This window comes from Arachis ipaensis, chromosome B3 (genome assembly GCF_059453495.1).
Source record: "Arachis ipaensis isolate K30076 ecotype BB chromosome B3, ASM5945349v1, whole genome shotgun sequence".
Classification (NCBI taxonomy): Eukaryota; Viridiplantae; Streptophyta; class Magnoliopsida; order Fabales; family Fabaceae; genus Arachis; species Arachis ipaensis.
Window position 1 is genome coordinate 80,707,165 of NC_142438.1, and position 72,089 is coordinate 80,779,253.

The 72,089-nt window shown below is 38.8% G+C and overlaps 2 non-coding genes across 2 annotated transcripts; both read left to right on the forward strand.

Annotated features, from left to right (window-relative positions):
* Positions 1–14,306: 14,306 nt before the first annotated feature.
* On the forward strand, positions 14,307–14,414 carry LOC148571304 (small nucleolar RNA R71). The gene has a single exon (XR_015908940.1). It is a non-coding gene; the product is annotated as a small nucleolar RNA R71 (small nucleolar RNA).
* Positions 14,415–19,241: 4,827 nt separating this feature from the next.
* On the forward strand, positions 19,242–19,349 carry LOC148571305 (small nucleolar RNA R71). The gene has a single exon (XR_015908732.1). It is a non-coding gene; the product is annotated as a small nucleolar RNA R71 (small nucleolar RNA).
* The last annotated feature ends 52,740 nt before the right edge of the window (positions 19,350–72,089 follow it).

Below are 72,089 nucleotides of genomic sequence, written 5' to 3' on the forward strand. Positions count from 1 at the left end.
TGTTGATTTCAGGATGCTCGTTCCTCCCTAATTAGAAACCAACTTTTGGAATGATCTCCTTCTCACTCACCCAACAATAGAATTGATTTTGGTTGAATGTAAAGAGAAACTTGTATTCGTTGAAAGAGCTTGAGGATCCAAAGGTTGGCTCCTTGGTTTTTCTTTTCTTTGAGGCTGAGCTTTTTGGTGGTGCCATTAGGTTGAGAGAGTGTATTTGAGGTTGTGAAAAAAATGGGGGGGTTGAAGAGAGGGCAGGCAAAACAAGGTTTTGCTCCAACAATAAACTTAGGACTTGATTGTCCCAATCAAGAAAAAAAAGAAAGAAAGTAGGGGAAGAGAGATAGTAGAAGGCGAAAAGAGAAAGGAAGAAGAAGAAGGTGTATGGATTCTCTTCGTGTGTGATTGGGGTTTTGAAGTGGGAGAAGAGTTGGGAAGGTGAGGCTTTTATAAGGGTTGAATGGTGTGATTCAAAAGGTGGAAAATAAAAAGAGTTAAATGTTTTCCCACTTGGGGAGTGGCGCCTAGCGTGGGAAGAGGCGCCAACTCTTATCTCACTGTGCCTTCTGCATGTGTTGAGTTCCAAAGTGTAAGTACACTTTGACTTCCTTGCTTTGTGAGTTGTTCACCATGTTGGCCTCATCTTTTCTCCTTAAATTGAAACTGAAACCCATTAGTAATGACAAAAGAATCCTTCACATTCCTTCTTATCATGAGTGATTCGGATTGCAACTGATGGGTGTCCCTTGGGACACCAAACTTAATCCTTTAGCATCTTAATAAATTGGTTCCATCATTGTGTATTTAATGTGCTCATAAGGATGAAATAACTCCAATCTTTTCATTTTCTTTTGATTCTAACCTCCTCTGAACATATTAAACCACGTTCATGCTCTTGCACAAAACATTAAGTGCTTTCAAATTGGGTAAACTTGGGTTTGCTAGGTGATCCTTGGTGGTGGCCACACCAAACTTAATCTCTGGGCTTACTCTTCAAGATTAAGATATTTGTAAGCCTAGATTAAGTGGGTGAGTGGCCACACCAAACTTAGCATTCTAGCTAGTTCTCAGCTCATTTACTCATCATTAGTAATGCATTCATCAAGTTAAATTTCCAAAAAAATTGTAAGAGTAATCTACTACCAAAGCTAGTATCAAACTTCCTAACCTGCTATTGCAATCTAACTCTAATTGGTAATGTAACACAATTGTGAGACTGAAACTTAAACTATCTAGAGCAATAGATTTTAAACTATTTCTAAGAAAAACAATAAATCAAAAAGGATAAAGTGTTGGGGTGCCTCCCAACTAGCGCTTCTTTATTGTCACTAGCTTGACACTCCTCCATCTTTAGTTAAGCTTGTAGCTCACTCTCTGCTCCTCTAAGGAGCCTCCCAAGTAGTGTTTGAGTCTATGGCCATTGACAGTAAAGGTTCTCTAAGTCTTGTCCTCCATGAGCTCTACATGACCATAGGGAAACACCTTGAGTATGGTGAAGGGTCCTGAGCATCGAGACATAAGTTTCCCATGGAAGAACTTGAGCCTTGAATTGTAGAGTAGCACCTTCTGTCCTTCAGTGAACTCCCTTCTTGCTATCTTTTGATCATGCCACCTTTTTGTGTTCTCTTTGTAGATTTTTGCATTCTCATATGCTTGATTTCTAAACTCCTCCAGCTCATTGAGTTGTATTAATCTTCTTTCTCCAGCAGCTTACTTATCATAGTTTAGCATTTTTAGAGCCCAAAACCCTCTATGCTCAAGTTCAACTGGTAAGTGACAAGCCTTGCCATATACCAATTGGTATGGAGACATCCCAATAGGTGTCTTGTAGGCTGTCCTGTAGGCCCATAATGCATCATCCAGCTTCTTAGACCAATCTTTTCTTGAGCTTCTAACAGTTTTTTCAAGGATTCATTTTAGCTCTTTGTTGGAAATTTCAGCTTGCCCGTTGGTCTGTGGGTGGTATAGAGTTGCCACCTTGTGCTTGACTCCATACCTGAGAAGGAGTGTCTCAAGTTGTTTGTTGCAGAAGTGTGTCCCTCCATTACTAATGAGAGCTTTGGGAACTCCAAATCTGCTGAAGATGTTCTTTCTCAAGAAGCTTATCACAACTTCGTTGTCATTTGTTGCAGTGGCTATGGCTTCTACCCATCTTTAGACATAATCAACAGCCACCAATATGTAACTATTTGAGTAGGAGGTTGGAAAGGGTCCCATAAAATCAATCCTCCAAACATCAAATAGTTCCAGCTCTAGTATGAATTGCTGTGGCATCTCATTTCTCTTGGTTAGATTACCAGCTCTTTGGCACTCATCACATCTTGACACTAATTCCTTAGCATCCTTAAACATTGTTGGCCAGTAAAATCCGGATTGAAGCACTTTTACTGCTGTTCTTTCTCCACTGAAGTGACCTCCATATGCGGATCCATGGCACTGCCAGAACACCTCCTACCCTTCTTCATAGGATATACACCTTCTCAGGATTCCATCAGCACACTTTTTGAACAAATAGGGGTCATCCCAGATGTACTGTTTGGCATCCTTGATTAGCTTTCTCCTCATGTATTTGTTGATGTTAGTTGGTAGTTCCCCAATGGCCTTGAAGTTAGCTATGTCTGCAAACCAAGGGGCTACTCGAATCATCATCAATTGCTCATCAGGGAAGCTTTCATTTACTGCTACTTGATGCATTTTTTCTTCTTGTGGGATCCTTGAGAGGTGGTCAGCTACCTTGTTCTCTGCTTGGTGCACGAAATTGTGATCTCAGGCAACGACGCCAAAAACTCTGTACGCACGTCTTAATAAATAGTTTTTCATTCACAACTTCGATACAACTAACCAGCAAGTGCACTGGGTCGTCCAAGTAATAAAACCTTACGTGAGTAAGGGTCGATCCCACGGAGATTGTTGGTATGAAGCAAGCTATGGTCACCTTGTAAATCTCAGTCAGGCGGATATAAAATAGTTATGGAGTTTTTGAAAATTTATAATAAATAAACAGAAAGTGAAGATAGAAATACTTATGTATATCATTGGTGAGAATTTCAGATAAGCGTATGGAGATGCTTTCGTCCCTCTAAACTTCTGCTTTCCTGCTGTCTTCATCCAATCAATCCTACTCCTTTCCATGGCTGGCTTTATGTAAGGACATCACCATTGTCAATGGCTACTTTTCATCCTCTCTGTGAAAATGGTTCGATGCGCTGTCACTGTATGGCTAATCATCTGGAGGCATCACCGTGGTCAATGGCTGCATCCTATTCTCTTGTGAAAATGGTCCAAATGCTCTGTCACAGCACGGCTAATCATCTGAGGTTCTCGATCATACTGGAATAGGATTCACCTTCCTTTTGCATCTGTCACTACACCCAGCACTCGCAAGTTTGAAGTTCGTCACAGTCATTCAATCCCAGAATCCTACTGGGAATACCACAGACAAGGTTTAGACTTTCCGGATTCTCATGAATGCCGCCATAAATCTAGCTTACACCACAAAGATTCTGATTAAGAGATCCAAGAGATAATCATTCAATCTAAGGTGGAATGGAAGTGGTTGTCAGGAACGCGTTCGTGGGGGAATGATGATGATTGTCACGTTCATCACATTCATGTTGAAGTGAGAATGAATATCTTAGAAGCAGAATAAGTTGAATTGAATAGAAAAACAGTAGTACTTTGCATTAATTCATGAGGAATAACACAGCTCCACACCTTAATCTATGGAGTGTAGAAACTCTACCATTGAAAATACATAAGTGAAAGGTCCAGGCATGTCTAATACAATAGTAAAAAGTTCTATTTATAATAAACTAGATACTAGGGTTTACAGAAGTAAGTAATTGATGCATAAATCCACTTCCGGCACCCACTTGGTGTGTGCTTGGGCTGAGCTTTAGCTTTCCACGTGTAGAGGCTTCTTTTGGAGTTGAACGCCAGGTTGTAACGTGTTTCTGGCGTTCAACTCTGGTTTGTGATGTGTTTCTGGCGTTTAACTCCAAACAGCAGCGTAGAACTGGCGTTCAACGCCCTTTTGTGTCATCTAAACTTAGCCAAAGTATGGACTATTATATATTACTGGAAAGCCCTGGATGTCTACTTTCCAACGCAATTGGAAGCGCGCCATTTTGAGTTCTGTAGCCCCAGAAAATCCACTTTGAGTACAGGGAGGTCAGAATCCAACAGCATCAACAGTCCTTCTTCAACCTCTAAATTTGATTTTTGCTCAGGTCCCTCAATTTCAGCCAGAAAATACCTGAAATCACAGAAAAACACACAAACTCATAGTAAAGTCCAAAAATGTGAATTTAACATAAAAACTAATAAAAACATCCCTAAAAATAACTAGATCTTACTAAAAACATACTAAAAACAATGTCAAAAAGCGTATAAATTATCCGCTCATCACAACACCAAACTTAAATTGTTGCTTGTCCCCAAGCAACTGAAAATCAAATAGGATAAAAAGAAGAGAATATACTATAAATTCTAAACTATCAATGAAACATAGCTCCAATCAGATGAGCGGGACTTGTAGCTTTTTGCCTCTTGAATAGTTTTGGCATCTCACTTTATCCATTGAGGTTCAAAATGATTGGCATCTATAGGAACTCAGAGTTCAGATAGTGTTATTGATTCTCCTAGTTCAGTATGTTGATTCTTGAACACAGCTACTTTATGAGTCTTGGCCGTGGTCCTAAGCACTTTGTTTTCCAGTATTACCACCAGATACATAAATGCCACAGACACATAATTGGGTGAACCTTTTCAGATTGTGACTCAGCTTTGCTAAAGTCCCCAATTAGAGGTGTCCAGGGTTCTTAAGCAAACTCTTCTTTTGCTTTGGACCTTGACTTTAACCGCTCAGTCTCAAGTTTTCACTTGACACCTTCACGCCACAAGCACATGGTTAGGGACAGCTTGGTTTAGCCGCTTAGGCCAGGATTTTATTCCTTTAGGCCCTCCTATCCACTGATGCTCAAAGCCTTGTGATCCTTTTTATTACCCTTGCCTTTTGGTTTTAAGGGTTACTGGCTTTTTGCTCTTGCCTCTTGGTTTTAAGAGCTTTTGGCTTTTTCTGCTTGCTTTTTCTCTTTTTTATTTTTTTCGCCAATTTTTTTTTCTTTCTTTTTTTTTCTGCAAGCTTTTGTATTCACTGCTTTTTCTTGCTTCAAGAATCATTTTTATGATTTTTCAGATTATCAAATAACATGTCTCCTGTTCATCATTCTTTCAAGAGACAACATATTTAACATTCTAAAACATCAACTTCAAAAGACATATGCACTGTTCAAGCATTCATTCAGAAAACAAAAAGTATTGTCACCACATCAATATAATTAAACTAAGTTCAAGGATAAATTCGAAACTCATGTACTTCTTGTTCTTTTGAATTAAAACAGTTTTCATTTAAGAGAGGTGATGAATTCATAGGACATTCATAACTTTAAGACAAAGTTACTAAATACTAATGATCATGTAATAAGACACAAACATGGATAAGCACTTAACATAAAGAAAACGAAAAACAGAGAAAGTAAGAACAAGGAATGAGTCCACCTTAGTGATGGTGGCGTTTTCTCCTTGAGGAACCAATGATTTCCTTGAGCTCTTCTATGTCTCTTCCTTGCCTTTGTGTCTTAATCCCTAGTGATTTTTGGTATTCCTATCCTCAGTTGCTTCCAATAATTATGTGGAGGGAAGTGCATCCCCTGAGGTATCTCAGGGATCTCTTGATTTGCAGCCACATGTTCTACCACTGAGCTATAGACCCCTGATATGAATCTTTCCATCTCCCATGACTCGGAGGTGGAAGCCTTTGTCTTCCCTTTCTCTTTTCTAGAGGTTTCTCCAGTCTTAGGTGCCATTAATGGTTATGGAAAAGCAAAATAAGCAAAGCTTTTACCACACCAAACTTAGAATGTTGCTCGCCCTCGAGCAAGAGAAGAAAGAATAGATGATGAAGAAGAAGAAGGTATGGAGGAGATGGAGGGATGTGTGTATGGATGTGAGTGGTGAATGGAAAACAGAAGGGATGACCATGAATGGAGAGAGGGAGGGTGAGGTGGGTTGGGATCCTGTGAGATTCACAGATCCTGAGGTGTCAAGGATTTACATCCCTGCACCCATTAGGCATGTAAAACGCCCTTGCATACAATTCTGGCATTTATACGCCGAATTGATGCTTGTTTTGGGCGTTCAGTGCCCAGATGCAGCATATTTCTGGCGTTGAACGCCAGCTAGATGCTTGTTTCTGGCGTTCAGCACCAGCTTTCCTCACTGTGCATTTCTGGCATCTGAACGCCAGGATGCTGCTTGTTTCTGGCGTTCAACGCCAGAAACATGCTCTGTTCTAGCGTTGAACGCCAGCCAGATGCTCCTTACTAGCGTTTAAACGCCAGTAAGTCCTTCCTCCAAGGTGTGATTTTTCTTCTGCTGTTTTTAATTTTTCTTCAATTTTTTCAGTTGTTTTTGTGACTCCACATGATCATGAACCAATGAAGACATATAACTAATAAAAAATATAATTAGATAAATAAAAATTGGGTTGCCACCCAACAAGCGCTTCTTTAATGTCAATAGCTTGACAGTGGGCTCTCATGGAGCCTCACAGATGTTTAGAGCATTGTTGAGACTCCCCAACTCCAAACTTAGAGTTTGGATGTGGGAGTTCAATACCAAACTTAGAGTTTGGTTGTGGCCTCCCAACACCAAACTTAGAGTTTGACTGCGGGGGCTCTGGTTGACTCTGTTTTGAGAGAAGCTTACTGTGCCTCTTTTCCATGTTCACAGAAGGATAACCTTGAGTTTGAAACACAAGGGAGTCCTCATTCACTTGAAGGACTAGTTCACCTCTGTCAACATCAATCACAGCTCTTGCTGTGGCTAGGAAGGGTCTTCCAAGGATGATGGATTCATCCTCATCCTTCCCAGTATCTAGGATTATGAAATCAGCAAGGATGTAAAGGCCTTCAACCTTTACTAATATGTCCTCTACTTGTCTATAAGCCTATTTTCTGGAATTGTCTGCCATCTCTAATGAGATTTTAGCAGCTTGCACCTCAAAGATTCCCAGTTTCTCCATTACAGAGAGGGGCATGAGGTTTATCCCTGACCCAAGGTCACATAGAGTCTTCTCAAAGGTCATGGTGCCTATGGTACAAGGCATTAGGAACTTTCCAGGATCCTGTTTCTTCTGAGGCAATCTCAGTTGATCCAATGCATTTAGTTCATTGGTGAACAGGGGGGGTTCGTCTCCCCAAGTCTCATTACCAAATAAATTGGCATTCAGCTTCATGATTGCACCAAGGAACTTGGCAACTTGCTCTTCAGTAACATCCTCATTCTCTTCTGAAGAGGAATACTCATTAGAGCTCATGAAGGGCATAAAGAGGTTCAATGGAATCTCTATGGTCTCTAGATGAGTCTCAAATTCCTTTGGTTCCTCAGAGGAAAACTCCTTATTGATCATTGGACGTCCCAGGAGGTCTTCCTCCTTGGGATTCACGTCCTCCTCCTCTTTTGTGGTTTCAGCCATGATGGTCATTTCAATGGCCTTGCACTCTCCTTTTGGATTTTCTTCTGTATTGCTTGGGAGAGTAATAGGAGGGGTTTCAGTGATCCTTTTACTCAGTTGGCCCATGGTGCACGAAATTGTGATGTCCAGGCTCACACTATTCCTGGCACGTGAGCAACTTGGTGCTCTGATCTCAATACATAGTTGTCACAACTTCGATACAACTAACCAGCAAGTGCACTGGGTCGTCCAAGTAATACCTTACGTGAGTAAGGGTCGAATCCCACGGAGATTGTTGGTATGAAGCAAGCTATGGTCACCTTGCAAATCTCAGTCAGGCGGATATAAAGTGATAATGGTGTTTTCGAATATTATATAATAAAATAGGGATAGAGATACTTATGTAAATCATTGGTAGGAATTTCAGATAAGCGAATGGAGATGCTTTTCGTTCCTCTAAACCTCTGCTTTCCTGCTATCTTCATCCAATCAGTCTTACTCCTTTCCATGGCTGGCTTTATGTGATACATCACCACTGTCAATGGCTACTTTCGGTCATCTCTCGGGAAAATGATCCAATGCCCTGTCACGGCACGGCTAATCGTCTGGAGGCATCACCCTTGCCAATGGCTTCATCTTATCCTCTCAGTGAATAATATGCTCACGCGCCCTGTCACGGCACGGCTATTCATCTGTCGGTTCTCGATCATGCCGGAATAGGATTTACTATCCTTTTGCGTCTGTCACTAACGCCCTGCAATCGCGAGTTAGGAGCTCGTCACAGTCATTCAATCATTGAATCCTACTCGGAATACCACAGACAAGGTTTAGACCTTCTGGATTCTCTTGAATGCCGCCATCATTCTAGCTTACGCCACGAAGATTCTGGTTAGGAGATCTAAGAGATATTCATTCTAGCTTAATTCATGTAGAACAGAAGTGTTTGTCGGGCACGCGTTCATAAGGGAGAAGGATGATGAGCGTCACACATAATCATCACCTTTATCACGTTCTTGGGTGTGAATGGATATCTTAGAAGCGAAATAAGAAGAATTGAATAGAAAACAGTAGTACTTTGCATTAATCTTTGAGGAACAGCAGAGCTCCACACCTTAATCTATGGAGTGTAGAAACTCTACCGTATGAAAATACATAAGTGAAGGTCCAGGCATGGCCGAGATGGCCAGCCCCCTAAACGAGATCACAGGATCAAAATACAATCCAGGATGCCTAATACAATAGTAAGAGGTCCTATTTATAATAAACTAGCTACTAGGGTTTACATGAGTAAGTATTTGATGTATAAATCCACTTCCGGGGCCCACTTGGTGTGTGTTTGGGCTGAGCTTAAGTGTTGCACGTGCAGAGGCCATTTGTAGAGTTGAACGCCAGTTTTTGTGCCAGTTTGGGCGTTCAACTCTGGTTTTGGATCCTTTTCTGGCGCTGGATGCTAGATTTGGGTAGAAAGCTGGCGTTGAACGCCCGTTTACGTCGTCAATTCTTGGCCAAAGTATGGACTATTATATATTGCTGGAAAGCCCTGGATGTCTACTTTCCAACGCAATTGGAAGCGCGCCATTTCGAGTTCTGTAGCGCCAGAAAATCCACTTTGAGTGAAGGGAGGTCAGAATCCAACAGCATCAGCAGTCCTTTTTCAACCTCTGAATCTGATTTCAGCTCAAGTCCCTCAATCTCAGCCAGAAAATACCTGAAATCACAGAAAAACACACAAACTCATAGTAAAGTCCAGAAATGTGAATTTAACATAAAAACTAATGAAAACATCCCTAAAAGTAACTAGATCCTACTAAAAACATACTAAAAAACAATGCCAAAAAGCGTATAAATTATCCGCTCATCACAACACCAAACTTAAATTGTTGCTTGTCCCCAAGCAACTGAAAATCAAATAGGATAAAAAGAAGAGAATATACTATAAATTCCAAACTATCAATGAAACAGAGCTTCAATCATATGAGCGGGACTTATAGCTTTTTGCCTCTTGAATAGTTTTGGCATCTCACTTTATCCATTGAGGTTCAGAATGATTGGCATCTATAGGAACTTCAGATTTCGAATAGTGTTATTGATTCTCCTAGTTCAGTATGATGATTCTTGAACACAGCTATTTTATGAGTCTTGACCGTGGCCCTAAGCACTTTGTTTTCCAGTATTACCACCGGATACATAAATGCCACAGACACATAATTGGGTGAACCTTTTCAGATTGTGACTCAGCTTTGCTAAAGTCCCCAATTAGAGGTGTCCAGGGTTCTTAAGCACACTCTCTTTTTTTTTTTTTTTTTTTTGCTTTGGACCTTGACTTTAACCGCTCAGTCTCAAGTTTTCACTTGACACCTACACGCCACAAGCACATGGTTAGGGACAGCTTGGTTTAGCCGCTTAGACCAGGATTTTATTCCTTTAGGCCTTCCTATCCACTGATGCTCAAAGCCTTGGGATCCTTTTTATTTGCCCTTGCCTTTTGGTTTTAAGGGTTATTGGCTTTTTCTGCTTGCTTTTTCTTTTTCTTTCTATTTTTTTTCGCCTATTTTTTTTTTCTTCTTTTTTTTTTCTGCAAGCTTTGTTCTTTGCTGCTTTTTCTTGCTTCAAGAATCATTTTTATGATTTTTCAGATTATCAAATAACATGTCTCCTAGTCATCATTCTTTCAAGAGCCAACATATTTAACATTCTTAAACAACAACTTCAAAAGACATATGCACTGTTCAGGCATTCATTCAGAAAACAAGAAGCATTGTCACCACATCAATATAATTAAACTAAGTTCAAGGATAAATTCGAAACTCATGTACTTCTTGTTCTTTTGAATTAAAACATTTTTCATTTAAGAGAGGTGATGGATTCATAGGACATTTATATCTTTAAGACAAAGTTACTAACTACTAATGATCATGTAATGAAGGCACAAACATAGATAAGTATATAACATATAAAACGAAAAACAGAAGAATTAAGAACAAGGAATGAATCCACCTTAGTGATGGTGGCGTTTCCTTCTTGAGGAACCAATGATGTCCTTGAGCTCTTCTATGTCTCTTCCTTGTCTTTGTTGCTCCTCCCTCATTGCTTTTTGATCTTCTCTTATTTCATGGAGCATGATGGAGTGCTCTTGATGTTCCACCCTTAGTTGTCCCATATTGGAACTCAATTCTCCTAGGGAGGTGTTGATTTGCTCCCAATAATTTTGTGGAGGAAAGTGCATTTGAGGCATTTCCGGAATCTCATGGTGATGAGCTTCTTGCGCCTCTTGAGCTCCATGACTGGGCTCTCTTGCTTGCTCCATCTTTTTCTTAGTGATGGGCTTGTCCTCTTTAATGAGGATATCTCCCTCTATGTCAATTCCAGCTGAATTGCATAGGTGGCAAATGAGGTGAGGAAAGGCTAACCATGCCATGGTGGAGGACTTGTCAGCCACCTTGTAGAGTTTTTGAGGTATAATCTCGTGAACTTCCACCTCTTCTCCAATCATGATGCTATGGATCATGATGGCCCGGTCTATAGTAACTTCAGACCGGTTGCTAGTGGGAATGATTGAGCATTGAATAAACTCCAACCATCCTCTAGCTATAGGCATGAGGTCCAATCTTCTTAGTTGAACCGGCTTGCCTTTGGAGTCAATCTTCCATTGAGCTCCTTCTACACATATGTCCATAAGGACTTGGTCCAACCTTTGATCAAAGTTGACTCTCCTTGTGTAGGGGCGTGCGTTCTCTTCCATGTATGGCAAGTTGAACGCCAACCTCACATTCTCCGAACTAAAATCTAAGTATTTCCCCCGAACCATTGTAACATAGTTCTTTGGATCCGGGTTCTTACTTTGATCATGGTTCTTGGTGATCCATGCATTGGCATAGAACTCTTGAACCATTAGGATGCCGACTTGTTGGATGGGATTTGTTAGAACTTCCCAACCTCTTCTTTGAATTTCATGTCGGATCTCCGGATACTCATTTCTTTTGAGTTTGAAAGGGACCTCAGGGATCACCTTCTTCTTGGCCACAACATCATAGAAGTGGTCTTGATGGGCTTTGGAGATGAACTTTTCCATCTCCCATGACTCGGATGTGGAAGCTTTTGTCTTCCCTTTCCCCTTTCTAGAGGATTCTCCGGTCTTAGGTGCCATCAATGGTAATGGAAAAACAAAAAAGCTATGCTTTTACCACACCAAACTTAGAATATTGCTCGCCCTCGAGCAATAAACAAAAGAATAGATGATGAAGAAGAAGAAATGGAGGAGAGGGAGAGGGGATGTGGTTTTGGCCAAGAGGAGTGTAGAGGGGTGTGTTGTGTGAATTTGATGAAGAATGGCGGTCTTTATATAGGGAAGGGAGGGGGGTTTAAGGTTCGGCCATATGGGTGGGTTTGGGTGGGAAATTGGTTTTGAATTTTGAAGGTAGGTGGAGTTTATGAGGTAGGTTTATTGGGAAGAGTGGGTGGATGTGAGTGGTGAAGGTTTAGTGGGGAATAGAGATTGAGGTGATTGGTGAAGGGTTTTTAGGGAAGAGTGTTTATGGGGTTGTGTGAAAGAGAGTGGTGAGAAGAAGTGAGTGGAGGTAGGTGGGGATCCTGTGGGGTCCACAGATCCTGAGTGGATCCTGTGGGGTCCACAGATCCTGAGTGGATCTTGTGGGGTCCACAGATCCTGAGGTGTTCAAGGAATTACATCCCTGCACCCATTAGGCATGTAAAAATGCCTTTGTACCCAACTCTGGGCGTTCAGCGCCAGGTTGGTGGCCATTTTGGGCGTTCAACGCCCATTTGTGTGCCATTTCTGGCGTTGAACGCCAGAACCATGCCTGTTCTGGCGTTCAGCGCCCAGAAGCTGCCCATTTTGGGCGTTCAGCGCCAGAACTATGCTCTGTTCTGGCGCTGAACGCCAGACAGATGCTCCTCCAGGGTGTGATTTTTCTTCTGCTGTTTTTGATTCCGTTTTCAATTTTTCTATTTATTTTGTGACTCCACATGATCATGAACCTAAGAAAACATGAAAAACAATGAAAATAAAAGTTAGATAAACATTGGGTTGCCTCCCAACAAGCGCTTCTTTAATGTCAATAGCTTGACAGTGGGCTCTCATGGAGCCTCACAGATGTGCAGAGCTTTGTTGAGACTCTCCAACACCAAACTTAGAGTTTGGATATGGGAGTTCAACACCAAACTTAGAGTTTGGTTGTGGCCTCCCAACACCAAACTTAGAGTTTGACTGTGGGGGCTCTGGTTGACTCTGCTTTGAGAGAAGCTTTTCAAGCTTCCTCTCCATGGTTGCAGAGGGAGATCCTTGAGTTTTGAATACAAAGGAGTTCTCATTCCATTGAAGGACTATTTCACCTCTGTCAACATCAATCACAGCTCTTGCTGTGGCCAGGAAAGGTCTTCCTAGGATGATGGATTCATCATTTTCCTTTCCAGTATCCAGGACTATGAAATCAGTAGGTATGTAAAGGCCCTCAACCTTTACTAATACATCTTCTACTTGTCCATAAGCCTGTTTTCTTGAGCTGTCTGCCATCTCTAGTGAGATTTTAGCAGCTTGCACCCCATAGATTCCCAGTTTCTCTATTACAGAGAGGGGCATGAGGTTTATTCCTGAACCAAGGTCACATAGAGCCTTAAAGATCATGGTGCCTATGGTACAGGGTATTATGAACTTTCCAGGATCCTGTCTCTTCTGAGGCAATGTCAGTTGATCCAGATCACTTAGTTCATTGATGAACAAGGGAGGTTCAACTTCCCAAGTATCAATGCCAAATAATTTGGCATTTAGCTTCATGATTGCACCAAGAAACTTGGCAGTTTGCTCTTCAGTAACGTCCTCATTCTCTTCAGAAGAGGAATACTCATCAGAGCTCATGAAGGGCATAAGGAGGTTCAATGGGATCTCTATGGTCTCTAGATGGGCCCCAGAGTCCTTTGGTTCCTCAGAGGGAAGCTCCTTATTGACCATTGGACGTCCCAGGAGGTCTTCCTCCTTGGGATTCACGTCCTCTCCTCTCCTCACAGGTTCGGCCATGGCGCTTATGTCAATGGCCTTGCACTCTCCTTTTGGATTCTCTTCTGTATTGCTTGGGAGAGTACTAGGAGGGATTTCAGTGATCCTTTTACTCAGCTGGCCCACTTGTGCTTCCAGATTTCTAATGGAAGATCTTGTTTCATTCATGAAACTTACAGTGGCCTTAGATAGATCAGAGACTAGATTTGCTAAATTAGAAGCATTTTGTTCAGAGTTCTCTGTCTGTTGCTGAGTTGATGATGGAAAAGGCTTGCTATTGCTAAACCTGTTTCTTCCACCATTATTAAAGCCTTGTTGGGGCTTTTGATCCTTCCATGAGAAATTTGGATGATTTCTCCATGTTGAGTTATAGGTGTTTCCATAAGGTTCACCTAAGTAATTTACCTCTGCTATTGCAGGGTTCTCAGGATCATAAGCTTCTTCTTCAGAAGATGCCTCTTGAGTACTGTTGGATGCAGCTTGCATTCCATGCAGACTCTGAGAAATCATATTGACTTGCTGAGTCAATATTTTATTCTGAGCCAATATGGCATTCAGAGTATCAACTTCAAGAACTCCCTTCTTCATAGGCGTCCCATTACTCACAGGATTCCTTTCAGAAGTGTACATGAACTGGTTATTAGCAACCATGTCAATGAGTTCTTGAGCTTCTGCAGGCGTTTTATTTTGGTGAATGGATCCACCTGCAGAAGTGTCCAGTGACATCTTTGATAGCTCAGATAAACCATCATAGAATATATCCAGGATGGTCCATTCTGAAAGCATGTCAGAAGGACACTTTTCGATCAACTGTTTGTATCTTTCCCAAGCTTCATAGAGGGATTCACCTTCTTTTTGTCTGAAGGTTTGAACATCAGCTCTAAGCTTGCTCAGCTTTTGAGGAGGAAAGTACTTGGCTAAGAAAGCCGTGACCAGCTTATCCCAAGAGTTCAGGCTGTCTTTGGGTTGAGAATCCAACCATAATCTAGCTCTGTCTCTTACAGCAAAAGGGAAAAGCATGAGCCTGTAGACTTCAGGATCTACTCCATTAGTCTTAACAGTATCACATATCTGCAAGAATTCAGTTAAGAACTGAAAGGGATCTTCAGATGGAAGTCCATGAAACTTGCAGTTCTGCTGCATCAGAGAAACTAATTGAGGTTTCAGCTCAAAGTTGTTTGCTCCAATGGCAGGAATGGAGATGCTTCTTCCATGTAAATTGGAATTAGGTGCAGTGAAGTCACCAAGCATCTTCCTTATATTATTATTATTTTCGACTGCCATCTCCTTTTCCTGTTCGAAAATTTCTGAAAGGTTATCTCTGGATTGTTGTATTTTAGCTTCTCTTAATTTTTTCTTCAGAGTCCTTTCAGGTTCTGGATCTGCTTTAACAAGAATGTTCTTGTCCTTGCTCCTGCTCATATGACAAAGAAGATGGCAAAAAAAAAATAGTAATAATAATATGGATCCTTTATACCACAGTATAGGGATCCTTGTGTTAGTAGAAGAAAAGAAGGGAAGAAAATCTGAACTCAGAGAGAGAGGGGGTTCGGATTTTTGGAGAGTTGAAGGAAATATGTTAGTATATCAATAAACAAATAGAAGAAGATGAGAGGGGGAAGTGAATTTTCGAAAACAATTTTTGAAAAATAGTTAGTGATTTTTGAAAATAGTTTTTGAAAAAGGTTAGTATTTTTTTCGAAATTTTTTTTTAAACAATAAAAATAATTAGTTAATAAAAAAGAAATTTTTGAAAAAGAGGGAAGATATTTTCGAAAATTAGAGAGAGAGAGTTAGTTAGGTAGTTTTGAAAAAGTTAAGAAACAAACAAAAAGTTAGTTAGTTAGTTGAAACAAATTTTGAAAATCAATTTTGAAAAGATAAGAAGTTAGGAAGTTAGAAAAGATATTTTGAAAAGATATTTTTGAAAAAGATAAGATAAGAAGATATTTTTGAAAAGATATGATAGAGATTAGTTTTTGAAAAAGATTTGATTTTTAAAATCACAATTAATGACTTGATTCATAAGAAATCACAAGATATGATTCTAGAACTTAAAGTTTGAATCTTTCTTAACAAGCAAGTAACAAACTTCAAATTTTTGAATCAAAACATTAATTGATTATGTTATTTTCGAAAATTTGGTATAAAAATAAGAAAAAGATTTTTGAAAAATATTTTTGGAATTTTCGAAAATAACTAATAATTTTGAAAAAGATTTGATTTTTGAAAAGGATTTTGAAAAAGATAAGATTTTCAAATTGAAAATTTGATTTGACTCATAAGAAACAACTTGATTTTAAAAATTTTTGAAAAAGTCAACTCAATTTTCGAATTTGATGAGCGAAAAAGGGAAAGATATTTTTTTGATTTTTGAAATTTTTATGAAAAAACATGAAAAATATGCAATGCATGAAATTTTTAGATCAAAGCAATGAATGCATGCAAGAATGCTATGAATGTCAAGATGATCACCAAGAACACTATGAAGATCATGATGAACATCAAGAACATATTTTTGAAAAATTTTTAATGCAAGGAAAACATGCAAGACACCAAACTTAGAATTCTTTAATGCTTAGACACTAAGAATTCAAGAATGCATATGATAAACATGAAAAGACATAAAACAAAAAATCATCAAGATCAAACAAGAAGACTTACCAAGAACAACTTGAAGATCATGAAGAACACTATGAATGCATGAAATTTTCGAAAAATGCTAGATGCATATGCAAGTGACACCAAACTTATGATATGACTCAAGACTCAAACAAGAAACACAAAATATTTTTGATTTTTATGATTTTCTAATTTTTTTGGATTTTTCTTTTATATTTTTCGCACATTAAAAGGAAAAATAAGGATTCAAAATTTTTAATATGAATTCCAGGAATCTTATGCTCTAAAGCTCCAATCAAAGGGTCAGGCACGGCTTGATAGCCAGCCAAGCTTTAGTATGTAACTCAGACATGACACGCCTGACATTCCTTACATTCAACAGCCAATTGGCTAAGAAAGATAAAGAAGCTCTTCTCTTGAGTATAAGAATTGAAACATGGCTTTACAGCCAGCCAGGCTTTAACATGCTTCATGAAACACTAGAATTCATTCTTAAAAATTCTGAAGGAAAATATATTTTTGAAAACATTTTTATTTTAAAATATTTTTTTTTTCGAAAACAAAAGAAAAATTTTTGAAAGATTTTTGAAAAATTTTTGAAAACAAAACAAAAAGAAAATTACCTAATCTGAGCAACAAGATGAACCGTCAGTTGTCCAAACTCGAACAATCCCCGACAACGGCGCCAAAAACTTGGTGCACGAAATTGTGATGTTCAGGCTCACACTATTCCTGGCACGTGAGCAACTTGGTGCTCTGATCTCAATACATAGTTGTCACAACTTCGATACAACTAACCAGCAAGTGCACTGGGTCGTCCAAGTAATACCTTACGTGAGTAAGGGTCGAATCCCACGGAGATTGTTGGTATGAAGCAAGCTATGGTCACCTTGCAAATCTCAGTCAGGCGGATATAAAGTGATAATGGTGTTTTCGAATATTATATAATAAAATAGGGATAGAGGTACTTATGTAAATCATTGGTAGGAATTTCAGATAAGCGAATGGAGATGCTTTTCGTTCCTCTGAACCTCTGCTTTCCTGCTATCTTCATCCAATCAGTCTTACTCCTTTCCATGGATGGCTTTATGTGATACATCACCACTGTCAATGGCTACTTTCGGTCATCTCTCGGGAAAATGATCCAATGCCCTGTCACGGCACGGCTAATCGTCTGGAGGCATCACCCTTGCCAATGGCTTCATCTTATCCTCTCAGTGAATAATATGCTCACGCGCCCTGTCACGGCACGGCTATTCATCTGTCGGTTCTCGATCATGCCGGAATAGGATTTACTATCCTTTTGCGTCTGTCACTAACGCCCTGCAATCGCAAGTTAGGAGCTCTTCACAGTCATTCAATCATTGAATCCTACTCGGAATACCACAGACAAGGTTTAGACCTTCCGGATTCTCTTGAATGCCGCCATCATTCTAGCTTACGCCACGAAGATTCTGGTTAGGAGATCTAAGAGATATTCATTCTAGCTTAATTCATGTAGAATAGAAGTGTTTGTCGGGCACGCGTTCATAAGGGAGAAGGATGATGAGCGTCACACATAATCATCACCTTCATCACGTTCTTGGGTGCGAATGGATATCTTAGAAGCGAAATAAGAAGAATTGAATAGAAAACAGTAGTACTTTGCATTAATCTTTGAGGAATAGCAGAGCTCCACACCTTAATCTATGGAGTGTAGAAACTCTACCGTATGAAAATACATAAGTGAAGGTAGAGGCATGGCCGAGATGGCCAGCCCCCTAAACGAGATCACAGGATCAAAATACAATCCAGGATGCCTAATACAATAGTAAGAGGTCCTATTTATAATAAACTAGCTACTAGGGTTTACATGAGTAAGTATTTGATGTATAAATCCACTTCCGGGGCCCAATTGGTGTGTGTTTGGGCTGAGCTTAAGTGTTACACGTGCAGAGGCCATTTGTGGAGTTGAACACCAGTTTTTGTGCCAGTTTGGGCGTTCAACTCTGGTTTTGGATCCTTTTCTGGCGCTGGACGCCAGATTTGGGTAGAAAGCTGGCGTTGAACGCCAGTTTACGTCGTCAATTCTTGGCCAAAGTATGGACTATTATATATTGCTGGAAAGCCCTGGATGTCTACGTTCGAACGCAATTGGAAGCGCGCCCTTTCGAGTTCTGTAGCTCCAGAAAATCCACTTTGAGTGCAGGGCGGTCAGAATCCAACAGCATCAGCAGTCCTTTTTCAACCTCTGAATCTGATTTCAGCTCAAGTCCCTCAATTTCAGCCAGAAAATACCTGAAATCACAGAAAAACACACAAACTCATAGTAAAGTCCAGAAATGTTAATTTGACATAAAAACTAATGAAAACATCCCTAAAAGTAACTAGATCCTACTAAAAACATACTAAAAAACAATGCCAAAAAGCGTATAAATTATCCGCTCATCAGCCCACTTGTGCCTCCAAATTTCTAATGGAGGACCTTGTTTCATTCATGAAACTCACAGTGGCCTTAGATAGATCAGAGACTAAGTTTGCTAAATTAGAGGTATTTTGATCAGAGTTCTCTGTCTTTTGCTGAGTGGATGATGGAAAAGGCTTACTATTGTTAAACCTATTTCTTCCACCATTATTAAAGCCTTGTTGAGGCTTTTGTTGATCCTTCCATGAGAGATTTGGGTGATTTCTCCATGGAGAATTATAGGTGTTTCCATATGGTTCACCCATGTAATTCACCTCTGCTATTGCAGGGTTTTCAGGATCATAGGCCTCTTCTTCAGAAGGCGCCTCTTGAGTACTGTTGGATGCAGCTTGCATTCCATTCAGACTTTGAGAAATCATATTGACTTGCTGAGTCAATATTTTATTCTGAGCCAATATGGCATTCAGAGTATCAATTTCAAGAACTCCCTTCTTCTGAGGCGTCCCATTACTCACAGGGTTCCTCTCAGAAGTGTACATGAACTGGTTATTAGCAACCATGTCAATGAGTTCTTGAGCTTCTGCAGGCATTTTCTTTAGGTGAATGGATCCACCTATAGAAGTATCCAATGACATCTTAGCTAATTCAGACAGACCATCATAGAATATATCCAGGATGGTCCATTCTGAAAGCATGTCAGAAGGACACTTTTTGGTCAGTTGCTTGTATCTCTCCCAAGCTTCATAGAGGGATTCACCTTCTTTCTGTCTGCAGGTTTGAACATCCATTCTAAGCTTGCTCAACTTTTGAGGAGGAATAAACTTGGCTAAGAAAGCCGTGACCAGCTTATCCTAAGAGTTCAGGCTATCTTTGGGTTGAGAGTCCAACCACACTCTAGCTCTGTCTCTTACAGCAAAAAGGGAAAAGCATGAGCCTGTAGACTTCAGGATCTACTCCATTTGTTTTAACAGTATCACAGATCTGCAAAAATTCAGTTAAGAACTGAAAAGGATCTTCAGATGGAAGTCAATGAAACTTGCAGTTCTGCTGCATCAGAGAAACTAATTGAGGTTTCAGCTCAAAGTTGTTTGCTCCAATGGTAGGGATGGAGATGCTTCTTCCATGTAAATTGGAATTAGGTGCAGTAAAGTCACCAAGCATCCTCCTTGCATTATTATTATTTTTGGCTGCCATCTCCTCTTCTTGTTCGAAAATTTCTGAAAGGTGCTTGTTGGATTGTTGTAATTTAGCTTCTCTTAGTTTCCTCTTTAGAGTCCTTTCAGGTTCTAGATCTGCTTCAACAAGAATGTTCTTGTCCTTGCTCCTGCTCATATGAAAAAGGAGGGAACAGAAAAATAATAATAGGGATCCTTTTTGCCCAGGTATAGAGGTTCCCTTAGGTGAGTAGAAGAAAAGAAGAGTAGAAGAAAAGAAGAAGAGAAAATCTGAACTCAGAGAGAGAGAGGGGGGTTCGGATTTTTGGTGAGTGAGGAAGAGATGTTAATAAATAAATAAATAAATAGAAGGAGATGAGAGAGAAAGAGAATTTTCGAAAATTAAAAGAAGAAATAAATTAAAATTGAATTTTGAAACAATTAGTTAATTAAAAAGAATTTTTGAAAAAGAGGGAGATATTTTCGAAAATTAGAGAGAGAGGGTTAGTTAGGTAGTTTTGAAAAAGATAAGAAACAAACAAAAAGTTAGTTAGTTAGTTGAAACAAATTTGAAAATCAATTTTGAAAAGATAAGAAGATAAGAAGTTAGAAAAGATATTTTAAAATCAAATTTTTGAAAAAGATATGATTCTAAAAAAAGATAAGATAAAAAGACATTTTTGAAAAGATATGATTGAAATTAGTTTTGAAAAAGATTTGATTTTTAAAATCACAATTAATGACTTGATTCACAAGAAATCACAAGATATGATTCTAGAACTTAAAGTTTGAATCTTTCTTAACAAGCAAGTAACAAGCTTGAAATTTTTGAATCAAAACATTAATTGATGATGTTATTTTCGAAAATTATGTGGTAAAGATAAGAAAAAGATTTTTGAAAAATATTTTTAAAATTTTCGAAAATAACTAAGAAAAATGAAAAAGATTTGATTTTTGAAATAGATTTTGAAAAAGATAAGATTTTTAAATTGAAAATTTGATTTGACTCATAAAAACAACTAGATTTTTAAAAAATTTTTGAAAAAGTCAATCCAAATTTTCGAAATTTATGAGTGAAAAAGGGGAAGATATTTTTTTTTTATTTTTGAATTTTTAATGATGAAAGAGAAAAACATGAAAATGATGCAATGCATGAAAATTTTGGATCAAAACAATGAATGCATGCAAGAATGCTATGAATGTCAAGATGAACACCAAGAACACTTTGAAGATCATGATGAACATCAAGAACTTATTTTTGAAAATTTTATACGCAAAGAAAATATGCAAGACACCAAACTTAGAAATCTTTCATGTTCAGACACTATGAATGCAAGAATGCATATGAAAAACAACATGCAACGCAAAACCATATAATATGAAGATCAATCAAGAAGGGTTATCAAGAACAACTTGAAGATCATGATGAATGCAATGCATGAATGCAATTTTCGAAAAATGCAAGATGAGTATGCAATTGACACCAAACTTAAAATCTGACTCAAGGCTCAAACAAGAAACACAATATTTTTTTTATTTTTATGATTTTATGATTTTTTTGGGTTTTTCGAAAATTAATGTGAAAAAGAAAAATAAGGATTCCAAAATTTTTTAATATGAATTCCAGGAATCTTTCAATGTTGGTCTAAAGCTCCAATCCAAGGGTTGGGCATGGCTTAATAGCCAGCCAGCTTTAGGATATAAATCAGGCATGCAACAGCTGATATTCAAATTAATTTGCCTCTATGCTGATGGTTGGAAGCCCCTATCCAAAAGAATTAGACATGGCTTTACAGCCAGTCAGGCTTCAACATGCTTCATGAAACACTAGAATTCATTCTTAAAAAATTTTAGAATAATTTTTGAAAACAGATGAGACATTTTTGAAAGATTTTTGAATTTTTTTTTTTGAAAATAAAACAAAAAGAAAATTACCTAATCTGAGCAACAAGATGAACCGTCAGTTGAACAAACTCGAACAATCCCCGGCAACGGTGCCAAAAACCTGGTGCACGAAATTGTGATCTCAGGCAATGGCACCAAAAACTCTGTACGCACGTCTTAATAAATAGTTTTTCATTCACAACTTCGATACAACTAACCAGCAAGTGCACTGGGTCGTCCAAGTAATAAAACCTTACGTGAGTAAGGGTCGATCCCATGGAGATTGTTGGTATGAAGCAAGCTATGGTCACCTTGTAAATCTTAGTCAGGCGGATATAAAATAGTTATGGAGTTTTCAAAAATTTATAATAAATAAACAGAAAGTGAAGATAGAAATAATTATGTATATCATTGGTGAGAATTTCAGATAAGCGTATGGAGATGCTTTCGTCCCTCTGAACTTCTGCTTTCCTGCTGTCTTCATCCAATCAATCCTACTCCTTTCCATGGCTGGCTTTATGTAAGGACATCACCATTGTCAATGGCTACTTTTTATCCTCTCTGTGAAAATGGTCCGATGCGCTGTCACTGCATGGCTAATCATCTGGAGGCATCACCGTGGTCAAAGGCTGCATCCTATCCTCTTGTGAAAATGGTCCAAATGCCCTGTCACAGCACGGCTAATCATTTGAGGTTCTCGATCATACTGGAATAGGATTCACCCTCCTTTTGCGTCTGTCACTACGCCCAGTACTCGCGAGTTTGAAGTTCGTCACAGTCATTCAATCCCAGAATCCTACTCGGAATACCACAGACAAGGTTTAGACTTTCCGGATTCTCATGAATGCCGCCATCAATCTAGCTTACACCACGAAGATTCTGATTAAGAGATCCAAGAGATAATCATTCAATCTAAGGTGGAATGGAAGTGGTTGTCAGGCACGCGTTCTTGGGGGAATGATGATGATTCTCACGTTCATCACATTCATGTTGAAGTGCGAATAAATATCTTAGAAGCGGAATAAGTTGAATTGAATCGAAAAACAGTAGTACTTTGCATTAATTCATGAGGAATAGCAGAGCTCCACACCTTAATCTATGGAGTGTAGAAACTCTACCGTTGAAAATACATAAGTGAAAGGTCCAGGCATGGCCGAATGGCCAGCCCCCAAAACGTGATCACAGGATCAAAATTACAATCCAGGATGTCTAATACAATAGTAAAAAGTTCTATTTATAATAAACTAGCTACTAGGGTTTACAGAAGTAAGTAATTGATGTATAAATCCACTTCCGGGGCCCACTTGGTGTGTGCTTGGGCTGAGCTTTAGCTTTCCACGTGCAGAGGCTTCTTTTGGAGTTGAGCGCCAGGTTGTAACGTGTTTCTGGCGTTCAACTCTGGTTTGTGGCGTGTTTCTGGCGTTTAACTCCAGACAGCAGCGTAGAACTGGCGTTCAATGCCCTTTTGCGTCATCTAAACTTGGCCAAAGTATGGACTATTATATATTGCTGGAAAGCCCTAGATGTCTACTTTCCAACGCAATTGAAAGCGCGCCAGTTTGAGTTCTTTAGCCCCAGAAAATCCACTTTGAGTGTAGGGAGGTCAGAATCCAACAGCATCAGCAGTCCTTCTTCAACCTCTAAATCTGATTTTTGCTCAAGTCCCTCAATTTCAGCCAGAAAATACCTGAAATCATAGAAGAACATACAAACTCATAGTAAAGTCTAGAAATGTGAATTTAACATAAAAACTAATAAAAACATCCCTAAAAGTAACTAGATCTTACTAAAAATATACTAAAAACAAAGCCAAAAAGCGTATAAATTATCCGCTCATCACTGCTCCACTCCTATCTTTAATCTCAATGTCAAATTCTTGGAGTAGTAGAATCCATCTTATTATTCTGGGCTTAGATTCTTGTTTGGTAAGCAAGTATTTGAGTGCTGCATGATCAGTGAACACAATTACTTTTGAGCCAATAAGATATGATCTAAACTTGTCAAAAGCAAAGACTATGGCTAAAATTTCTTTCTCCATGGTGGTATAGTTCCTTTGATTCTCATTAAGGACCTTGCTAGCATAGTAAATAACATGTACTAGCTTGTCTTTTCTCTGTCCTAGAACAGCACCAATAGCAAAATCAGATGCATCACACATTAGTTCAAAGGGAAGATCACAGCTAGGTGGTGCTATAATAGGTGCAGAGGAGAGTCTCTTCTTAAGCTCATCAAAGGCTACCATGCATTCCCTATCAAAAACAAAGGGAGTATTTGAGACAAGTAGGTTGCTAAGGGTCTTTGCAATCTTTGAAAAGTCTTTGATAAACCTCCTATAGAACTCAGCGTGTCCCAAAAAACTTCTAATTGCCTTGACATTACAAAGTGGAGGTAATTTCTCAATTACTTCCACCTTTGCCCTGTCTACTTCTATACCATTTTTCGAAATCTTGTGACCAAGAACCACCCCCTCAGTTACCATAAAATGGCACTTCTCCCAGTTCAAGACCAGGTTGGTTTCTTGGCACCTTTTTAGCACAAGGGCAAGATGGCATAGACAATCATAATATGAGTTTCTAAACACAAAAAAGTGGTCCATGAATACTTCTATGAACTTCTCAATCATGTTTGAAAAAATGGAGAGCATGCACCTTTGGAATGTTGCAGGTGCATTGCACAATCCAAAGGGCATTTTCCTATAAGCAAAGACACCATATGGACAAGTAAATGAAGTTTTTTCCTGATCCTTGGGGTCTACAACAATTTTATTGTAGCCCGAATACCCATCCAGGAAGCAATAATACTCATGTCCTGCCAATCTTTCAAGCATCTGGTCCATGAAAGGTAGGGGAAAGTGATATTTTCGGGTGGCTTCATTGAGTTTCCGGTAGTCAATGCACATACGCCATCCGGTTACTATCCTTGTGGGTATCAATTTATTCTTCTCATTTGCCACAACAGTGATCCCTCCCTTCTTAGGGACTACTTGCACCGGGCTTACCCAAGGGCTGTTTGAGATGGGGTAGATCACCCCTGCTTGCCATAATTTCAACACTTCTTTCTGAACCACTTCATTCATAGTTGGGTTCAGCCTCCTTTGTTGTTGCCTTGATGGTTTGGCATCTTCTTCAAGTAGGATTTTGTGCATACATATTGAAGGACTGATCCCTTTTAAATCTGCAAGTATCCAGCCTATAGCATCCTTGTATTGTCTCAGTGCTTGGATAAGCTCCTCTTCTTGCTCCTCACTCAGACTTGAATTTATGATTACTGGGTGAGTGTTGTTGGCACCCAAATATGCATATTTCAAGCTGGGTGGCAAGGTTTTCAATTCTAGTTTTGGTGCCTCTGCATCTTTGTTGTCTGTGGTGGTTGGCATGATTGAATTTCTCATGGTTGCTTGTGGTAGTTCTCTATCTGATGCTTGTTCCAGCTCAATGGTTCTTTCACATTGTTCTTCTTCCAAGACCCCTTGAACTATCTATTCCATGGTGTCTACCATCATGCATTCTCCTACAGATTCTTTGGGATAACTCATTGCTTTGAAGACGTTAACGACCATCTTCTTTTCATGCAATCTGAAGACTAGTTCCCCTTTTTGCACATCAATGATGGCTCCAGCAGTAGCTAGAAATGGCCTTCCTAGGATGATTGATGTGTTGGCCTCTTCTTCCATGTCCAGCACAACAAAATCAGCTGGGAAAATAAATTCTCCCACTTTTACTAACAAGTCTTCCACCACCCCATGTGGAAACTTAAATGTTCTGTCAGTCAATTGGAGTGCCATTCTTGTTGGCTTGGCTTCCTCAATCTTCATCCTTCTCATCATGGTTAAGGACATGGGATTTATGCTAGCTTCCAAGTCACACAAAGCTTTCTCAATAGTGATGTCCCCTATGATGCAGGGGATTTGGAAACTCCTTGGGTCCTTCAGCTTCTGAGGCAGCTTCTCTTGTATGATGGCGCTGCATTCCTCAGTTAATACTATGATCTCTTTTGCCTCCCGGTTCCTCTTTCTTGTTATAAGCTCTTTCAAGAATTTGGCATAGAGTGGCATTTGTTCCAATGCCTCAGCAAATGGTATATTGATTTGGAGCTTCTTGAAGATCTCTAGGAACTTGGAGAATTGGCCATCCTTCCCACCTTTTTCCAGCCTTTGTGGGTATGGTGCTTTTGGCACATAAAGCTTCAGGACTGGTTTTGATGGAGGTGGAGCAGGGGTCTCTCCTTCATTATTATTCCCATGATTTTCTGCAACTTCTTCTTCATGGTTGTCTTTGCTTGGGGTTCCTTCCTCCACAACTTTCCCACTTCTTAGTGTAATGGCCTTGCATTCCCCTCTTGGGTTGGCCATGGTATCACTGGGAAATGTGTGTGTAGGTAGTAGGATTTGCTTGGATAAGATCCCCACTTGTGCTTCCAACTTTGAGATTGCTGCGCCTTGATTTTTCAGATTTGACCTGTATTCTTCTTGATTGGCGTCTATCCTTCTTTCATTCTGTGCTTGTCTCTCCATAAGGGTGGAAACTGCTCCTGTAATCTGTGATGACAGTTGTGCTATTGCAGCTTCCATCCTCTCAAAGTTGCTCTTGATTTCACATGGTTGCATAGTTGAGGGTGGTGTGTCTTGATTGAGGTTGTTGTGTATTAGTTGGTTGCTATGGTATTATGTGTTTTGTGAGTTATGGTAGGGTCTATGGTTGCCTGTTTGATGGTTGGGGTTGTAAGTGGAGTGTTGATTTGATGGATAAGGTTTGTTGTAGTCCTGGTTGTGGCTTTGCTGGTTTCCCCACCCAAAATTTGGGTGGTTCTTCCAACTTGGGTTGTATGTCTTAAAGTGTGGGTCATATGGAGGTCTGGATGAGTTGTTCACATAATTAGCTTGTTCCCAGTCACCTTCAGATTCTGGTACATTCCCTTCTTGTTGAGGAGTTTGGTCTTGAATGACTGAGGCTTGATTAGCCTCCATCCTCTTGGTTAAGGCTGCTATCTGTGCTGTAATTGCCTTGTTCTGAGCTAACAAAGCATCTACAGAGTTGAGTTCTAGCACTCCTTTCTTCTGAGTCCTTTCTGAAGCATAGGGGCGTGCCATGATTTATTAGAGAACCTGTGATTAAATTGTGGGATTAAACTAAGGGATTTATTAGAGAACCTGAAGCATATGGAACTAAGGGATTAAACTGTTTAGAGAACCTGTGATTTTCTGAAATAATATAGTAAACTTTAAGAATATATAAATAATTTATTAATGGTTAGACTAATTTTCTGTGTCATGATTTATTGATCCTGACATGGCTGTGATTGTGACTGGTTTCATTGTTGTAAGTGATTAATTGATGAGGTTGATTTTGGTTTGAGGCTATGCTTGTTACCTAAATTTCGGGTTACATTGATTTCTTAATTTGGTTGCTATTGTTGATTTAAGATTAACTAGAGTTGATTTTGAGAACGGTTAAAGGATTGGAGGATGATTACTGAAATATTTTCCTAAAAGTGTGATCTTTAGAATAAAATGGTAACTTTGCTAATAACTAAATAACTTTAAAAATAACAAGAAATATGAAGAGTTGATGTTGGGGTATTTGTTATGAATCCTTGAAATTGGACCGGTTTACTTTTAAAGAGTGGTTTATGGAAATTCTGATTTTAATTGATGAAAGGATGTTAGTTCTTAAACTGAAATGTGATGAGATAATTTTTGAGAATCTGTCATGATAGTTGCTGATAAACGGATGGAGAATTGATTGAGTTTAATTTGAAAGGATTCTATGACTTATGAATTTAATTGTAAATTGATGAGATGAAAATTGGATTGTTGGAATATGTGAGAATTGCGAATTGTGGATTTTCTGGTTGCTTGAGAATCTTGTAGTTGAATAATGAGAATGATAACTTATGATGATAATTACACTGATTCTTTTGAGGAAAGGTATTCAGTTTGTGAAATTGTTGGCAAGGACGTGGGTTTTGTCCCGCTTGCGTATTTATGATTATAAAAGAGAATAAAAAGCAGAGGACTTGTTGAAAGGTCATTTGTTGCTTGAGGCAACCCAAGAGATGTGTTTTTTCATTTGTTGCATTAAGGCAACGCCAAATATACTTATGTGATGATCTGTTGCATTGAGGCAGTCAGATAGATGGTGGTACGACCACTGAGAACGCTTTCCTGGGATACCTTGCTATAATGCTTTGCTGTAAGACAGAGGTTGCTTACAGAGGTATCAAGATGAGTGTGCTCCTATAAGACAGAGGTTGCTTAAAGTGAGTGTGTTGTTGCTCCTATAAGACAGAGGTTGCTTACAGTGAGTATGTTGTTGCTCCTGTAAGACAGAGGTTGCTTACAGTGATTCTGTTGGGCGTATATCGGCTAACAAGTGCCGCCCTGCAAGACAAAGGTTGCTTGCAGTGAGTATTGCCAACAGGAAAGCCTTATCCAGACAAAGGTTGCTGGGTAACGTCGGGAGCGGATATGTAACCGACAGATGAGCTCATTACCTGCACTAGGGCTAGACATGCATCATCCTTATTTGCGCATCTGCATTTGATTGTGTTTGCTTGTTTTATTTCTTTATAATTTGTGTTGCTTGTCTTGTTTCTTTGTGATTGTGCTATTTGTCTTAGTGACTTGCTTGTGTGTTTGATTAGATATTTTTGTTGATGCTGTGAACCTAGTAAAGTATTGAGGAATGGTATTTGTGAAACAAGGTTTGGGTATATTATTTATGTTGCTGATTTACTTAGTTACTGTGATGGTTGAGGAATGCTATTTGTAGCTGATGAATTGCTAATGCGGTTGAGACTTTATGTAAGTAATATGATTTAAAGAAAGGAATTTAAACGGTTTCAAGTAAGTCTTAAGAAATTTTTGAAAAGGTTTGATAAAGAAAACTACATTGGACACTTGAGTTAATTATTTGCATGTAAATCATTACTTTTACGGCATTCCCATTCCCTACTGAGAACGTGTGGTTTGTTCTCACCCCAAAATCTTCCACCCTTTCAGTGACACAGGTTCGAAGACTCAGTTTGAAGCTGCGGACGATTCTAGAATTTATTTACGAGTTAAGTGTATGAGTTAATTTGCTTTCATAGAGTTCCCTCGCCCTTATTGCTTAAGATTTTTATTTTATACAGAGGGATAGGATTTGTATCTGAGTTTTATTTGAAATCCTTTGTATGACAGATATTATTATTAATAATTATGTGGTTATTATTACTTAGTGATGTTTGCTATATGATTTTAATTAATAAAAACTAAAATTTCTGGTATTTTTACTAAAATTGAATCGCGATATCGAACTAAAGGCTTAATAGTAAATAGTTAATAAGGAAAACAGGTCAGTAACGCCTTACTTTTGGTATGATCAGGACGTGTTGGAAGTTGGGTCGTTACACTTTGTCAAGGTGGAAGTAAATAATCTTCCCTCTGACCATAGTCCTGAAGGTGTAAAAAGCAGTTCCCTCTAATATTTTCTTCTCTGTCATCCATGGATTTGCATAGAACTCTTGGACCATGTTTCTTCAAACAGGTATCTCAGGATTAGCCAGGACTTCCCAGCCCCTGTTTTTAATGTGCTCTTGAATCTCCGGGTATTCATCTTCTTTCAGATTAAATCTAACTTTCGGGATCACTGATCTTCTGCATACTATTTTGAGGTAATGGTCTGCATGTTCTTTGGTGCAGAATTTCTCATGCATCCAAAGTGGCTTTGAGTTGCTCTCTTTCTTGCCTCTTGAAGTGGTTTGTTTTTCTTTGGGAGCCATGAGCTTTGTTTGTTTTGGCTTAGGGATCATGGAAATCACACCAAACTTAGTGCTTTGCCTGCCCTCAAGCAAAATAGAAAGAAAGAAGATGAACAGATGGAGAGAAGGATTCCAATGATGAACCAAAGGGGGAGGCCGAATTTATAAATAAAGGGGAGGGAGGGAATGGGGTCGAAAATTTAAAAAAGAAAAAGATATGATTGATAAAAGATAAACATGATATGAAAAAGATGGGATTCTTTTTTTTTTAAATTAAAAGATAGGGAAAAGATATGAGGAAGTTAAATCTGAATTTTTGTTTATGCTTCTAGAAAATAAAAGATTAATATGAATTAAAAAAATTTGAAAAGGATTTGGAGAGATGAATGAATTTTTGAAAAATAATTGAAAATATTTTATGAAATTATTAATTTTTGAGAATGGAACTTGAAAAATGAATGTTTGTGTTAATTTGATGCAGAAAATTTTGAATTAAAACATGAAAATTTGAAAAAATTTGAATTGAAAACGAAATTACCTCTCCCCTAGCTTGTCTGGCGTTAAACGCCCAAAATGATATCCATTCTGGCGTTTAACGCCCTTCTGGTGGCCATTTTGGACATTTAACGCCCAGCCAGGTACCCTGGCTGGCGTTAAACACCAGAAATCCTTCTTCACTGGGCGTTTTTCTGAACGCCCAGAATGCTGCCAATTCTAGCGTTAAACGCCCAGAATGCTGCCTATTCTGGCATTTAACGCCCAGAATGATACCTTTACTGGCGTTAAACGCCCAGAATGGTAGTCATTCTAGCGTTTAACGCCCAGATTGCCTCCTTACTAGCGTTTTGACGCCAGTGAGCTCCTTTTCTCTGTGATTTCTATATTTTATGTCTTGAACCTCTATTTTCCTGACTTATTGACTGAAAATATATTAATTAACAAGGAAAACAAAATTAAAAAGACTTATCTAACTGTTACAAACATCTAATTATTGATAATGGCTGGGTTACCTCCCAGCAAGCGCTTCTTTACTGTCTTTAGCTGGACTTTACTGAGCTTTTAACTTAGTCTCAGCTTTGAGCATTCTTGCTCAACATTGCCTTCAAGATAAGGTTTGATTCTTTGTCCATTAACATTGAACTTTTTGTCAGAATCAATATCTTGAAGTTCTACATAGCCATATGGTGGCACACTTGTAATCACATATAGGCCCCTCCACCGGTATTTCAATTTTCCGGGGAACAATCTGAGCCTAGAGTTAAATAGCAGGACCTTCTGTCCTATCTCAAAGACTCTAGATGACAGCCTTTTGTCATGCCATATTTTTGCTTTCTCCTTATAAATTTTGGCATTTTCGAAAGCATTAAGTCTGAATTCTTAAAAGCTCATTCAACTAGAGTAATCTCCTCTCTCCAGCTACCTTAATATCAAGGTTTAGGAACCTGGTTTCCCAATAGGCCTTGTGTTCCAGTTCCACTGGCAGATGACAGGCTTTTTTATACACAAGCTGGTATGGAGAGGTCCCTATAGGAGTCTTGAATGCTGTTCTGTATGCCCACAGAGCATCATCCAGACCTCTTGCCCAATCCTTTCTACGTGCATTTACAGTCCGCTCCAGGATTCGCTTTAGTTCTCTATTTGAGACTTCAGCCTGCCCATTTGTTTGTGGATGATATGGAGTTGCCACTTTATGGTTAATTCCATATCGGACCAGAGCAGAGTCAAGCTGTTTATTACAGAAATGAGTGCCTCCATCGCTGATCAGTATCCTAGTGACACCAAACCTGCTGAAGATATACTTCTGGAGGAACTTCATCACTGTCTTAGTATCATTAGTGGGTGTTGCAATTTCCTCTACCCATTTAGATACATAGTCTACTGCCACCAAAATATAAGTGTTTGAGTATGATGGTGGGAAAGGCCCCATAAAGTCAATACCCCATACATCAAACAACTCAATCTCTAAGATCCCTTGCTGAGGCATGGCATAACTGTGAGGCAGATTACCAGCTCTCTGGCAACTGTCACAGTTACGTACAAACTCTCGGGAGTCTCTACAGAGAGTAGGCCAGTAGAAGCCACACTAGAGAACCTTGGTGGCTGTTCACTCACCTTCGAAATGTCCTCCATATTGTGATCCATGGCAATGCCATAGGTTTTTTTGTGCTTCTTCTCTAGGCACACATCTACGGTTCATCCCACAAGTAGTATTTTGCATCAGAAATCAATTTTTTCGTTTGCACCTTGCTGTACTTCTTGGGTATGAATCTCACAGCTTTATAGTTTGTAATGTCTACAAATCATGGTACTTCCTGAATGGCAAATAGTTGCTCATCCGAAAAGGTTTCACAGATCTCAGTAGGAGGGAGGGACGCTCCTGCTACTGGTTTTATTCGGGACAGGTGATCTGCTACTTGGTTCTCTGTCCCTTTTCTGTCTCTTATTTCTATATCAAACTCTTGCATAAGCAATACCCATCTTATGAGTCTGGGTTTTGAATCCTACTTTGTGAGGAGATATTTTAGAGTAGCATGGTCAGTGTACACAATCACTTTTGATCCTTCAAAATAAGATCTGAACTTTTCAATGGCATAAACTACTGCAAGTAACCCCTTTTCTGTGGTTGTGTAATTCTTCTGTGCATTATTTAAAACATGGCTAGCATAATAAATGATATGCAGAAGCTTGTTATGCCTCTCTCCCAATACTGCACCAATAGCATGGTCACTGGCATCACACATTAGTTCGAATGGTAATGTCTAGTCTGGTACAGAAATAACTAGTGCTGTGACCAGCTTAGCTTTCAGAGTTTCAAACGCCTGCAGGCACTCCGTGTCAAAGAAAAATGGCATGTCAGCAGCTAGCAGATTGCTCAGAGGTTTTGCAATTTTTGAAAAATCTTTTATAAACCTCCTTTAGAATCCTGCATGCCCCAGAAAGCTTCTGATTCCCTTAATATTGGCAGGTGGTGGTAATTTTTCAATTACCTCTACCTTAGCTTGATCTACCTCTATTCCCTCATTCGAAATTTTGTGCCCAAGGACAATTTCTTCAGTCACCATAAAGTGACATTTTTCCCAGTTTAAAACCAGGTTAGTCTCATGGCACCTTTTTAGAACAAGTGCTAGATGGTCAAGACAGGAGTTGAATGAGTCTCCAAATATTGAGAAGTCATCCATGAAGACTTCCAGAAATTTTTCTACCATATCAGGGAAGATAGACAGCATGCACCTCTGAAAGGTTGCAGTTGTATTGCACAGACCAAATGGCATCCTTCTGTAGGCAAATACTCCAGAAGGACATGTGAATGTTGTTTTCTCTTGGTCCTGAGGATCTACTGCAATTTGGTTGTAACCTGAATAGCCATCCAAAAAGCAGTAGTATTCATGACCTGCTAGTCTCTCTAGCATCTGGTCTATGAATGGTAAGGGAAAATGATCCTTCCTAGTGACTGTATTGAGCCTTCTGTAGTCAATACACATACGCCACCCTGTAACTGTTCTTGTAGGAACCAGTTCATTCTTTTTATTATGAACCACTGTCATGCCTCCCTTCTTGGGGACAACTTGGACAGGGCTCACCCAGGGGCTACCAGAAATAGGATAAATAATCCCAACCTCCAGTAAGTTTGTGACCTCTTTCTGCACCACCTCCTTCATGGCTGGATTTAGCCGCCTCTGTGGTTGAACCACTAGCTTAGCATCATCCTCCAATAGAATCTTATGCATGCATCTTGCTGGGCTAATGCCCTTAAGATCACTTATGGACCACCCAAGAGCTGTCTTATGTGTTCTTAGCACCTGAATTAGTGCTTTCTCTTCCTGTGGATTTAAAGCAGAGCTTATGATCACTGGAAAAGTGTCATTTTCTCCCAGAAATGCATATTTCAGGGATGGTGGTAGTGGTTTGAGCTCGGGTTTAGGAGTCTTATCCTCTTCCTGAGGAGTTTTCAGAGGTTCTTTAGTTCTCTCTGGTTCCTCTAGATCAGGCTGAACATCCTTAAAAATGTCCTCTAGCTCTGATTTGAGACTCTCAGTCATATTGACCTATTCCACCAAGGAGTCAATAACATCTGCGCTCAGGCAGTCTTTTGGTGTGTCTGGATGCTGCATAGCTTTGACAGCATTCAACTTAAACTCATCCTCATTGACTCTCAGGGTTATCTCTCCTCTTTGGACGTCAATGAGGGTTCGTCCAGTTTCTAGGAAAGGTCTTCCTAGAATGAGAGTTGCACTCTTGTGCTCCTCCATTTCCAGCACTACAAAGTCAGTAGGAAAGGCAAATGGCCCAACCTTGACAATCATGTCCTCAATTACGCCTGATGGGATTTTAATGGAGCCATCAACAAGTTGGAGGCATATCTGGGTTGGTTTGACTTCATCAGTCAAACCAAGCTTTTTGACAGTGGATGCAGGTATTAGGTTGATACTTACCCTAAGGTCACACAGAGCTGTCTTGGCACAAGCATCCTCTAATCTGCATGGTATCATAAAGCTTCCGAGATCTTTAAGCTTCTCTGGTAAGCTTTTCAAAATGACTGCACTGCATTCTTCAGTGAAGAAAACTTTTTCATTTTCTCTCCAATCCTTCTTATTACTTAAGATCTCTTTCATGAACTTAGCATAAGAGGGTATTTGCTCAAGTGCCTCTGCAAACGGAATCTTTATTTCAAGAGTCCTGAGATAGTCTGCAAAGCGAGCAAATTGTTTAACCTGTTCTGCTTGGCGGAGTTTCTGAGGATAAGGCATCTTGGCTTTGTATTCTTCAACCTTAGTTGCTGCAAGTTTATTTCCTACAGAAGTGGTTGGAGAAGCCTGCTTAAGGGGGTTGTTATCAGCACTTGCAAGTGTCTGACCCTTAGTGGCATTTGAACGCCAGAATTGGGGGCTGCATGGGCGTTTAACGCCAGATTGCCACCCTTTTCTGGCATTTAGATGCCAGAACTGGCCATCCCTTGGGCGTTTAACGCCACCTTTTCACCCTTTTCTGGCGTTTGAACGCCAGAATCATTCCTCTCTGGGCTCTTACTGATCCTCAAAGGGATTTTGGGTAGTGTTTTGGTTATTCTTTATCAGTTGTTCCTTTCTTGGCTTCCTGCTACCTTTGATTGATACATTCAGTGTTTTCCCACTCCTTAATTGAACTGGCTTGGCATTCTTCTATTATCTGTTTAGATAGCTACTGTCTTGTCTGATCCAATTGTGCTTCCATATTTTGGTTCGCATTTTTAGTGTCTTGGAGCATCTCTTTGAATTCTGAGAACTGTTTTGTTATAATAAGCAATTGCTGATTGAGTTCAGCAGCTTGTTCTTGAGGACTAAGTTCAGTAGATACTGCTTTAGCCTCTTCTTTCAGGGATGACTCATTACTCAAGTACAGATGCTAATGGTCTTTTTCATGTGAATAGATCCACCAGCTGAATGGTCTAGAGATATTTGAGCTCTTTCTGTAAGCCCGTAGTAGAAGATGTCTAACTGCACCCACTCTGAAAACATTTCAGAGGGGCATTTCCTTAGCATCCCTCTGTTCCTCTCCCAGGCATTATAAAGAGATTCATTATCCTCTTGTTTAAAGCCTTGGATATCCAGCCTTAGCTGTGTCATCCTTTTTGGAGGGAAATATTGATTTAGGAATTTGTCTGATAACTGTTTCCATGTTCTTATGCTTGTTGTGGGTTGGTTATTTAACCACCTCTTAGCTTGATCTTTTACAGCAAATGAAAAAAGTAATAATCTGTAGACATCCTGATCTACTTCCTTATCACATACTGTGTCAGCAATTTGTAAGAACTGTGCCAGAAACTCAGTAGGTTCTTCCTGTGGAAGACCGGAATACTGGCAATTTTGCTACACCATGATAATGAACTGAGGATTTAGCTCAAAACTGCTTGCTTTGATGGGAGGCATACAGATACTGCTCCCATATGCAGCAGTAATGGGGTTAGCATATGACTCCAGAGTCCTTCTGGACTGTTCATTTCCACTTAGATCCATGATGGAGAAAGGGAGATGATGTGAATTGCAAATAAAGTATATTTTTGTTTTTGTTTAATTAAAAACAACCGAATAAATAAAAAATTAAGACAAAATAAAATAATTGGAAAATAAAATATAAGTTTTGAAAACTAAAAGAAAAAGAAAAAGAAATTCGAAAACTAAAATAATTAATTAATTAAGAAAATTTGAAAAACTTTGGATATGATTTTTGAAAAAGATTTTGAATTTTGAAAATTTAAAACTAAAATAGGATAAAATAAGAATTTTAAAATAAAAATCTGAATTTTTAAATGAAATTTTCGAAAATTCAATTAAATAGAGAGAAAAGATATTTTTGAATTTAATGAAGAAAGAGAAAAATAATAAAATGACACCAAACTTAGAATTTTTAGATCAAAATAAGAGAAACAAACAAGAAAACTTTGAATATCAAGATGAAGACCAAGAACACTTTTTGAAAATTTTTAAGGAAATAAGGACACAAAGGACACCAAACTTAAAAATTTTTATACTTTGGACATTTATAATTTGAAAATACACAAGAAAAACAAGGAAAAATACAAAACAAAAAAAACTAGAGATCAAACAAGGAAAATAAACAAGAACAGCTTGAAGATCAATGAAGAACACAATGCATATATTTTCGAAAATTAAAGAGAAATTAAAACATGCAATTGACACTAAACGTAAAGCATGAAACTAAACTCAAACAGAAAAACTCAATTATTAGTTTATAAAAATTTTCGAAAAATTTTAGAAAAAGAAAATAAGGATTTTAAAAATTTTTAACCAAAAACAATAATAGAAGATGCAATTTTAGTGACTCTAAACTAAAAAGATAAATTTTTCCTAATCTAAGCAACAAAATAAACCGTCAGTTGTCCAAACTCGAACAATCCCCGGCAACGGTGCCAAAAACTTGGTGCACGAAATTGTAAATCATACTTTTCACAACTCCGCACAACTAACCAGCAAGTGCACTAGGTCGTCCAAGTAATACCTTACGTGAGTAAGGGTCGATCCCACGGAGATTGTTGGCTTGAAGCAAGCTATGGTTATTTTGTAAATCTTAGTCAGGCGATTAATGATAAGAATGATTGTATTTATAAAAAAAATAGATAACATAAATTAAATAGTACTTGTAATTCAGTAATGAGAAACAGGTTGAGGTTCCGGAGATGCTCTATCATCTGAATCTCTGCTTTCCTACTGCCTTCTTCTTCAAACACGCACGGCTTCTCTCCATAGCAGGCTGTACGATCCTCTCGGATGAAAAATACCAAGCGCTGTCACCGCACGGCTAATCATCTGTCTGTTCCCACTAGCGTCGGAATAGGACCATTATCCTTTTTGCACACTGTCACTGCGCCCAACATTCGCAGGTTTGAAGCTCGTCACAGTCATCCCTTCCTAGATCCTACTTGGAATACCACAGACAAGGTTTAGACTTTCTGGATCCCAGGAATGCTGCCAATTGGTTCTAGCCTATACCACGAAGGTTCTAACCTCCGGACTCGGTCCATGGATCAGAAATCCAAGAGATACGCACTCAAGCTGTCGCCCAATGACTACGTTGAGCTCAGATAGAATGGAATGGTTGTCAGGCATGCTTTCATAGGGTTGAGGATAATGATGAGTGTCACGGATCATCATATTCTCCATATTGAAGTACGAGTGGGTATCTTAGAATAGAATCAAGCGTGATTGAATAGAAAACAGTAGTAATTGCATTAATCCATTGAAACACAGCAGAGCTCCTCACCCCCACCTATGGGGTTTAGAGACTCATGCCGTCAGAAATACAATATGAAGTGTAAAAATGTCATAAGTTACAAAATGAATCTCTAAAAGTAGTTTTTATACTAAACTAGTAACTTAGGTTTACAAAAAATGAGTAACTAGGTGCAGTCATAGTGCAAAAACCCACTTCTCGGACCCACTTGGTGAGTGTTTGGGCTGAGCCTTCAAGCTTTCACGTGCATATGCCTCATAGTGACGTTAAACGCCACCCTGGATGCCAAAATGGGCGTTAAACGCCAAAAAAGGTGCCAGTTCTGGCGTTTTACGCCAGAAAGTTTTAGGCTGACTTTGAACACCAGTTTGGGCCATCAAATCTCGAGCAAAGTATGGACGATTAAATATTGCTGGAAAGCCCAGGATGTCTGCTTTCCAACGCAATTGAGAGCGCACCAATTGGGCTTCTGTCGCTCGAGAAAATCCATTTCGAGTGCAGGAGGGTCAGAATCCAATAGCATCTGCGGTCCTTTTTCAGCCACTGAATCAGATTTTTGCTCAGGTCCCTCAATTTCAGCTAGAAAATGCCTGAAATTATAGAAAAACACACAAACTCATAGTAAAGTCCAGAAATATGATTTTTGAATAAAAACTAATAAAAATATAATAAAAGTGACCAAAACATACTAAAAACTATGTAAAAATAATGCCAAAAAGGGTATAAATTATCCGCTCATCAACGTGCCGGTGAGTTTATGTGGAATCATTTTTCCCTTTTTAGCTTCTTTTGTGACATAGCTTTTTATGCTAGTGTGTGTTCTAAACCACGCGCAATTTAGAAGCCACACACCTATTTTTATAATGTCATACTAATTCACTCACTCCATTCTAGTGGTTCTTACCTCATTCCAACAATGTATGCTTATTTACCTTTGCATTTACATGTCTTCTTATCTTGTTTTCTATTTTTAGACTAAATCACCATAAGCAAAAATGGAAGCGGGAGAAAGAATATGTAGTAGCCGGTTGATCCACCAGCTGAAGGTGGCAATCCGGAGAGTCGCCATACCCCCTTGCTCATCTTTGGATGCGCCGAAGACGGTGCAAACTTTTAAGTGTGGGGAGGTCGTCCGACCGATCGGCGCATTTGGGTGACAAATTTCTAATCCCAACACTTTTGCATCTCATTTTTAGGTCTTTTAGGATTTTTTGTTGCATTTTCTTATTTTGCATATATATTTAGGGGAGAATCGAGTAAATCAACCCTATACACTTGAGTGACTAGAGCAGATATACATCCGGTGAGAGTTCGATCGCTCAATTACATGTTTTCACCATGATCATCTCTTTTCTTGCAAGTTTAAAAATCTTTTAATAACTTAATTCAATTGTGGGTTTGATTTGATTGCTATTGCTTTAGCCCTTATGCTTATATATGTTTTCTTGAGAAATGATTTATTTTGACCAAGTAATTACATCCATTTAGATACTTGCATTTAGATAGTTGTATTTAGATAGTTGCATATAGTTTATTTGCATTGAATAAATGATAATACCATTTGTCTCTTTCTTGGTTTAACATAAGGACATGCTTGGTTTAGGTGTGGGGAGATTTGACAAACCCCAATTTTGTGGTTTATCTTGAGTGTAATTTAGGGGATTTTATCAACTTTTCTCATATTTATTCAATTAAATAGCATGGTTTTGTAATTCTCCCTTAATTTGTGCTGAAGTGTTAAAACATGCCTTTTAGGCCTTTAATTTTCTTGTTTTAATTCACCTCTGGTTCCACTAGATGCCTTAATGTGTTTGTTAGTGAATTCAGGTTGAAAAGGGCTAGGAATGGATCAAAAGAGTGAAGAGAAAAGCATGTAAAGTGGAGAATTCATAGAAAATCAATGGTTTGGAGTGCATTCCTCGATGCGCACGCGTGGAAATGAGGTTGCCAGGTGATGCGTACGCGTGACATGACGCGTACGCGTGAGAAGTAAAATGCCAAGCGACGCATGCGTACGCGTCACATGCACATGACCTCATTAAAGTGAAAATGCTGGGGGCGGTTTCTGAGCTTCCCCGGCCCAAATCCAACTGACTCCAAAGACTACTTCATGCAGAATTGAAGATTGGACAGGGGGCGGGAGCAACTAGTTTAGTTTTTTTCACCATGCTTTAGTTAGTTCCTAGAGAGAGAAGCTCTCTCTTCTCTCTAGAATTAGGTTAGATATAGATTAAGATTTTTTTAGATCTAGGTTTGAATCTTGCTTTGATTTACTTTTCCTTTCTAATTTCTTATTCCTTTACCTTTGCTTTCCTAGTTTAGTATTTTACTCTTTGTATTTGTTTACTTGTTGTTGATGCACTCTTGTTCCTTTTATTTTCCTTTAATGCAATTTATGTTTGATTTCTTTTATTGTTTAATTCTTTGTTGTTGTTAATTTCCTTGCAATTGGTAGTTGTAGATTTATATTTCTTGCAATTTTATTTTGCTTTCTTTTTATGCCTTCCAAGTGTTGGACAAAATATTTGGAAGAATGTTTGTTAGAGTAGATTTTTATGTTCTTAGTTTGGGATGGTAAATTAGGTGAACTTGAGTTACTAATATCCAAGTGATTGATAACTGGTGTCCATTGACTCCAGCTTTCACTAATTTAATTAGTGAGGTGTCTAGGACTAATGGATTAGGATTTATAAAGCTCATTTGACTTTTCTTCACTAGTTAGAGGATGACTTAATGGGATTGATCCTTACAATTATCATGTTGTGGTTAGTAACAAGGATAAAGATCCTAATTTAAGTTTTAGATTGTTTAAGTTTCTTGCACTTTAAGTTTCTTTTCTTGCAATTTAAGTTTCAGCTTGTTTACTTTCTTGCTCTTTAAGTTTCTGCAATTTACTTCTTCTGCACTTTAATATTCTGCCAATTTTTATTCTGCATTTTAGTTTACTTGCAATTTTACTTCTGTTAATCAAGTTTCACTCAAATCAACAAATATTCGCTTAACTAAATTCATCATCTAACTAAAGTTGCTCAATCCATCAATCCCTGTGGGATCGACCTCACTCTTGTGAGTGATTACTACTTGATGCAACCCGGTACACTTGCCGGTGAGTTTGTGTGGAATCATTTTTCCCTCTTAGCTTCTTTTGTGACATAGCTTTTTATGCTAGTGTGTGTTCTAAACCGCGCGCAATTTAGAACCCACACACCTATTTTCATAAATGTCATACTAATTCACTCACTCCATTCTAGTGGTTCTTACCCCATTTCAACAATGTATGCTTCCTTACCTTTGCATTTACATGTCTTCTTATCTTGTTTTCTATTTTTAAACTAAATTACCATAAGCAAAAATGGAAGCGGGAGAAAGAACATGCAGTAGCCGGTTGATCCACCAGCTGAAGGTGGCAATCCGGAGAGTCGCCATACCCCCTTGCTCATCTTGGGATGCACCGAGGACGGTGCAAACTTTTAAGTGTGGGGAGGTCGTCCGATCGATCGGCGCTTTTGGGTGACAAATTTCTAATCCCAACACTTTTGCATCTCATTTTTAGATCTTTTAGGATTTTTTGTTGCATTTTCTTATTTTGCATATATTTTTAGGGGAGAATCGAGTGAATCAACCCTATACACTTGAGTGACTATAGCGGATACACATCCGGTTAGAGTTCGATCGCTCAATTACATGTTTTCACCATGATCATCTCTTTTCTTGCAAGTTTAAAAATCTTTTAATAACTTAATTAAATTGTGGGTTTGATTTGATTGCTATTACTTTAGCCCTTATGCTTATATATGTTTTTTTGAGAATTGATTTATTTTGACTAATTAATTATATCCATTTAGATACTTACATTTAGATAGTTGTATTTAGATAGGTTGCATATAGTTTATTTGCATTGAATAAATGATAATACCATTTGTCTCTTTCTTGGTTTAACATAAGGACATGCTTGGTTTAGGTGTGGGGAGATTTGACAAACCCCAATTTTGTGGTTTATCTTGTGTGTAATTTAGGGGATTTTATCAACTTTTCTCACATTTATTCAATGAAATATCATGGTTTTGAAATTCTCCTTTAATTTGTACTTAAGTGTTAAAACATGCTTTTTAGGCCTTTAATTTTCTAGTTTTAATTCACCTTTGATTCCACTAGATGCCTTAATGTATTTGTTAGTTAATTCAGGTTGAAAAGGGCTAGGAATGGATCAAAAGAGTGAAGATAAAAGCATGCAAAGTGGAGAATTCAGGGAAAATCAATGGTTTGGAGTGCATTCATCGACGCGCACGCGTGGAAATGAGGTTGCCAGGTGATGTGTACGTGTGACATGACGCGTACGCGTGAGAAGTAAAACGCCAAGCGACCTACGCGTACGCGTCACAGCTTGCACATGACCTCATTAAAGTGAAAATGCTGGGGGCGGTTTCTGAGCTTCCCCAGCCCAAATCCAACTGACTCCAAAGACTACTTCATGCAGAATTGAAGATTGGACAGGGGGCGGGAGCAACTAGTTTAGTTTTTTTCACCATGCTTTAGTTAGTTCCTAGAGAGAGAAGCTCTCTCTTCTCTCTAGAATTAGGTTAGATATAGATTAAGATTTCTTTAGATCTAGGTTTGAATCTTGCTTTGATTTACTTTTCCTTTCTAATTTCTTGTTCCTTTAACTTTGCTTTCCTAGTTTAGTATTTTACTCTTTGTATTTGTTTACTTGTTGTTGATGCACTCTTGTTCCTTTTATTTTCCTTTAATGCAATTTATGTTTGATTTCTTTTATTGTTTAATTCTTTGTTGTTGTTAATTTTCTTGCAATTGGTAGTTGTAGATTTATATTTCTTGCAATTTTATTTTACTTTCTTTTTATGCCTTCCAAGTGTTTGACAAAATGTTTGGAAGGATGTTTGTTAGAGTAGATTTTTATGTTCTTAGTTTGGGATGGTAACTTAGGTGAACTTGATTTACTAATATCCAAGTGATTGATAACTGGTGTCCATTGACTCTAGCTTCCACTAAGTTAATTAGTGAGGTGGCTAGGACTAATGGATTAGGATTGATAAAGCTCATTTGACTTTCCTTCACTAGTTAGAGGATGACTTAATGGGATTGATCCTTACAATTATCATGTTGTGGTTAGTAACAAGGATAAAGATCCTAATTTAAGTTTCAGCTTGTTTAAGTTTCTTGCACTTTAAGTTTCTTTTCTTGCAATTTAAGTTTCAGCTTGTTTACTTTCTTGCTCTTTAAGTTTCTGCAATTTACTTCTTCTGCACTTTAATATTCAGCCAATTTTTATTCTGCATTTTAGTTTACTTGCAATTTTACTTCTGTTAATCAAGTTTCACTCAAATCATCAAATATTCGCTAAACTAAATTCATCACCTAACTAAAGTTGCTCAATCCATCAATCCCTGTGGGATCGACTTCACTCTTGTGAGTTATTACTACTTGATGCAACCCGGTACACTTGCCGGTGAGTTTGTGTAGAATCGTTTTTCCCTCTCAGCTTCTTTTGTGACATAGCTTTTTATGCTAGTGTGTGTTCTAAACCGCGTGCAATTTAGAACCCACACACCTATTTTTATAAATGTCATACTAATTCACTCACTCCATTCTAGTGGTTCTTACCTCATTCTAACAATGTATGCTTCCTTACCTTTGCATTTACATGTCTTCTTATCTTGTTTTCTATTTTTAGACTAAATCACCATAAGCAAAAATGGAAGCGGGAGAAAGAACATGCAGTAGCCGGTTGATCCACCAGCTGAAGGTGACAATCCGAAGAGTCGCCATACCCCCTTGCTCATCTTTAGATGCACCGAGGACGGTGCAAATTTTTAAGTGTGGGGAGGTCGTCCAACCGATCGGCGCTTTTGGGTGACAAATTTCTAATCCCAACACTTTTGCATCTCATTTTTAGGACTTTTAGGATTTTTTGTTGCATTTTCTTATTTTGCATATATATTTAGGGGAGAATCGAGTGAATCAACCCTATACACTTGAGTGACTAGAGCGGATACACATCCGGTGAGAGTTCGATCGCTCAATTATATGTTTTCACCATGATCATCTCTTTTCTTGCAAGTTTAAAAATCTTTTAATAACTTAATTCAATTGTGGGTTTGATTTGATTGCTATTGCTTTAGCCCTTATGCTTATATATGTTTTCTTGAGAATTGATTTATTTTGACCAAGGAATTACATCCATTTAGATACTTGCATTTAGATAGTTGTATTTAGATAGGTTGCATATTGTTTATTTGCATTGAATAAATGATAATACCATTTGTCTCTTTCTTGGTTTAACATAAGGACGTGCTTGGTTTAGGTGTGGGGAGATTTGACAAATCCCAATTTTGTGGTTTATCTTGAGTGTAATTTTGGGGATTTTATCAACTTTTCTCACATTTATTCAATGAAATAGCATGGTTTTGTAATTCTCCCTTAATTTGTGCTTAAGTGTTAAAATATGCTTTTTAGGCCTTTAATTTGCTAGTTTCAATTCACCTTTGATTCCACTAGATGCCTTAATGTGTTTGTTAGTGAATTTAGGTTGAAAAGGGCTAGGAATGGATCAAAAGAGTGAAGAGAAAAGCATGCAAAGTGGAGAATTCATGGAAAATCAATGGTTTAGAGTTCATTCATCGACGTGCACGCGTGGAAATGAGGTTACCAGGTGATGCATATGCGTGACATGACGCGTACGCGTGAGAAGTAAAACGCCAAGCGACCCATGCGTACGCGTCACGGCGCACACATGACCTCATTAAAGTGAAAATGCTGGGGGCAGTTTCTGAGCTTCCCAGGCCCAAATCCAACTGACTCCAGAGACTACTTCATGCAGAATTGAAGATTGGACAGGGGGCGGGAGCAACTAGTTTAGTTTTTTTCACCATGCTTTAGTTAGTTCCTAGAGAGAGAAGCTCTCTCTTCTCTCTAGAATTAGGTTAGATATAGATTAAGATTTCTTTAGATGTAGGTTTGAATCTTGCTTTGATTTACTTTTCCTTTCTAATTTCTTTTTCCTTTACCTTTGCTTTCCTAGTTTAGTATTTTACTCTTTGTATTTGTTTACTTGTTGTTGATGCACTCTTCTTCCTTTTATTTTCCTTTAATGCAATTTATGTTTGATTTCTTTTATTGTTTAATTCTTTGTTGTTGTTAATTTTCTTGCAATTGGTAGTTGTAGATTTATATTTCTTGCAATTTTATTTTACTTTCTTTTTATGCCTTCCAAGTGTTTGACAAAATGTTTGGAAGGATGTTTGTTAGAGTAGATTTTTATGTTCTTAGTTTGGGATGGTAACTTAGGTGAAGTTGATTTACTAATATCTAAGTGATTGATAATTGGTGTCCATTGACTCTAGCTTCCACTAAGTTAATTAGTGAGGTGGCTAGGACTAATGGATTAGGATTGATAAAGCTCATTTGACTTTCCTTCACTAGTTAGAGGATGACTTAATGGGATTGATCCTTACAATTATCATGTTGTGGTTAGTAACAAGGATAAAGAGTTTCAATCTCAACTATCTTTTCTCAAAATGATTGTTTAAGTTATTATAATAACTCTTACTTTAATACTCTCAAAATATCTAGTATTAACACTGAAATCTATTTCAATTTCTATACAATTTTAAAGGTCACTTAAACCATATAAAAACCAACATTTTTCAAGCTTGAATTCATTAATTTTAAACTGAAACATATTAGTTTTTCACCTTTCAACAAACATTAAAACCAACCAAGCATATAACACGAACTTCATGAACCTATGGCTGTCACCAAAACATCCTTGACACTCTAACTTCTTTTCTATTATTAATATATCACACGAACTCAGAATTACACAAACTTTATGTCTAGGCGACCATCTCAGACTAAGCTTTCTAAAGTACTAAAAACCATAATTTTCCAATTAATCTAGCCTCAGTAATAGAAGAAAAATTGTGACTACTCTACAGTATTTAAAAACGAAAGAAAATAACAGCATCATGCAATATTCAAAATTTCATATAAAATCCGAATTAAATCTAACAACTTTCAAAATTAATATAGATTAACTTCACTTATTCAGAATTCTTTCCCAATTTGTTTCAAGTCAATACCATTTTTAATAAAGGAGTTATGTAGCTTGGAAGTTGAGTAATTCTCTACAGAGTTATGTTTTAAAATCCAATGAACATATCCTCTTCCAAGTCTCATAATTCACTCATTACAACATGGACAGCCTTAAAATTTAAATCACAAATACTAATCGCACTTTGTTTTCACCACCAATTGTTTGCACTTTAATATCCATCTAGAATCAAAAGTTATAAGCTTACAAAGTTGCTAACTTAGAAAATAGAACCTGATTTTTACTACATAATGCATCATATTTCAAAAATTCATATCTTTAAAACCACAACTCCAACAGTTCTAAACTTTTATGATATTAAAGTAATCGGACCAAAGTTTCACTTAAAATTAGCTCCATTTCGAAATTCAAACTGGAGAATTTCCAGTAGAGAAAATAAATTGCTGCCATTTTAAGAGTTTAGCAGAAAAATCAGATTTGACAACCACAATTTAAAAATTCACCATAAATCATATACTTAATGAAAAGGTCTTAAATTCACTAGTCCAGTTTCATATATTGCCAAGCTTAACCCAAACTTAATCCCATGCAATTATGATAATCACAGAATTAGTTATGGTCTTTCAAAATTACTGATTTCATTTAAAGAAAATGCATAAAATCAGATTTCACAGTTTAACTTTGAAAAATCATAGCTAATTCTCCAGTTAATACGAACCTCTCAAAATTGAATATTAACAACTATACTTATTGTAATTCAATTAAATTTTAATCTCATATTATTTCAATCACTATGAAATTATTGGTTCGCTTTCTATTCCGAGGGTTACCTGAAACTGTAGGTCGATCTCGGACGAGATCTTCTGTACTGGTCGGAGATGACGTGTCCGGCTGGTGGTGGCGGCCAGAGCTGTCGTATCCGACTTGTTGGACTGGCTATGCTGCTGATCCTTCGTCATCGGAAGGGGGTGGTACCTGCAAGGGACTCCGATGCTTAAGTTAGCAAGGGTATTAAGCAGGTTTTTAGTAGAATCAGAGTATGAGTTATACCTAGGTGCTCCAGTGTATTTATAATGGTGTAGAGTGACCTTCTTAGATAAGATAAGTTAGTTATCTTATCTTATCTTATCTTATCTTCGAGTGAGGTCATCTTATCTTCAAGGGAACCGCCCTTCTCTCTGTAGGCTTGGGCTGCCTTAGGATTTGGGACGTGGTCCTCTATTTGGGCCCTTTATTGGGCTTTCCTGGCAATTTGGCCAAGCTCTTTGAGAAGAGGTCGGATAGTCTGACCTGAAGAGGTCGGTTGCATGTCAGTAGAACATCCAGGGTCGGACAGCTCAACCCAGGGCATGAACAGTGCCCTTGCTTGAGCTCGGTCTTCTATTTTGAGGTCAAGTCTTCAGTTTTAGGACTTCGATCCTTCTCTGGTGAAGCCGAACTCGAGCATTTGTCGACTTCTTCTTTGTAGAGTCTCCCTTTGAATGCGGAACATTTTCTTTCTTTTAATTTTTTGAAACAGGCGTTCCTTTTCTTTGAAACGCGCATCTCTCTACCTTGGGAACGTGCGAGGGTTTTAATAATCCATTAATTCTTCCCTTTGCTGTTTTCCCGCTTTCTTCTCTTTGAATTTTACTTTTCTCCCAGATTTTTGGCTTCCGTTTCTTCTTCTCTCTTGCTCACTTTACCTCCATTTTTTGCCTTTCTATTTTCTGGTTTGCTTGGGACTCTTTGTCTTTCACGCTTCCGCGCTTTTTCTTGTGGCACCGTTAGCGACTGTTTTGTTCTTTTGGAGGGTGGCCTTTAGCCTCGCTATTACTTCATCTTCTCAGTGCTCATTGTCTCTTCCCCCTTTTCGGGTATGTTTCTTTCTTTCTGTTCTTCTTCTTGCTTGCATTGTTTTATTTTATGGAAAAGCTTTGATCTTGCTTGACTTTATGTTGGAAAACTTGAACCTTTTTTGCATCGTCATGCTTGATTGTTGCCGTGATGCATGCTTTTTGGAGTCTCTGTACGTCTTTTGGTGTTTTCCCTGATAGTTGATGCTTTTTTGAAATTTTGTTATTGCCTCAGTTTGCGTCATCATTTTTTTGGAGTTTTTGGGATGATGAAACTGTTTGATTCTTTGAAAAGGATTGCGCCTTTTGGTGATTTTGATCTGTTTGATGCTGATAGCTTCTTTAGTAATTTTGTTGAATTTTGTGGATTGTCGCTTTTGCTAAAGAAATAAGGGTTATTTTCTTGTTTAGGAGAGGTAGAGATGTAGGCTTGTAGATTTTCCTGAGTCCTTGTTCCATGATTGCCTCCAAAGGATGCCTTTGGATCTTTGCTGTGGGTCTTGGGGTGTCCTTTTTGCTGTTTGTGTTGCTCTTGGTCATATTTGTCCGAGTTGATTTCTTTGTTATGGCCGAGTTGTTTATTTAGTAATTCCTCTCTTTTTTCTTTGTTGTAGGATTAGTTGACCATGTCTTCCTCTCGAAAAAATATTGTTGAGATCTCCTCCAAAGTCCCCGAGGGAATGTCCGATTGGCTGGACTCCCTTGTTCTGATGTATGTTTCACTTGTCGATTCCGAGTATCTTGTGGAACTTAGGAAATGTCATCGTATCTGTAATCGTAGAGACCAGGAGAAAGACTATGAGTTGATCGCACCAGACTCCGAGGAGAGGGTTTGCTTTCCTTCTCTGACCCAAGGGGAGCGTCCCTTCATTTATGCATATGACTATTTTTTCAGTCAACTGAAAATTACCTTTCCTTTTACTTCTTTTGAGACCGACTTGTTATGTTCGTGCAATGTGTCCCCATCCCAACTTCATCCGAATTCATGGGGTTTTGTCAAAATTTTCCAGTTGTTATGTCAGGAGCTAGATATTAAGCCATCACAAACTCTCTTCCTCTATCTTTTTGTTTTGACTAAACCCGGAATTTCTACCAAAAAGAAAGCCTCCTGGGTTTCCTTTCGATCTGCTCAAGGAAAGAAAGTATTTTCGATGTATGATGAGTCTTTCAGAGACTTCAAAAATTATTTCTTTAAGGTCCGAGCTGTTGAAAGAGCTCGCCCCTTTTTTCTGGATGAAAATGATGAACCTACTTTTCCTTTAGAGTGGCAAAAGAATGTCGTGGTGTCAAGGTATTCGTGGGATATGTTGAATGAGGTCGAACAGGCTTTTGTGATCGTGTTTGAGGAGAATTGGGGGCAGCCTCCTTACCTTGATACTAAAAATTTTTTAGGGGATCCCTTGCTTCTCCGAGATGAGTTAGGTAGTGCCCGACTTTCCTCCTGTTTATCTTTGTTTTTGTTGGTTTCTTTATCAATTTGTAACTTGGTTTTTGCTGTCTTTTTTCAAAGATGGTAAAAAATAATGACTCTATGAGGGCCTTTAAAAAGGCGAGGAAAGCTACCGCAGTCCAGAACATCTCGGCCAAGGTGGCCGGGGAGGGGTCCTCTCAGGTTCAGTTGAAGCCGTCCATACCGAGCTCTCCTGGACCGAGGAGGATGATCCCTACTCCTCGGGTTCGTTTGGTTGATCCTCCACAGGCTTCTGTTGCTACCTTTGGCGCTCCTCCTCCAAAAAAGCAAAAGACAGCTGAGCCCTTTAACCTTGATGCCCCTGACTTCGATGCTGTCGAGTTTGTCGATCAGCAAATCGGTCCTTATGGTACCATCCCTACTGACGATGTTTCTCTTCTTTGCCATCTAGATTTTATTACTCGAAGCAGCATCAAGATGGCACACATGGGGGCGACTTTATATCGGACTTCCCAAGATCTTCCCATTCATGCTACAAAGGCCTTTATGGAGGAGGCTAAGTTGGAGTTCGACCGGATGAAGGATTTAAAGGAGGAGCTCGAGATGAAAGTGACTAAGCTGGAGAATCCCTGAACCCAATGTAGTTTTATGAATTTTTTGGATGTGTATGGCCCGGTCTGTGGGTCTTTGAACTCTTTGAGCCTTGTCAATATTATAACTTTGTTTCTTTTTATAACATGTTTGCCTACATCTTGTCTGGTACCTTTTAGGTTTTTGGGAGTGTTGGAGCCTTATTGTCCGACCTCTTTTGATTGCCTTTGTATTTTCATACTTATGGCTTAATTCTTTTGAGGTTGGGGATGTTTTGGGTCTAACATGTATGTCGACTTCCTCACTTCAGCCTGAAGTTATTTCTAGTAATCCGTTTTGTTTGGACCTTTATTAGGTCTCTGTTAGGGATTACTTTTTATAACGTTTTGGTTTTTGGGCTGACTTCCTTACGTCGGTCCCTTCTAAGTCATTTCTAGTAATCCTCTTTCTTGGACCTTTATTAGGTCTTTTTCAAGGATTACTTTTTATAACCTATTTGTGGGAGGCCGACTTCATCATGTCGGTCTCTTCTAAGTTATTTCTAGTAATTTTCTTTTTGGACCTTTGTCAAGTCTCTTTTAGGGATTACTTTTTATAACATGTTTGTGGGAGGCCGACTTCATTATGTCGGTCTCTTCTAAGTTATTTCTAGTAATCCTCTTTTTGGACCTTTGTCAGGTCTCTTTTAGGGATTACTTTTTATAACTTGTTTGTGGGAGGCCGACTTCATCATGTCGGTCTCTTCTAAGTTATTTCTAGTAATCCTCTTTTTGGACCTTTATCAGGTCTCTTTTAGGGATTACTTTTTATAACTTATTTATGGGAGGCCGACTTCATCATATCGGTCTCTTCTAAGTTATTTATAGTAATCCTCTTTTTTAGGGCTGGAAGGCCTCTTTCCAGGGATTGACTTTTTATAACTTTGGTTATTGTGGTCGACTGGTCCGACTTCTTTATGTCGGCCTGTCTTTTAAGTTATTTTTAGCAACCCATTTTATTAAGACCTCGTCAGGTCCTTTCTATGGATCACTTTTGATAACTTCTTGCATTATTCTGTTTTTGTCATTTTTTTCATCTTTGCCGATTTTGTCGAAGTTGGGTTTGATCCTTGCTTGGTCGACCTTATGATGAATTTATTTTTCATCTTCTTTGGTCTTTATTGTAATCAGACAGTGAATTTGATCTTCACTTTCTACCGATCTTGTAGCTTTATAATCGGGCATTGAATTTTTTAATGTTTCAGATTAATGCGTCTTGAGAATTTATAGAAAATCTAAAAAACTTTATTTAAAAGAAAATGCAGATATATACATGTGGGAGTTTTATCCCTCTAAGTCGGGCAATTTGTAGATCTTGGCCTGGCACCTCATTAAAAAACATTTTCAGGAAAAAGAGTGCGCCTTATCCTAAGATCTTTATTACCTCTAACTATAGTACCTTCTTAGGTTGCAGGCGTGCCACGACCTAGGAAGCTCGCGCCCTTCGAGTTCGGAAAATCTGTAGTAGCCCTTTCCAAGTACTTCTATGACTTGGTAGGGTCCTTTCCAATTTGCTGCCAGCTTTCCGATATCATTTCGGATTAGGACGAGGTCGTTCTCGGCAAAACTTCGCGGCACTACCCTTTGATTGTATCTTGAAGCCATTCGACGTTTTAGTGCCTCTTCCCTTATCCGAGCTCTTTCTCGAATTTCTGGAAGTAGGTCGAGCTCTTCCATTTGAAGTTGGGAGTTGGCTTCTTCATTATAATGGATCACTCTAGGCGACCCTTCTTCGACCTCTACTGGGATCATTGTCTCCGTTCCATAGGCTAATCGGAAAGGTGATTCCTTGGTGGTGAAATATGGCATTGTTCGATATGCCCATAGGACTTGTGGGAGCTCTTCGGCCCAGGCTCCCTTTGCATCCTGTAATCTCCGTTTTAACCCGGCCAATATGACTTTTTTAGTAGCTTCTGCTTGTCCGTTGGCCTGGGGGTGTTCTACGGATGTGAATTGGTATTTTATGTTCAGATCGGCCACTAATTTTCTGAAGCCTGTATCTGTAAATTGAGTACCATTGTCCGTGGTGATGGAGTATGGAACCCCAAACCTTGTGACAATGTTTCTATATAGGAATTTTTGACTTCTTTGAGCAGTGGCGTTAGCTAGGGGTTTTGCCTCGATCCATTTTGTGAAATAGTCTACCCCTACTATGAGGAATTTGACTTGTCCCGATCCCTGAGGGAAAGGTCCGACAAGGTCGAGTGCCCATTTTGCAAATGGCCAAGGTGAGGTTACACTGATGAGTTCCTCTGGCGGGGCGATGTGAAAGTTGGCATATTTCTGACATGGTGGACACGTCTTTACGAACTCTGTGGCTTCCTTTTGTAGAGTTGGCCAATAAAATCCTGCCCGGAGTACTTTTTTGGTAAGTGCTTGCGCTCCGAGATGATTGCCATAGATGCCACTGTGTACTTCTTCTAAAACTTCCTTTGTGTTGCAAGTCGGCACACATTTTAACAATGGTATTGAAATCCCTCTTTTGTATAAAGTATTGTTTATGATCATGTAGTATTGTGCCTCCCTTTTTAACCTCTTTGCCTCCCTCTTATCTGTAGGGAGTATTTCTGTTTTGAGGTAGTTTATTATGGGAGTCATCCATCCTTGATCCAGATCTGTTATGGTTAGGACTTTTTCCTTTTCCGAGATTGATGGGTTCTGTAGCATTTTCTAGATGAGGCTTCTATTGTTGCCCCCTGGTTTAGTGCTGGCTAGTTTGGAGAGTGCATCAAATCGAGCATTCTGTTCCCGAGCTATGTAGCGGACCTCATATTCCCCGAGTTGTCCGAGCTGTTCTATGGTTTTTACAAATATTTTTTCATGGTAGGATTTTTGGCTTGATAGTTCCCTGTTATCTGTGAGGTGACTACTTGTGAGTCGCTGATAAGCTTTTGAGCTCCAACCTCCTTAGCCAGCTTCAAACCAGCTAGTAGTGCTTCATATTCTGCCTGATTGTTTGAAGCAGGGAACCCGAATTTCAGGGAAAGTTTGATTTGGGTTCTGGTGCACGAAATTGTAAATCACACCTTTTATAACTCGTACCACTAACTAGCAAGTGCATTGGGTCGTCCAAGTAATACCTTACGTGAATAAGGGTCGAATCCCACGGAGATTGTCGGCTTGAAGCAAGCTATGGTTATCTTGTAACTCTTAGTCAGGATATCAATTATGATTATCAGTTTGAATTGTGAAGAATAAAAGAGCATGAAATAAATACTTGTTATGCAGTAATGGAGAATATGTTGGAGTTTTGGAGATGCTTTGTCTTCTGAATCTCTGCTTTCCTACTGTCATCTTCTTCACACACGCAAGGCTCCTTCCATGGCAAGCTGTATGTTGGTGGATTACCATTGTCATTGGCTACCATCCGTCCTCTCAGTAAAAAAGGTCTATGTACATGGCTAATCATCTTTTGGTTCTCACTTGTGATGGAATAGGATCCATTGATCCTTTTGCGTCTGTCACTACGCCCAACGCTTGCGAGTTTAAAGCTCGTTGCAGTCATCCCTTCCCGGATCTTACTCAGAATACCAGAGGCAAGGTTTAGACTTTTTGGATCTCAAGAATGCTACCAATGGATTCTAGCTTATACCATGAAGACTCTGGTCTCACGGATCTGAAAGTTCCATTGTCAGGAGAGGCAATCAGACTCATGAGCCAGGAACCCAAGAGATACTCATTCAATCTAAGATAGAACGGAGGTGGTTGTCAGGCACACATTCATAGGTTGAGAATGATGATGAGTGTCACGGATCATCACATTCATCATATTGAAGTGCGAATGAATATCTTAGATAGAAACAAGCGTGTTTGAATAGAAAACAGAAATAGTTGCATTAATTCATCGAGACACAGCAGAGCTCCTCACCGCCAACAATGGAGTTTAGAGACTCATACCGTCAAAGATACAAAGTTCAGATCTAAAAATGTCATGAGCTGCAAAATAAATCTCTAAAAAGTTGTTTAAATACTAAACTAGTAACCTACGTTTACAGAAAATGAGTAAACTACGATAGATAGTGCAGAAATCCACTTCCGGGGCCCACTTGGTGTGTGCTGAGGCTGAGACTTGAGATTTACGCGTGCCTAGGCTGTTTCTGGAGTTAAACGCGAGGTTGTAACCTGTTTTGGGCGTTTAACTCCAACTTGTAACCTGTTTCTGGCGTTTAACGCCAGAATGGAACATAGAACTGGTGTTAAACGCCAGTTTACGTCATTTATCTTTGAGAAAAGTATAGACTATTATATATTGCTGGAAAGCCCTGGATGTATACTTTCCAATGCAATTGAGAGCGTGCCAGTTGGACTTTTGTAGCTCCAGAAAATCCATTTTGAGTCTAAGCTGGTCAGAATCCAACAGCATCAGCAGTCTTTTTTTAGCCTGAATCATATTTTTGCTCAGATTTCTCAATTTCAGCCAGAAAATACCTGAAATCACCCAGAAAAGCACACAAACTCCTAGAAAAGTCCAGAAATATGAATTTTGCCTAAAAACTAATAAAAATATACTAAAAACTAACTAAAACATACTAAAAACTACATGAAATCACCCCCAAAAAGCGTATAAAATATCCGCTCATCACAACACCAAACTTAAACTGTTGCTTGTCCTCAGGCAACTAGATAAATAACATAGGATAGAAAGAAAATCAAGAGACAAAATCATCTCAGAGTTTCTGTATGAAGCTTAAATTCTAATTAGATGAGCGGGACTAGTAGCTTTTTCCTTCTGAACAGTTTTGGCATCTCAATTTATCCTTTGAAGTTTAGAATGATTGGCATCTATAGGAACTTAGAATTCGGATAGTGTTATTGATTCTCCTAGTTTAGTATGTTGATTCTTGAACACAGCTGCTTTTTTATTCTTGAACACAGCTGCTTTCTGAGTCTTGGCCGTGGCCCTAAGCACTTTGTTTTCCAGTATTACCACTGGATACATAAATGCCACAGACACATAACTGGGTGAACCTCTTTAGATTATGACTCAGCTTTGCTAAAGTCCCCAATTAGAGGTATCAAGAGTTCTTAAGCACACTATTTTTGCTTTGGATCACGACTTTAACCACTCAGTCTCAAGCTTTTCACTTGGACCTGCATGCCACAAGCACATGGTTAGGGACAGCTTGGTTTAGCCGCTTAGACCATGATTTTATTCCTTTGGCCCTCCTATCCATTAATGCTCAAAGCCTTGGATCCTTTTTTTCCTTTTGCCTTTTGGTTTAAAGGGCTATTGGCTTTTTCTGCTTGTTTTTTCTTTTTCTTTATATATATATATTGCTGCTTTTTCTTGCTTCAAGAATCAATTTTATTTAAGTAGAAACAAACTGAATTATTAAGAATAAATAAAAAGAATAAGATAAAATAAAACAATTAGAAATTAAAATGTAAATTTTGAAAACTAAGAGAAAAATAAATTTGAAAACAAAAATACTTACTTAATTAAGAAGATTTGAAAAACTTTGGATATGATTTTTGAAAAAGATTTTGAATTTTGAAATTTCAAAACTAAGATAAGATAGAATAGAAAGTTTTAAAATAAAAAATCTGAATTTTTAAATGAAAATTTGAAAATTAATTAAAATAAAGAGAAAATATATTTTTGAATTTAATGAAGAAAGAGAAAATCATTAAAAAATGACACCAAACTTAAATTTTTTTTTTTATCAAAGCAAAGGAAACAAACAGGAAAACTTTGAATATCACGATAAACGCTAAGAACAACTTCTGAAAATTTTTTAAGAAAATAGAAACAAAAAGGACACCAAACTTAAAAATTTCTATATTCTGAGCACTAATAATTCGAAAAAAAATGAGAGAAAAATAAAATCATGCAATTGATACCAAACTTAAAATATGAAATTAAACTCAAACGAAAAGACTCAATTATTAGCTTATAAAAATTTTTGAAAAAAATTGAAAAAGAAAATAAGGATTCTGAAAAAAAAAGTTTCAACCAAAAAACAATAATAGAAGACGCAATTTTAGTGACTCTAAACAAAAAAGATAAATTTTTCCTAATCTAAGCAACAAAATAAACCGCCAGTTGTCCAAACTCGAACAATCCCCCGCAACGGCGCCAAAAACTTGGTGCACGAAATTGTAAATCACACTTTTTACAACTTGTACCACTAACCAGCAGGTGCACTGGGTCGTCCAAGTAATACCTTACGTGAATAAGGGTCGAATCCCATGGAGATTGTCGGCTTGAAGCAAGCTATGGTTATCTTGTAACTCTTAGTCAGGATATCAATTATGATTATCAGTTTGAATTGTGAAGAATAAAAGAGCATGAAATAAATACTTGTTATGCAGTAATGGAGAATATGTTGGAGTTTTGGAGATGCTTTGTCTTCTGAATCTCTCTTTCCTACTGTCATCTTCTTCACGCATGCAAGGCTCCTTCCATGGCAAGCTGTATGTTGGTAGATCACCGTTGTCAATGGCTACCATCCGTCCTCTTAGTGAAAAAGGTCCATGTACATGGCTAATAATCTGTCAGTTCTCACTTGTGATGAAATAGGATCCATTGATCCTTTTGCGTCCGTCACTACGCCCAGCACTCGCGAGTTTGAAGCTCATTGCAGTCATCCCTTCCCGAATCTTACTTAGAATACCACAGACAAGGTTTAGACTTTCTGGATTTCAAGAATGCTACCAATAGATTCTAGCTTATACCACGAAGACTCTGGTCTCACAGATCTGAAAGTTCTGTTGTCAGGAGAGGCAATCAGACTCATGAGCCAAGAACCCAAGAGATACTCATTCAATCTAAGATAGAACGGAGGTGGTTGTCAGGCACGCGTTCATAGGTTGAGAATGATGATGAGTGTCACGGATCATCACATTCATCATATTGAAGTGCGAATGAATATCTTAGATAGAAACAAGCGTGTTTGAATAGAAAACAAAAATAGTTGCATTAATTCATCGAAACACAGCAGAGCTCCTCACCCCCAACAATGGAGTTTAGAGACTCATACCGTCAAAGATATAAAGTTCAGATCTAAAAATGTCATGAGCTACAAAATAAATCTCTAAAAAGTTGTTTAAATACTAAACTAGTAACCTAGGTTTACAGAAAATGAGTAAACTACGATAGATAGTGCAGAAATCCACTTCTGGGGCCCACTTGGTGTGTGCTGCGGCTGAGACTTGAGCTTTACATGTGCCTAGGTTGTTTCTGGAGTTAAACGCCAGGTTGTAACCTGTTTTGGGCGTTTAACTCCAACTTGTAACCTGTTTCTGGCGTTTAACGCCAGAATGGAACATGGAACTGGCGTTAAACGCCAGTTTACATCGTTTATCTTTGAGCAAAGTATAGACTATTATATATTTATGGAAAGCCTTGGATGTCTACTTTCCAACGTAATTGAGAGCGCTCCAGTTAGACTTCTGTAGCTCCAGAAAACCTATTTCAAGTGTAAGCAGGTCAGAATCCAACAGCATCAGCAGTCTCTTTTTTAGCCTGAATCAGATTTTGCTCAGATCCCTCAATTTCAGCCGGAAAATACCTGAAATCATAGAAAAGCACACAAACTCCTAGTAAAGTCTAGAAATATGAATTTTGCCTAAAAACTAATAAAAATATACTAAAAACTAACTAAAACATACTAAAAACTACAGAAATCACCCCCAAAAAGCGTATAAAATATCCGCTCATCAGGTTCCCTGATCGCTTTCAATTATGATGCCTGCGCCACTTCCGGTTTTGTTTGAAGAACCGTCTACATAGAGATTCCATTCTCTAGGGATTTCTGGAGTGTCCATAAACTCTGCAATAAAGTCGGCCAGATACTGTGATTTAATGGCTGTTTGAGCTTCATACTGAAGGTCGAATTCGGACAACTCGACTGCCCATTGCAAGATTCTACCTGCTAAGTCTGTTTTCTGCAAAATCCCTTTTATGGGCTTGTTAGTCCGAACCCTAATGGTGTGAGCTTGGAAATATGGGTGAATTCGTCGAGATGTTAATATGAGAGCGTAGGCGAATTTTTCTATTTGTTCTTAGTTCAGTTCGGACTCTTGTAGTGCTTTGCTGATGAAGTATATAGGTTGTTGTCCACTGTCATCTTCTCGGACCAGTGCTGAGGCTACTGCCCGATTTCCTACTGCGAGGTACGATAGAAGTGGTTCTCCTTCCCGTGGCCGGGTTAGAATAGGTGGTTGTCCCAGGAATCTTTTGAAATCTTGGAAGGCTTGCTCGCACTCTGTTGTTCATTCAAACCCTTTTCCCTTCCTTAGAGTGGCGTAGAAGGGGAGAGATCTTATTGCCGATCCAGCTTAAAATCTGGACAAGGCTGCCAACCTTCCATTGAGTTGTTGTACCTCTTTGACACAAGTCGGGCTCTTCATGTCGAGTATGGCCCGGCATTTATCTAGATTTGCCTCAATTCCTCTTTGTGTGAGCATAAAACCCAAGAATTTGCCAGCTTCTACTGCAAAGGTGCATTTTGCGGGGTTAAGTCACATGCCATGCCTTCTTATAGTGTCGAATACTTGGGTGAGGTCGGACAGTAACGTCTCTTCACTTTGTGTCTTTATTAACATGTCGCCCACATAGACTTTCATGATTTTCCCGATGTGGTCTGTAAAGACCTTATTCATTAATCTCTAATAAGTAGCTCCCGTGTTTTTTAGTCTAAAAGGCATGACGATGTAGCAGTAGTTTTCTTTTGGGGTTAAGAATGAGGTTTTTTCCTTATCAGGTGGGTACATTGGGATTTGGTTATATCCCAAATAGTCGTCCATAAACGAGAAGTATTTGTATCCGGAGGAGGCATCTACCAGAGCGTCGATACTTGGGAGTGGATAAGGATCTTTTGGGCAGGCTTTGTTGAGATCAGTGTAGTCGGTGCACATCTGCCACTTCCCATTTGATTTTTTCAGCAAGACAACGTTAGCTAGCCATAGTGGGTACTTGACTTCTCTTATGAATCCTGCCTCCAGTAGAGCTTGTACCTGCTCTTCCACAGCTCGGGATCGTTCTGGTCCGAGCTTTCTATGTCTCTGTTGTACTGGCCGAGATCCTGGGTAGACTGCTAGCTTGTGGCACATTAAGTTAGGGACTATGCCTGGCATATCTGCAGCCTTCCATGCAAAGAGGTCGACGTTATCTCGTAAGAACTGTACGAGTGATTCTTTTATGTCTCCTTGTAGGATTGTACCAATATTGGTTGTTTTGTCCGGGATATCTCCGATCTGGACTTTTTCTACTTCACCTTCGGGTTGTGGACGAAGTTCTTCCCGTCTCTGAACTCCACCAAGTTCGATGGTGTGGAATTCTTCTCCTCCGCCTCAGAGGTTTAGACTTTCGTTGTAATAGCGGCGCGCTATCTTCTGATCTGCTTTTATTGTAACTATCCCTTCTGCAGTTGGGAACTTCATGCATAGATGTGGACTCGAGACTACTGCGCCGAGCTGATTTAATGTTGTCCGACCTATTAAGGCATTGTAGGCTGAACTCACGTCGACCACGATGTAGTCTATCTTGAGTGTTCTTGACTGGTTTCCTTTTCCAAAGGTCGTGTGTAGTGAGATGTATCCAAGTGGTTGAATTGGAGTGTCTCCCGGTCCGAACAGGCTGTTTGGATATGCTCTGAGTTCTTTTTCTTCCAGGCCAAGTTTGTCGAAGGTAGTTTTGAACAAGATGTTGGTAGAGCTTCCTTGGTCTACCAGTGTGCGGTGGAGATTTGCGTTTGCCAATATGATAGTGATGACCATGGGATCGTCATGTCCTGAGATGATGTCGGATGCGTCCTCTTTGGTAAAAGTAATTGTGGGAATGTCGGGTGCTTCCTCTCTTCCCTCGACATGATATACTTCTTTAAGATATCTTTTGCGAGATGATTTCGAGATCCCTCCTCCTACAAATCCTCCGTGTATCATGTTGACATGTCTCTCGGGAGTACGAGGTGGTCGTTCAGCCTGTCCGACATCTTCATCCCTTCTTCTTTTGCTGGGATCGTCTGCTCGGATCACTAAATACCGGTCTAACTTTCCTTCTCTTACCAGTTTTTTATGATATTTTTTAGGTCGAAACATTCGTTGGTGGAATGTCCATAGATTCAATGATATTCACAATATTCAGCCCGATTTCCTCCTCCTTTTTTGCTTTTGAGTGGTCGAGTTGGAGGTATCTTTTCAGTATCGCATACTTCTCTGTAGACATCCACAACGGACACCCGAAGAGGGGTATAATTGTGGTATTTTTTTATCTTTTCCCCATGTTGATCTTCTTTTTTCTTGGATTCTTTGTCCTTATCTCGGGAGGAGTAGAAGAACCCAGATTTTGAGGTCTCTCCTAGTCGAGAGTTTTCCTCCATGTTGATATACTTCTCTGCTCGTTCTTGTACCTTATTTAGAGATGTAGGATGCTTTTTTTGATATGGAGTGGCTAAAAGGCCCTTCTCGTAAGCCATTGATGAGGCCCATGATGGCCGCTTATGTGGGCAGACTTTGTATGTCTAGACATGCTTTGTTGAATCTGTCCATGCTTTGTTAAATATAGATAAGTTAGTTATCTTATCTTATCTTATCTTATCTTATCTTCGAGTGAGGTCATCTTATCTTCAAGAGAACCGCCATTCTCTCTGTAGGCTTGGGCTGCCTTAGGATTTGGGACATGGTCCTCCATTTGGGCCCTTTATTGGGCTTTCCTGACAATTTGGCCGAGCTCTTTGAGAAGAGGTCGGATAGTCTGACCTGAAGAGGTCGGTCGCTTGTCAGTAGAATATCCCGGGTCGGACAGCTCGACCCAGGGTATGAACACTTTCAAAGTTTTCATTTAGTTTCAAGAATCAGATTTTCAACAAGCAGTTCAACATTTCAAGATTCAATCCTTCAAATACTCTCAAACCAAATTCCAATCAGTCACCAATCAAATTCACTACCGTTACAATACATTAAATAACCAGTTCAACAGCAACCAATCTAATATAATCCATCAAAATTCAGAATTCTCAACAACCACTCATCAAACAATTCACAATCCACATATAATCAAATAATAACACTAAATTAGAATTTTCCATAATATATGCAACCACAATTCAACATTCATATTACCAATTAATTATTCACAACAATTAAGCCTATTTTCAGTTATTCATTAAACTTTATGGGTATTCTTAAATTAAAATCGTTAATTTTAAAATAAACCCCTAACTCAATTAGCTGAACCCGTAGGAATTAATCACGATAAACCCACTTATTTTGAATTCACAGCAACAACGACAATTTCAACGTAACTGACACGGCGGCAACAGCACCAACTTTGATCACACTCACAGCAATAATAATTTCGACAGTTCCAGCAGAACACAGCAATACTAAAATGGAGATATCAACTATTAAAATTAAGATAAAAACATAGCAGAAAAATAGGGTGTTAAACAGAATATAAATGGAAGCGTTACAGGATTACCTATGTAAGACTCAGAACTTTTAAAAAATATTATTATGAACTAATTTCAAATCATTTATTTAGTTATAGTTGTAATTTCAGAAGTTACCTTATTTAAAGATAATTAAAGGCAGTTTTGATTAATTGAATTTGAAATAAATTAAAGTTTTTATCCAAACTCTACAATTATTGAATTATTTTCTATATTTAAATTATGAAGTTAGTAGTTATAAAATAATAAGAATTTTATATGATTTGATTTAAATAAATTATATTTTTATCATTTAATACTTTAAGTATTAGGAATAAAGAAAATTAATTAAATTACTTTATAATTTCAATTAGAGTATTTGATTTCAAACCAATTAGTATTTTGATACAACAAATAATATTTTTAAGTAATTTTAAGGGTTAAATTAGATTTCAAAATTTATACTCTATCCCCAATTTTATTAAAATTATCCTACTCTAATTAAACCCAAAAATTTCCAAATTAAAACCCTAATTTTTCATCTCATCCTAACCCTAATTTTCACTCACCCTTACCCGCACCAACACACACACACGCCATACCCAACCCCCTCACTCACGGTCACACACACACACTCACCACAACACAGTGATGAGGGAAAAGCGATTCCACGTAAACTCACCGGCATGTATACCGGGTCACATCAAGTAGTAATAACTCACAGGAGTGAGGTCGATCCCACAGGGATTGATGGATTGAGCAACTTTAGTTTGGTGATGAATTTAGTCAAGCGAATATTTGATGATTTGGGTGAAATTTGATTAACAGAAGTAAAATTATAAAGAAATAAAGTGCAGAAGGAAATTGGGCAAAATAATAAAGTGCAGAAGAGGTGAATTGCAGAAACTTAAAGTGCAAGAAATTAAAAGAGCTGAAACTTAAATTGCAAGATAAGTAAATAACTGAAACTTAAAGTGCAACTAATTTAAATTGCTAAATCTAAATTGCAAGGAAACTTAAATTGCATGAAGATTAAAGGGATTTGGGTACTGGGATTCAAAATAGAACTGGAAAATATAAATTGTAGTAAACTAACAAGCTTCTCAGCTAACAAAACTTAGATCATGAATTCAGGGGCAAAACAGGAAAGTAAAATTTCAAAAGAATTGAAGCAAAGAAATCCTAAAAGCAAAGTTGACAAGTGCAACAAAACAGAAACAAGATTCAGAACTCAATTGCTCTCTTGACAAAACAGAAAAGAAATTGCAAAAGAAAGTAAAACAAGAAGGTAAACTATGATCAGATCTTCAATTCATAAAACTTATCAAAGGAAAATTAAAAGAGAACTCCAAGATGAGGAAATTTAGAAGAATTCTTCAATCCAAAGTCAAAAACCTAAAGCAAAAAAGTAAAGGTTGCAGAAGAGAGAAAATGAAACAGAAAAGAAAACTCAGATCCAATCTCAATTCTAAAATGCTAAAAAAATGAAAACCAAAAGAGATCTCCCTAATGAAATCAAATTCCTATCTATTTATACACTTTCTAATCCTGGTTTTCCGTACCTGGAGTGGGCTTTTTGGCCTTTGAAGAAGTGGATCAAAATGGCACTTCCATGCAGCATCAGGTGAACGTAGCGTTCTCAAATTGAACGTAGCGTTCTTTCACCGACGCGTGCGCGTCCTTGGTGCGTACGCGTCCCTTGCATTCTTCATCATCGACGCGTGTGAAAACTTGGTGCGTTTGCGTCCCTTGGTAGCGTTCATTCACTGAACGCTCTGTTCGCACCATGAACGTTCTTCACGCGTACGCGTCCTGTTCGCGTGCGCATGGATGGCAAAATGTTGCTTCTGTGCTCCAGCGTCTTGTACGTGTCTGCGCCAATCATCACTTTGCCACATCGACGCGTGCACGTCATGTACGCTTGCGCGTCGATGCCTATTTTCAAATTCAAATCCTAAAGGCATCGCAGTCGTTCACTTGAAATGAACATAGCGTTTGTTCTCGGTGAACGCTGATCCTCAATCCACGCGTGCGCACCATGCATGCGTGCCCGTGGATCTCCAAACTTGATTCCCCATGCGGAGGCGACTTGTGCGCGTACGTGTTGTGGGTGAACATAGCATTCATCAAATGAACGCAGCATTCGTTTGCACCTTGCTTCTTTGCTTTCTCTTTTCCTCACTTTTCACCTGTCATTAATCAAACAAGCAATCAAAGTCTCACCAAAATCATAAGGCTTATAATAATCAACTAAATTGTGCATAAACCTCATGATTGTGTATAAAATTAATAATGTTTGATTGAGTCAAGATAAACATGAAATAACACTCCAATTACTTACTTATTACGCAAGAATGTGTAATAAACCTAATAAAAGCAAGGAAAAATGCTAGTAAAACTAGCATAAGATGACTTGTCATCACACAACCACACTTAAACCTTGCTTGTCCCCAAGCAAGAAAAAGAATTATGGACAAAGGTTCTTTTGATTGGAATGGATTGAAGAACAAGTTGTAATGCTTTGTGAGTGAAGTGATTAAGTGATAGTGGGGTGAACTCTAAATCATATGCTCCTACAAGGGCTTCAATGCTTACTAGTCCCTACATCTTGGAAGTCTTAGGTCTTAGGATTTTCATTCAAATGATATCATGGAGATCTCTCTATAGGTAATCACCTTGAACCAGCTTATGGTTTATGTGTCTTGGCCTTGACTCTAAGTGTCATGTCTCAAAGCGGCTCTTTACATAAGCTTTCAATCAATACTCCTAAACCAGTTGGTTTTAAGCTATTAGGTGTTAAAGCACCCCTGAGGATTTACTTGCTCAAGCCTCTCTCTTTGAAACAATTCTACCACAAGCATTTACTAGGATAATAACTCTCTGAGTTCTTGTTTCTTTCTTCTTTTCTTCCTAGTAATTGATGCTCAAAGACTTGGGCCATGTTCTTTTGTTTTTGTGTTTCTTTTATTTTCTTTTATTTGCTGCTTCTTGGATCAATAAATGTTTGAGAACTTCCACAACATTTCTTTGAATTCTATTTCCTGCCTATGAGCTCCCATGCAAGTGTTCATAAACATGCAACCTCAATACACAATCATACAACTAGAACCACCACTTCTCTTAATATTTTGCTTGCCTCAAAATGAATTTTTAATTCTTCAAACTTTCTTCTCAAAGAATTATTCTTTGATGCATTTTTGAAATATTGAGTGCAAGCAAGTTCTCAAGAGTATGGTTTTGTAAAATATCAAGCATCTCAGTTATTGAACTACAGAGAAGCTATACTAAGCAGACAGACAGGGGTACAATATCACTTCCAATCATAGCAATGTTCAATACGAAACCATCAATTAACAATACAACCTTTTGGAGTTTGCTTGCTTTACTCTTTATCATCATCATTGTTGGTCTTCACATTCCTCTTTATCTCTTTGGTTGATGATGTTTACTCCTTCCAAAAGCTTAGATGATTCTCTGCAATGATATTGGAAGTTGCTTGTTCCCCAAGCACTTAAAACATGGTTAGTATGCGTGTATGTTTGCAGACTTCTGAACTTAGATTGGTGTGTGAACACGAAACTTAGTTCCTTGCCTTATGCAGCAGTTTGTACATATGCAGAAAACCTCATGTGCTTTGATTGAGAAAACATATTATAACTAGAAAAACGAACTATAAACTAGAGAACAGACTATGAACTAAAAACTAAACAATTGTTAAGTAGTTTCTCTGATTGTTTGGAGCTGATAACTAGTCATGCTGAGGGTGCAATGTATTTAAAAAAAAATCTTTGGTGGAACACCAAACTTAGCATCTAACATTCACCCTTGAGTTACTTTGGTGTGTAACACCAAACTTAGCTCCTTGCAATACAACTAACCTACTTAACTTTCTTATTGAAACGGTGAAGGAAAAGGGAGTTACCTCCGGTTGGGTTGTCTCCCAACAAGCGCTCTTTTATCGTCACTAGCTTGATGGTTGTTCCTCATTAGGGAGGGTGATGAACATAATGCCTCAACCTTTCCCCTCTCACTGTGAGCTTTCCTCCAGTATCATTCTTAATAATTTCCACATGCTCAAGTGAGAGGATCTTATTCACTGTGTAGTATCCAGAGAAATGTGTGGATGTTTCCACTGGTTGGTAAGCTAGCATCACTTTGTCCCCTGGTGTGAAGCCTTCAATGGGAATTTTCTTGTTTTTCTACCCTCTTGGCACTTTCTTCTTAGAATTCTTTCCTTTTCCAACAGGTGGTTGATGAGCGGATAATTTATACGCTTTTTGGCATTGTTTTTAGGTAGTTTTTGATATATTTTAGTTACTTTATATTATATTTTATTAGTTTTTAAATAAAAATCATATTTCTGGACTTTACTATGAGTTTGTGTATTTTTCTGTAATTTCAGGTAATTTCTGGCTAAAATTGAGGGACCTGAGCAAAAATCTGATTCCGAGGCTGAAAAAGGACTGCAGATGCTGTTGGATTCGGACCTCCCTGCACTCGAAGTGGATTTTCTGGAGCTACCGAAACCCAATTGGTGCGTTCTCAATTGCGTTGGAAAGTAGACATCCTGGGCTTTCCAGCAATATATAATAGTCTATGCTTTGCTCGAGATTTGATAGCCCAAACCGGCGTTCCAAGTCAGCATAAAAATTATGGCGTCAAAACGCCAGAACTGGCATAAAAGCTGGAGTTAAACGCCCAAACTGGCACAAAGCTGGCATTTAACTCCAAAAAAGGTCTCTACATGTGAAAGCTTCAACGCTCAGTCCAAGCACATACCAAGTGGGCCCGGAAGAGGATTTCTGCATTAATTACTTATTTCTGTAACCCTAGGCTACTAGTTCTCTATAAATAGGACCTTTTACTACTGTATTTTCAACTTGGTCATTCTGGTTCCCCCTCTGAGGCGAAGCCAATGAACACCATTATCACTTTTGTATTTTCAACGGTGGAGTTTCTACACACCATAGATTAAGGTGTGGAGCTCTGCTGTTCCTCATGAATTAATGCAAAGTACTATTGTTTTTCTATTCAACTCAAGCCTATTTCTTCTCCAAGATATTCATTAGCACTCAAGAACATGATGAATGTGATGATTATGTGACACTCATCACCATTCTCACCTATGAACGCGTGCCTGACAACCACTTCCGTTCTACATGCAAACAAGCTTGAATGTGTATCTCTTGGGTTTCTAATCTAAGATTAAAACCTTCGTGGTATAGGCTAGAATTATTGGCGGCCATTCCTGAGATTTGGAAAGTCTAAACCTTGTCTGTGGTATTTCGAGTAGGATCTGGGAAGGGATGACTGTGACGAGCTTCAAACGTGTGAGTGTTGGGCGTAGTGACAGACGCAAAAGGATCAATGGATCCTATTCCAACATGATTGAGAACCGACAGATGATTAGCCGTGCGGTGACAGCGCATTTGGACCATTTTCACTAAGAGGACGGGAGGTAGCCATTGACAACGGTGAAACCCAACATACAGCTTGCCATGGAAAGGAGTATGAATGATTGGATGAACAGAATAGGAAAGCAGAAGTTCAGGAGGAACAAAGCATCTTCATACGCTTATCTGAAATTCTCACCAATGAATTACATAAGTATCTCTATCCTATTTTATATTTTATTCATCTTTTAATTATCAATTCTCCATAACCATTTGAATCTGCTGATGCCAGGCCATCTTGGCCAGTTTCACTGACCTTTTCTTTACTGTTTTTAGGTTAGTTTCATGTATTTCCTTAGGAAATAAGCTAGTTTTGGGTAGATATTCACTTACACCTTGATTCAAGCATACATTGTGAATTTTACATTATTTCATGAGGATTTTGCATAAGTTTAGTGACAAATTGTATGTTGCATTGCCCATGACTTGGACTAGAACTTTGATGCGCTCTATTGCTTGATTTCAGGACCAAAGGAAGCAAGGAATGGGAGGTAACTTGCAAAGTTAATGAGAAAAGTGATTGCCAATAACGCTCTCAAAGCCATCATTGACCACGTTAAGAGTCACGTTAACTAAGTTAACGTGAACTCTAACGTGGAGAAGGGAAGTTGAGCCAACGTTAGTGACACTTAACATTGTCACTAACGTTGGCAAATGCTCATAAGTGGCCACGTTAGAGTCCACGTTAACTTAGTTAACGTGGCCTCTAACGTTAGAAAGGGGGAGAAACGCCAACGTTAGTGACATTCAACATTGTCACTAACGTTGGCATAAGGAGAAACATCCCACGTTAACTTGGTTAACGTGGGAGCTAACGTAAGAAGCAAGCATGGTCGACAACGTTAGTGACACCCAACATTGTCACTAACGTTGGAAGCAACCACACAACTCCCAAGGAGCCACGTTAACTTCCACGTTAACTTAGTTAACGTGGAAGCTAACGTTGATGAGTGAAAGAATGGCCAACGTTAGTGACACTCAACATTGTCACTAACGTTGGGGATGGCTAAGCATGGCCACGTTAACCTAGTTAACGTGGACTCTAATGTGAGACATAGGGGCACCTTGGAACGTTAGTGACAATGTTGAGTGTCACTAACGTTCTCGAAGGATGGCAAGCCCACGTTAAAGAGCCACGTTAACTAAGTTAACGTGGGCTCTAACGTGGGAACAAAGGGGGCTTTTCAAAGTTATTGGAAATGTTAAGTCTCAATAACGTGTGCGAAGGACTTAGAGGCAACGTTAGTGGCAACGTTTATGCCACTAACGTTGAAGTTAACGTGGCTTTTACTTAGTAATGGTAGTGAGAAAGTTGATTGTCACTAACGTTCTCGAACTTATATTTTCACTAAACGTTAACACCCCTAATGTCCTGAGCTAAAGTCTCTGCCCACTTCACATTTTCTCTCTGCAAGTAAAGCCAAGCCCAAATGAAGAAGAGAACTGCTTCAAACTCAAGATCCAAAGGCCCAAGACTTGAAGAGCCAACTAGAAGCTGAGAGAAGTAGTATATATAGGAGTAGCTTTGAATTGTTGAAGAAAAAAAGGAAAAGGGGGAAAAAGGGAACTACTCTCTGTATTTTACTTTCTCTGCAATTTCTAGTTCTATGATGTATTCTCCATCTTTGTTTTCATTTTCTAGAGCTTTGAACAACTAAACCCCTTTCATTGGGTTAGGGAGCTCTGTTGTAATTTGATGGATCAATACTAATTTTCATTATTCTTCTTCTATCTTTTCTCTTGATTTTACTTGAAAGCTTTCGATCTTCATCCAATTGAGTAGTTATCTTAGAAAAGAAGCTATTCAAACTTGGATCTCTTCTGAACCTTGAAAGAGGAATGAAGAGATCAAGCTAGAAATGCTTTCTCATGCTGGACCAAATTGGGTTTGGATGGGTATGTGACTATAACCCTCTCAATATTTGATTTGGGAAATGCATGTGGTATAATCAGTGACCATACTTCATCTCTTCTCATGAGCAATTGACCAAGGAATTGGCTATTGATCAAGATTTGAGAGATTGAATTGCAAGAAATTGTAATTCAATCAATTAAGATTGCCAAGGAGATCAATGAGTGCATTGATTGAGGAAGAGATGAAAATGAACTTGATCCGGAGAATTGCAACATCTCATAAGCCCAATGAACTCCCCATCTCTGATCTTACCCATTCTCTTTAATTTCTGCCATTTACTTTTATGAGCAAATTCCCCATTCCCATTTACAATTCTGCAATTTATTTTCAGTCATTTACTTTCAGTTCTTTAATTCTAGCATTTACTTTTCTGTTATTTACATTCCCGCCATTTTATTTTCTGCAACTCTCAACCCAAATTCTGGATTCGCTCAACTAGAACATTCTTCTAATTAAAGTTGCTTGATCAATCAATCCCTGTGGAATTCGACCTCACTCTATTGTGAGTTTTTACTTGACGACAAATTCGGTACACTTGCCGAAGGAAATTTGTTGAGAGACAATTTCCACCCGCATCGAGTTTATGGCGCCGTTGTCGGGGATTGATTGTGCATCAACATTGATTAAATTGGAAGATCACTAGATTGAGCATTTTTACTTTGTGAATTTCATTTTTTGTTTTTTGTTTGAGTGATTTACTTTCTGTTTTAGTTAAACTTCTTCCCTTCCCCCTCTACTCTTTTGTTTTTCTTTGTTATTTTCAATTCTGTTTGCTAACCCACTAAATGTTTGATATATTGCATCACCCACAACTAACAGTAATTCTGACAAAAAAAAATACTCTCTGCACCTATCTTTTCTTGCTTACACTTGATGGTTGTATGACAGGGAGAAGAAGCAGGGCTTCAACTTCCTTCGATTCTGAACTTGAGAGGACCTTCCTTAGATTAAGGAGGGAGGCAAGAGGAAAGAAAGTGGTTGGTGCTGAGAAAGAAGAGGAATTCTTTGAACCAAACATGGAAGACAACATGGAAAACCATCATGAAGAAGAGGATCACAACCATGGGGAGGAGGTAGAGCGAATCATGCTGGGGAGGATAGAAGAGTTTTGGGCTCTTACATCAATCCAAACCCAGAAAATTGTGGAAGTAGCATCCAAAAGCCAACAATCCATGCCAACAACTTTGAACTTAAACCACAGCTCATTACCCTTGTTCAGAACAACTGTTCGTTTGGAGGAGGTGTTCAAGAAGACCCCAATCAACATTTGACCACCTTCCTGAGAATATGTGACATAATGAAGTCTAATGGTGTTCATCCTGACACCTATAGACTGCTCTTGTTTCCATTCTCACTTAGGGACAAAGCAGCCAAGTGGCTGGAATCTTTCCCAAGGGAAAGCTTGACAACTTGGGAAGACGTGATGAACAAATTCTTAGCAAAATTTTACCCTCCTCAACGAATCAATAGGCTGAGAGCTGAGGTCCAAACTTTCAGGCAACAAGATGGTAAGACTCTATATGAAGCATGGGAGAGGTTTAAAGACCTAACAAGGAGGTGCCCACCAGATATGTTCAACGAATGGGTGCAGGTGCACATTTTCTATGAAGGGCTCTCTTATGAGTCAAAGAAGGCCGTAGACCATTCATTCGGAGGATCTTTGAACAAGAAGAAGACTATTGAGGAAGCCATAGATGTTATTGAAACAGTAGCAGAGAACGACTACTTCTATGCTTCCGAAAGAGGGAACACAAGAGGAGTAATGGAGCTAAACAATGTAGATGCTTTGTTGGCCCAAAACAAGATCATTACCCAGCAGCTGGCTGACCTCACCAAGAAGATGGAGAGGAACCAAGTAGCAGCAATCTCAACTTCATCAACAACCCAAGAAGGAGTGAATGAAGAAGCAGAGGGTAGTCAGGAGCAAGCCAACTATGAGAAAGGGGTGCGGGAAATAAACCAAAGTTCATCAAGAGAACAGATCTCACTCCTGAAGCCAAGGGGTGGTTTGAGCTAGTGAGAAGGTCTATTCTCCCAGCTGCAAACAACTCGGAGGTGAATGTCAAGAGAGCCACAATGGTGCACTGTATACTGAAGGGATGAGAAATCAAGGTTCATGAACTCATAGCTGAAGGTATTAGAAAGATGGCAGAGAAAAGCGACTCAAGAGGAACGTTAGGTTACCCCAGCACTATTTACCGAATATGCAAGAAAGGTGGGGTGGTTTTTGAAGATGAGAACCCCATGTGGATAAAGGAAGGCATCCCAATAACTGTACGAAGGATGAATGCTGCAGCATCCCCTTTGCCTCAGCGGAAGCAAAGGAAGAGGACAGCCCCTCAAGTAGTGGAAGGACAAGTCAACAGACCTTGGACATGCACCAATTGCAGGAGGCCATTGATGGCTTGTCTAGACAATATTTGGAAAGCCAAGGAGCACAGAAAGAGCTTCAACTACAGATGATGGGGCAGCAAGAGGAAACACTCTCAAGATGGATGACTCAACAAGGTGAGTGGCAAGGCAAATGATGGAACAGCAACTAAGTCAAGGACAACAATGGGGAGAAACATTCAATAGGATGGAACAAAGGCAAAATGAGCAACAAGAATCCATCCAGAGGCTAATCAACATCCAAGCACATCAAGGGGCACACATACATGAGATGCATCGAAGACAAATAGAACAGGCAGAACTATTGGACGAGCAAAGGGCATTCGCAGAAGGAGTTTACATGAGCGAAACAGGACATCACATAAACACTCAAGCCAGGCTCGGCTACTTAGTGGGACAGCTGCCAATATTGCATCCAGGAATAGCCAGATATGAAGAAATGAAGGATGAATTAGCACGAGAGGAAAGTGGTGCACGAAATTGTGATGTCCAGGCTCACACTATTCCTGGCACGTGAGCAACTTGGTGCTCTGATCTCAATACATAGTTGTCACAACTTCGATACAACTAACCAGCAAGTGCACTGGGTCGTCCAAGTAATACCTTACGTGAGTAAGGGTCGAATCCCACGGAGATTGTTGGTATGAAGCAAGCTATGGTCACCTTGCAAATCTCAGTCAGGCGGATATAAAGTGATAATGGTGTTTTCGAATATTATATAATAAAATAGGGATAGAGATACTTATGTAAATCATTGGTAGGAATTTCAGATAAGCGAATGGAGATGCTTTTCGTTCCTCTGAACCTCTGCTTTCCTGCTATCTTCATCCAATCAGTCTTACTCCTTTCCATGGCTGGCTTTATGTGATACATCACCACTGTCAATGGCTACTTTCGGTCATCTCTCGGGAAAATGATCCAATGCCCTGTCACGGCACGGCTAATCGTCTGGAGGCATCACCCTTGCCAATGGCTTCATCTTATCCTCTCAGTGAATAATATGCTCACGCGCCCTGTCACGGCACGGCTATTCATCTGTCGGTTCTCGATCATGCCGGAATAGGATTTACTATCCTTTTGCGTCTGTCACTAACGCCCTGCAATCGCGAGTTAGGAGCTCGTCACAGTCATTCAATCATTGAATCCTACTCGGAATACCACAGACAAGGTTTAGACCTTCCGGATTCTCTTGAATGCCGCCATCATTCTAGCTTACGCCACGAAGATTCTGGTTAGGAGATCTAAGAGATATTCATTCTAGCTTAATTCATGTAGAACAGAAGTGTTTGTCGGGCACGCGTTCATAAGGGAGAAGGATGATTAGCGTCACACATAATCATCACCTTCATCACGTTCTTGGGTGCGAATGGATATCTTAGAAGCGAAATAAGAAGAATTGAATAGAAAACAGTAGTACTTTGCATTAATCTTTGAGGAACAGCAGAGCTCCACACCTTAATCTATGGAGTGTAGAAACTCTACCGTATGAAAATACATAAGTGAAGGTCCAGGCATGGCCGAGATGGCCAGCCCCCTAAACGAGATCACAGGATCAAAATACAATCCAGGATGCCTAATACAATAGTAAGAGGTCCTATTTATAATAAACTAGCTACTAGGGTTTACATGAGTAAGTATTTGATGTATAAATCCACTTCCGGGGCCCACTTGGTGTGTGTTTGGGCTGAGCTTAAGTGTTGCACGTGCAGAGGCCATTTGTGGAGTTGAACGCCAGTTTTTGTGCCAGTTTGGGCGTTCAACTCTGGTTTTGGATCCTTTTCTGGCGCTGGACGCCAGATTTGGGTAGAAAGCTGGCGTTGAACTTCAGTTTACGTCGTCAATTCTTGGCCAAAGTATGGACTATTATATATTTCTGGAAAGCCCTGGATGTCTACCTTCCAACGCAATTGGAAGCGCACCATTTCGAGTTCTGTAGCTCCAGAAAATCTACTTT